General features: G+C 39.4%; 2 protein-coding genes across 2 annotated transcripts; both read left to right on the top strand.

The window, feature by feature from the left end:
• Nucleotides 1-16,083: 16,083 nt before the first annotated feature.
• LOC130469909 (pectinesterase inhibitor 10-like) lies at nucleotides 16,084-17,370 on the top strand. Its single transcript, XM_056839433.1, has 2 exons — nucleotides 16,084-16,675; nucleotides 17,330-17,370. The coding sequence occupies exons 1-2, from the start codon at nucleotides 16,084-16,086 to the stop codon at nucleotides 17,368-17,370; spliced, it is 633 nt and encodes a 210-aa protein (XP_056695411.1).
• A 5,588-nt stretch (nucleotides 17,371-22,958) lies between these two features.
• On the top strand, nucleotides 22,959-27,389 carry LOC110783454 (uncharacterized). Its single transcript, XM_056840596.1, has 6 exons — nucleotides 22,959-23,057; nucleotides 24,497-24,715; nucleotides 24,814-24,906; nucleotides 24,996-25,100; nucleotides 25,224-25,662; nucleotides 27,106-27,389. The coding sequence occupies exons 1-5, from the start codon at nucleotides 22,974-22,976 to the stop codon at nucleotides 25,539-25,541; spliced, it is 819 nt and encodes a 272-aa protein (XP_056696574.1). The 5' UTR covers nucleotides 22,959-22,973; the 3' UTR covers nucleotides 25,542-25,662; nucleotides 27,106-27,389.
• Nucleotides 27,390-72,089: the final 44,700 nt, after the last annotated feature.

Here is a 72,089-nt window from a genome sequence, read left to right on the forward strand (position 1 = left end):
ACCTTACCCCTAGCCTACGTTACGCCCTAAAAGCCCTCTTGACCCTTTAAAGTTGAGTCATTGTCGGTGGAGGGAGGATTTGGTCGAGCTTAAGGAACAAGGTTGTCATGCAAAGATGTCGGGTAGCCTAATCTTGATTTTCTGGCGCCTTCGCGGTGTCTCGAGACGCTATTCTCAAGGGTGAATAAGATCTAGAGATGTGACGTGGTATGCTCGGTTGTAGGGGGATTGACTAGTGCTTGCCCTTAGTTCGCTTTGCTTGATGCTCGAATCTTTCACTCGATTTAGGACATTAGTTAGCGTGTACTCATTTATTTGATTAGTAATATTAGTGTTCTTCTATACTTGTTCCATAATAAAGGCCCCCATCTTGGATTTTGTAGTTTAATTTCTTTTCTTCTTCTTTTTGTGAGGGGGTCGAAAAAGCGCGAGGCTAATGCGTGACCTCGTCCCTCGTGGGTGTGACGATTCTTTTTATTCAATCAAGTGTAATTGGATTTCCTGTGAGTATACACCCAATTGACTAGTAATATAGGAGTCGCCATTCAGTTTTTAACGACAATGAGAAAAACTGACAAAACCCGGTTATCGTGACATAAAGGGAGTGCAATTATGTTTGACCACGACGGCCGTAGGTTCCCTTGTGATCCCTGGTGTGGGGATCTCTCAATATACACCCGCAAGGTAGAGATTGAGGGTTCGGGGGACTGTAACTACCGAGAGGAGTACTTCGCTCGTTGATAACTCCAGAGGCAGGATATCCTTACTAGCTCAGCATAAATAATTGAATGGACATGCGTTAACTATTAAACTAATCTGAGTTGATTTTAGCAATATGCAACATATAATACTAATTCGATCATGATTATCTGATTTAAATAGCATTAAGGGACCTAGCATGATAATCCGATTTCCCAAAAATATTATATTTGTTAGGCGTGATAGAACAATCAGATTAGGTTAGTTTAACAGTTCATAAAAAGGGCGAGGAAAGCAGTTAAATCATCGAAAAGGGACACATTACGACGCACCCTTGAGAGGTGCGTCACGGTTCTCAGAAAACTAACCACTTTGACTTTGCTATTTCTCCTTTTTATTTAACAAATCTCAATTATGGGACAGGATACGTTCTGTTCGATTTATGGATTGATTGCGACAGAACGCGTGAACAGTTTCGCAGCGAGAGGCTTAGGCTAAGGGTTGGAGTCAATACTCAGAATATAATTGTGTGTTGTTGTTGTCCTTTCACGTCGAATTTAGGGGGCTATTTATAGGGAAGAGTTCGTGGAAAGATAGAATTGCAGAGTTCTAATCCACAAAGAATTAGAAAAAAACAGGTACCTAGGTACTTTCAGCGCCCAGAGCCAGGCGTTGAAAATAGGGTCTGGGCTGTTTTCTTTAGTCAGATTCGGATTCCTGAAATCCGTAGAGTTTGAGATTAATTCGAGTCTTTTAGCGCGTATCAATTTTGTGACGGAATGCATCCGGGCCCGTTACGAACTCTAGGCTCGTTAGGATTTCAATTAATACGTAACTCTTATTTCCGAATCATATTAGGAATAGGATTCTAGCAGTTTTCTATCTCATTTAGGATTTATGTCGGAATGCAACACCTAATTCTGACAGGTTTCTATCTTTTATGATTTGCCACTTTTAGAAGCTACCTTTTACGGTAGTTACTATTTTTAGCAGGTTTCCATAAATAGCAGGTTTCGGGTGAAATGAAATGGGGAATCGAGATTCGTTTATTTTATAGGAGATGCGTTGTCAAGTGGAGATTTACGTTTTCATCATCGAACCTTTCCCTTGCGGGAACGGGGACAAAAGTAGGTGTCTACAGTTAGCCCCCACTTTGACTGAGTCTTGGAGTAAGATGATGGTCAAAGTATTAGACGGAGTGCGTCACACAAGCCATGGTGTATGTGACATGTTTTGCGAGGGTCTCACGAGCCCCCGAGTGATAACATTTGACTTAAGGGTCATCACTTGAAGTGTCGACATATCCCTCACGTGTCATTGGGATTTATCAACTGATAGTATAGAAACTTCCTCACTTTGTCATTGGAAGAATCTAAAGGTGCGTAGAAACTCCCTCACTTTGTCATTTGGAGTAGCTACAGAGTTTTTCGAAATCAAAGCTATAAAGTGTAATTGGGCCTGGCCAAGCCCAATCACGAGGTAAAAAACGTTTTTTTTATAAAAGATTCTCATTTTCAGGGCTAGCTAAACGAGAAAACCCCCTTGTTTTTATAGGACGTAAAACGAAGGAAAATCCAGCACACTTGTTTTTATAGGACGTAAAACGAAGGAAAATCCAGCAAAAGTTATCGCTGCAACGACTAAGGACCTGCGCGGTTAGTGACGCAGACCCCGCCCGCTGAAGGTGGGCGAGCCTGTCGGTTGAGGGTGGACGCCCCGTCCGATAGAAGTGGACGAATCTGTTTTGATGTTTTGAAAATAAGGACCTACGCGGTTTGTGACGTAGACCCCGCCGGCTGAAGATGGCGAACCTGTCCGCTGAGGGTGGACGCCCCGTCCGATAGAAGTGGACGAATCTATTTTGAAATTTATTTTGCTTTTTTGAAAATAAGGACCTACGTGGTTTGCGCCGTAGACCCCGCCGGCTGAAGATGGCGAGCCTATTTTAAATTTGAAGACTTTATTTTTGTCGAAAACTGAGGACCTGCGCGGCTAGTGACGCAGACCCCGCCCGCTGAGGGTGGGCGAGCCCTGTCCGCTGAGGGTGGACGTCCCTGAATTCGTTTTCTTTTCGATTTGGGAACTCGCGCGGTTTGTGACGCGATCTTGCCGACTGATGATGGGCAAGTTCCTATTTCTTTGGTTCTTTGTGATTTCTTCTGAGAATTTCTTTTATTCATTCTTGCAAGAGCGAATTCTTTCTAGGGGTGCTCGAATTTAGTTGTAACCTGAACGTGGGCTGACAACGTGTTCAGACGGATCTTTGTCTTGCGACCGTCCGCTTTCGTGATTTTGAGCTAGTCTTTACGGCTCGACTTGGTCTTTGATCAGAGGACCGTGCACAAGCGTCAGCGACGTCCTTTCGATGAGGTCGAACCTATTGTTGTTCTCTTTTTTTTTGAGATATCCAAACATGATATGGTGTTCGGCGCAGTCCGAGAATGTGATTTCGATCGCGCGCTCCTTGTTGGAGTCTTTTTTTTGCGAGCCCCCAAGCACTGGGGCTCGTCGGTTGTTTTTCGCATCTTGTAATCATGTTTGGGGTCATGCTCGTATGTGCGAACGACCTTCTATAGTAGTGTGCTACTTTAGCGAAGCCGTGGAGCGCGACTTTAGTTTTCAGGCGACATCCGGTTTTAGCTTGGCCCGGATTAACCCTTTGACAGACAAACATTTTTTTTATTTGGAAAACCAATGACTTGACGACACATATTTTTGGTGTTTCGAAGAATGACCATGATATTTAACTTGCTTTTTTTTGAAAGTGTACATAAGCATTTTCTGAGACGAGTCTAAGTTTCGACCAAGTTTTAATGTCATTATTTTTTCTTGCTTATTTGGGAGCTAAAGGTGCTTTGGGCTTGATCCTACTTGCAATAGGGCCTCGTGTTTTAGCAACACGGTCTTAAGTCCTTTCCTGTTCCGTGTTTTGTGAAATCTGGGCCTTGGGCTGCATTTTCAGCGCCCAAGTTTAGGCGTTAAACATTTCGGCGCCCAGGGGTGGGCGCTGAAAGTCCTTTCCTGGTAATATTTGATTTTCGGATTTCTAAACACGTTTCCGAATGGGATCAGGATGTCATTGGGTGCGTTCAGCTATATATAGGGGCTAGATACGTCCTTATTTTCCACCACTCTCAAATTCTTTCTCTTCTTTTGCTATGCTCCAATTATTCACTGCTTTTGCCATGTCGATCCCTACTTTCTCACTCCAATGGACAATTAGGCGTTGGCTGCGGGCGCTTACTCCCACAGAAAAAGCTTTGTTAAAAGAATACCACTTAGAGGCACTTTTAGGTTTACAACAAATTAATATTGATTATAACTTTCTGCATGCTGCCCTAAGCTTTTGGGACTCCGATCATCATGTTTTTGCCTTTCGGGGCAATGAAATATGTCCTTTGCCTGATGAATTTGCTGCGATCCTTGGTTATCCTACTAATGCTACTCCTGTTACCCCTGGCACTATTGAAGAGGGTAAAACAACTATAAGGGCTTTCCTAGGGCTAGATGATAACATGTTTGCTGAAATTGTTGTAGATGATAAGGTTAACTTGGCAAAACTTGTAAAACATCACTTTAGGCCTAGTAAAAATATGACCTAACAGAAATTGAATATTCGAGCCCTTGTATTTTGCTTGTTGAATCATTATTTGCTGTCGAATAACAAAGGAGAATTCGGTGACATAAGGTTGATCCCCTTGATTAGCCAGATGGAAAGTTGCTATTCTATTATGCCGTTGGTTGTTGCCGAGACTTTGCTGAGTGCGGATGAGCTGAAGAAGGCTGCCAAATCCGAACATTTTAAGGGAAGCCCCCTATTACTGCAGGTAATCGATTTTTTTCTTTGCGCGCATACACGTCCCTTTTGCATAATTTCTTTTTGCCTGGGGCTGAGTTTCAGCGCCCAGGGCTGGGCGCTGGAATTTTCGGCGCCTGGTCCTGGGCGTTGAAACTGCGCCCCAGGAACCGTTTTTTTTTTCTTTCTCTTCATTCTTTTGATTCGATCGTACCTGTTTTTGCAGATTTGGCTTGCGGAACGGCTTAGACTTTTGGAAGCTCCTGCCGATCCTAAACATTATCGCCCTATAGCTTTGGGTAACCGAAAATACTTGCACCAAGGCCAGGACGAGGCCGAATGGACCTCCTTTTTTACTTATGGCATTTGTTCTATTAAGTGGGTGGTACCATGGTGGGGTTTGACTATTATGACAGGGGGGGTCTGATGTATCGGTTTATGTTTCTTTGTTGGGGCTATCTCGTCCCATTTATATTTTCCCTTACCGAGTCATGCGTCAATATGGTTTAAGGCAGACTATCCCCTTTTCTGATACGGTACCACCTAAGGTAGCGGCCTTTGCACAAACACGGGTCCTAGCGTGGGCCAAGTATTATGATGGTCTCCCGCGTTGGGTCGTAGCTACAAATGGCTTTGTGGGTCTTTCTGAAAACTACAAGTTGTGGATGAGCTCCGATGACAAAGATGTGAGGACCGAGGCTCGAAATGGGGAGCCGGCTGAGCTTTTGATACCTCGTATTCGTGTTAAGTATGAGGGTCCTGATTCTGCCAGACCTCGTACCTATAGTTTTAAGATTGTGAAAGCTCGTCCTGATCGAAGGCGAAAGGAAGTTCCTCCCCGTTCCAGTTTCAGGCCTAAAAAGATGCCTAACATGAAGGGGCCTGCTGTTGTTAAAAGAAATGCAAGCTCTCGCGGAGATCGTCGCCGGAACAATGTATGGGTTAGGAAGGCTCAACCGCCTGTAGAAACAGTGGCTAGTCTAGTTGATGATAATAATCCTTCTCCCACCATTGTTTGTGCCCTTGAGGCTGAGTGGGCTATAACTGAGAATGTTTCTGAAGCCTTGGCATCTTTGGAAGTTAGTGTCCAGGAGCCGGTTCTTATGGAGATTGACATTGGGGCAGCGCAGAGGACTGTGGGAGTGGATCCTGCGAATATTGCCCTCTACAAGACTTTATTTGACGATCCAGAAGAACTAGAGTAGTGTAGTTCTTGTTAGGGTGTAGGTGCCCTCTATTTATTTCAGTCGTGTTTGTTTTTATTTTTAGCACTCTGTTTTCCTTCTTATTATATTTTAATAAAGGCGTATTTTTAGTTTTCATTTTCACTCTTTTATTTTGTTTCTCCTCTTTTTTATGTATTTTATACGTCTAACACTTTTTGCACAAAGAATATATATTTTTTTATTTGGACCGAATCCTTGGTAAGGATTGGCTACGTATCTTGTCAGAATCAGGTCGCGCGTAGTTCTAGCTTTAGAATAAGTTCTAGTATGCCGGATTTCGGTAGATATGTCCTGAAGTGGAAACATATTACTTAATTGGTCAAATGAGTGAAGTATTTATCATTATTTTCATCTGCCGTTTTTTTTTTTTGCCATAGGCTGCGTAAAATTCGACTAATTTGTATAGCTATATTCTCGGTTGGTAAGCCTATTCGGATACATATTGTACCCCCCAAGTGTTCGTTATTTTTCCGTTGTGTGCGGATAAGATGACGAACACTTCTGAAAAGAAAACTTTTGGCAGGCAGAGAGTTTCAACGCCCAGACTGATTTTTGTCCAGATTAATTTTTGTCCAGGCAGAGAGTTAGCGTGAGACGCATTTTTGTCCAGATTAATTTTTTCTATTGGTGACTCAAAACAGTTTTGAAAATGGAGTTAGGGTGCGGAATTTATGAAGATCTTTGTGTAGGCTTTGGAGGTGGGTTGTTAGTGAAGGGTATGATGGAATCTATGTTTTATGAATCTTTTTTTTTTTGGTAACATTTGCATTGTTTTAATTTTTTGATTTCCTTTGATTTTGGGTTGCATGGATTGACTCTTATGATGACACTGGTTGGCTTTTTAGGTTTTGGGGATATGAATGGAATAGTGTGGTTTATTTTGTGGGTTTCGGGAATTGGTTCCCATGGCACTATTTCAAAAACCGAGTGGGCTTTGTTTGTTGGGCCTAGAGTGGGCCGCCTCTTTATTTTTGTATTTTGCAAGTACATTTGGTGTTTATTTAGTGTTAGAATAAAATTTTTAGGAGAAATATTACGCCTTTATTGATTCGGAAAGTAAGGAAAACACACTGAAATAAAACTGAGCCATATTCTAAAGGGCCTTAGGACCATCTAAAGTCTCTATTATTTTTTCTATCAATCTAAAGAACTACTAGGCGCTTTTTACTAATGGTGCTCTATGTGGCTCAAGCCTGGGGTTTAGTCTCATAAAACTTTGGTCCTTCACCGGTACTCATCTTGAATTCCATTCCTTTTGCGTTGACCCACTGATATGTCTTCACCCATCCGTTCTCGACCTCTTCCAGTGTTGATGCAGGAGAGATTAACCGGGTTGGATCGAAACCTTCATCTTGTAAAGCTAGGGTAGTCATCACAGTCTCGTCCTCCATAGGCCTCGATTCGTTAAATAATGTCCATAGAGCCTGGTTGTCCAATATTTCAGCTGTTTTAGCCTTGGCGAGGTGGGGTGCCTCATCCAAGGTGTGGCAGTCATGGAAAATTTCAAATCCGGGTTTTAGCAAGCCATCCTGAACGAAGGGTTCAGGGAAATCACAGCATGGGTGTTCTTCTCCTTCCCTAACGAACATCCCGTTAAGGGTCCTTTGATATGGGGGAAGGAGGGTGGTTTGTTTGGCTTTGTTAAGGCGTAGCCTAGATAGGCGGTCAGCAATATCTTCCTCCGTTGGTTCATAACCTAAGCCAAAGGGAGTAGATTTGTCGGGAAAAGGATAGAACGTGTATTCCTTCTTCCTTATGCCCAATGGGGTTCCTGGGAAATAACCTTGAGCTAACAGCATTCTAGGGATGACTCGGGATGCATGCGGGTCTAGGAATGCTGGATCATAATCTTCGATGAACTGGATTGTTTCTTCCATTTGAAACCCATAAAGGTCGTCTGCAGTTTCGGCCGTTCCAACCATAGTACAACTGACGTCGAGAGGAGGGGCGCGGATTTCTAGTATTACCCCGTTATGGTTAAGTTTAACCATTTGGTGCAAGGTAGAAGTCACACCTCCTAAGTCATGGAGCCAAGGTCGCCCCAAGAGGAGGTTGAAAATGGGCTTGATGTCGATTACTTGAAACTCCATGGTGCGTGCCACAGGCCCGGTTTGTATGGTAAGGTTGATTTTTCCCAATACAGGCCTTCGGGAGTTATCATAAGCTCGTACCCCTTGCGTGGAGGTTTGGAAGTCATCGCTTCCTAGCCCCAAGCAATGGGCGGTTCGCAATGGGCAGACATTAACCGCCGAACCATTATCTACGAGCGCTAGGGGGATGTTTTGTCCTTTGCATCCAACCACTAGGTAAAGGGCTTTATTGTGAGCACCCCCCTCTTTGGGTAAGTCTTTATCAGTGAAAACTATGGCCTTTTCTCCGGCATCTCTCGTGACATGGCTAACCAATGAGTCAGGTGTGATATCTGTAGGTACTGAGATGAGGTCAAGTGAGCGAATAAGCTTTTCGCGATGTTCCTTTGAAGTACACATAAGATCCCAGATGGTAATCTCGGCCTTGGTTCTTTTTAGTTGTTTCAGGAGAGGATTTTCAATGACTTCTGCGACGGTAGCGTGCCGTCCATTCTCAGGAGTTTGCCTAACCGGGACACCGTCCATAGGAGGTGGGTGTATATCCGGTTGGTATATTCTTCCGGATCGGGTGAGGTTGTCGACCTCGGGCTCCTGAGGGGTGGTGTCAATGAGAGCATACCCAGGCCAAGTTTCTGTGAAGAAGTCCTGGCCCGAGACTTGAGATAGGTAAATATCTTCAGCATCATCGTTCCACACACCGCACACTTCCCTCTCGATTCGATCCATAGGGACCACAGCGAGTGGTGCACCTTAAGGTGTAATATACACCGTGGGGTCGAAATTCTCTGGTTGGTCGAGAGAGATGTGACAAGAGCCGAGTGGGCTCTTGTTGTTGTTGGGTTTGCCAACGTTAGGGAGAGGTATACTTTCATCCTCTATCATGTCCTGGATCGTATGTTTTAGACTACAGCAGTTTTCAGTGTCATGCCCATTTCCTTGATGGAATTTGCAGTAAGTACCTTCGACCCAATATTTGTTTTTGACAGGAGGGTCACGGGTGGGCCTATAGGTCTCAAATTTCCTTGATTGGTTAGTCTTTCAAAGGCTTGTACCAAAGTTGACCCGAGTGGGGCAAACTTTCGGTCTCGGATCCATCTTACAGGGTTTCTTCGGGCGGGAGCCTCTTCTACAGCATGGACTTCTTGGGCTTGGGGTGTGTTTCCCCGATTATAGGTGTTGGTCTTATATGTGGGTTTGCTCTGTATGGTTTTGGCGAGGTCGTCCTCCATCTTTATTCCCACATCATAAACTCTTTTGAAAGTGTCGAGTCCCAGGTACCTAAGGTGTTGTCTGTAAGCCGTGTCCAGGTTGTCAATGAATTTTTGGACCAATTTTGTTTCGGGAGGCCTATTGATTAGCTGGGCCGCCTGGTCCCTCCATCTAGCAAGTAGTAGGTTGTGAAACCCTCATTTTTCTTTTGGAAGAGAACTTCCAGCTCGCGCATGGTGACTTGGAAATCCATGTTCGACGAGTATTGCTTGATGAAGACATTGACAAAATCTTCCCAAGTGGGGAAGGGCTTAGGGTCCTGGTGATAGTACCATTTGAGCGGCACAGGTTCCAAGGACAAAGGAAAGGCAGGTAAGTACATGGACTTGTCCACGCCTTTCAAGTTCATGGTATTCACAAAGCTCAGTAGATGATCACGGGGGTTGTCCGTGGCCTTGAACTTTGGCAAGTCAGATGAACTGAACTTTTCTGGTAATTTGCCAGGAAAAGGTTCAGGATCGAGGGAGAAGTATTTGCTCCCCATGGTTTGCTGTAGGACCATTTTTTCAATCCTCTTCTCGTTTTCGAGGTCATTTTTGGCTTGCGCAGCCGCTAAAGCTTCATTTTCCATTTTCAGTTGGCCCATAAGTTGGGTCATTTGGACCATCTGGTCTCGCAAATCTTCAATGGACATGTTTGAAGGTGCGAATCGAGGTTGGGGAAGCGGAGATCCTTGAAATGAGGGACGACGGACGGAGCTTGGAGTTACTAAACTTGGTGTTGGCGATGTATCTTCGAGACGCACTAACCGTTGATTCCCTGATCGGCACCAAGTGGGAGGACCAGTCCTAGGCATAAGATAAGCTAAAGTTTTAGGTTCCCAAAGTTTCAAGCATTACTTAGTCTAGACTTCGACTCTCTAAATTGGTTTTTCACTTTTTCTTTTGTCGGTACACTTTTTGGGTTTTTTTTTTTGGTCATTCTTTGGATTTTCTAAACACTTGACCGTGTGACATTCATAGTTATTAGCATGTTTGGTTTTGGTGCCGAGCATTGCCGTCGTAGGAGGCCCAACAACGACACAAAGAGTTATTAATTTTTTTACGAGCCGCTTTTTGAAATCGAGTGCTTTTCTTACGCCCTCGTAGCAATTCTCTTGATGAACATTTTTTGCGCTACGTATTTTCCTTTCGCTCGGGCACCGAGGCTGCTGCGCCTGACCAGAAGGCCAAGCAGCAACTTCAGCGCCCAGCTAGGGGCGTGAGAAATTCTGGCGCCCAGCCAGGGGCGTTGAAAATGCGTCCCTGGCTGGTTCTCGTTTTCTGTCTTCTGTTTATGCGACTTCGACTTGCGTGCTTGCCTAATAACGTCCTTTACGCGTAGCAGCGTTTGTGGGATTCGTTACAGGCCATCCCGAGCGTCGCTTATTTTGTGGCGATCATCCGGGTTTGCGGAACACGTGTTTCGGTATAACTCTTTGGCAAATTAGTCTATGAATGTTTGGGCAGTTTTTAAGGTCGTTGGTTTTCTAGGATAGTTTGTCACACACAATCACATATTTCGCTACACAAAACTACATTACAAACATGGATTTGAAAATTAAATATGCCACGTAGTTTATGATAGGATTCTATGGGTAGTTTATTTGCGCCTGGCTTGGTATCGCTTCTATCGTAGATCCAACACATGCCCCGGTCGAGGTAGTGTCTTCAACGGACGAATTTCGCTCAAGAGGCCAACCCGCAAGTGCAAGCCAAGGGGGCATGTAGGCGAGAGGGACCTAATGGGCGAGCGATTGGGTTCGGGATAGTTGTACTACCTGCACAAGTACCGAGTGGGAAACATGCGCGGCGTATGCACCCCCCTATTGGCGAAAAAAGGTATCCTTAGTCCCAACTCCCGAGGGAGCCGAGATTCGTTATGATGTTCTGCCCGTTCACATTAATATGCTGATTTTTCAGGTCGTCCCAACTTGATGGGGAAATAAACGCGAGGTAGGATCGTTTCACCCTTCGGCTATTTTGATTACCTACAAGCACGAGTATTTCCTTCACTATCGTCAGTGGAGTCGCCACTGTGAGGGGGTCGAAAAAGCGCGAGGCTAATGCGTGACCTCGTCCCTCGTGGGTGTGACGATTCTTTTTATTCAATCAAGTGTAATTGGATTTCCTGTGAGTATACACCCAATTGACTAGTAATATAGGAGTCGCCATTCAGTTTTTAACGACAATGAGAAAAACTGACAAAACCCGGTTATCGTGACATAAAGGGAGTGCAATTATGTTTGACCACGACGGCCGTAGGTTCCCTTGTGATCCCTGGTGTGGGGATCTCTCAATATACACCCGCAAGGTAGAGATTGAGGGTTCGGGGGACTGTAACTACCGAGAGGAGTACTTCGCTCGTCGATAACTCCAGAGGCAGGATATCCTTACTAGCTTAGCATAAATAATTGAAGGGACATGCGTTAACTATTAAACTAATCTGAGTTGATTTTAGCAATATGCAACATATAATACTAATTCGATCATGATTATCTGATTTAAGTAGCATTAAGGGACCTAGCATGATAATCCGATTTCCCAAAAATATTATATTTGTTAGGCGTGATAGAACAATCAGATTAGGTTAGTTTAACAGTTCATAAAAAGGGCGAGGAAAGCAGTTAAATCATCGAAAAGGGACACATTACGACGCACCCTTGAGAGGTGCGTCACGGTTCTCAGAAAACTAACCACTTTGACTTTGCTATTTCTCCTTTTTATTTAACAAATCTCAATTATGGGACAGGATACGTTCTGTTCGATTTATGGATCGATTGCGACAGAACGCGTGAACAGTTTCGCAGCGAGAGGCTTAGGCTAAGGGTTGGAGTCAATACTCAGAATATAATTGTGTGTTGTTGTTGTCCTTTCACGTCGAATTTAGGGGGCTATTTATAGGGAAGAGTTCGTGGAAAGATAGAATTGCAGAGTTCTAATCCACAAAGAATTAGAAAAAAACACGTACCCAGGTACTTTCAGCGCCCAGGCCTGGGCGCCGAAGATTTCGGCGCCCAGAGCCTGGCGTTGAAAATAGGGTCTGGGCTGTTTTCTTTAGTCAGATTCGGATTCCTGAAATCTGTAGAGTTTGAGATTAATTCGAGTCTTTTAGCGCGTATCAATTTTGTGACGGAATGCATCCGGGCCCGTTACGAACTCTAGGCTCGTTAGGATTTCAATTAATACGTAACTCTTATTTCCGAATCATATTAGGAATAGGATTCTAGCAGTTTTCTATCTCATTTAGGATTTATGTCGGAATGCAACACCTAATTCTGACAGGTTTCTATCTTTTATGATTTGCCACTTTTAGAAGCTACCTTTTACGGTAGTTACTATTTTTAGCAGGTTTCCATAAATAGCAGGTTTCGGGTGAAATGAAATGGGGAATCGAGATTCGTTTATTTTATAGGAGATGCGTTGTCAAGTGGAGATTTACGTTTTCATCATCGAACCTTTCCCTTGCGGGAACGGGGACAAAAGTAGGCGTCTACACTTTTCTTTCTTTCTTTTCTTGGTTTGTGTTTTTCATTTTAGTCTTGCCTTGATTAGATTTGCTAGATTTTGTTTTTGGTAAGTTTTTAGAATTAGATTAGTTGCTCATTCTTCCCTAGTTGAGTTTAGTTTGCTAGAGACTAGGAAACGCTTAGCTTGGGGGAGTTTGATGAGCGGCATTTATGTCTCTCTAGGCCTAAGATTTTATAGAATTTTATTATGCTTGGGTTGTCTTGCCAGTGCCAGGCTTCATGTCTTTCCTCTCCTGTCACTATTATTGAAATCTTGGGTTGTCTTGCCAGTGGTCATTTTGAGCTGGGAGATTTTTCCATACATGATATGTCCTTTATTGTTTGGCATGAATCTTGTGTATTGCGTGGGTGTTTCTTGAAGGACGGCGAGTGATGAGCGGCATTTATGTCGCTCTAGGCCTAGGATTTTATAGAATTTTATTATGCTTTTTGATAGTTTTGTATAGTTTTGTTGCATTTTTATCCCCTTATTCCATCTATGAACTTTTCAGTTAAAAATGTTGAAAATGATGGAAATGCTTGAGAATTGCTCGAATAAAGCCCGTGCGATCGCACAGAATTTCTGTGTGTTCGCACGGGTCAGCAGAGTTGCCTCCAAAGTCAAGCAGGCTCGTGTGCTCGTGCCCCAGGAGTGTGTGTTCGCACGAATTCAGAAAATCGATGCAGGAACTATGTGGGAATTCGTGCGATCGCACAGAAGAAGAGCCAGCTCGCACGGATTTTTGGTGGGCTCGCACTGAATTTCCGTGCGAGCACATGAAGATTTCTGGGAATTTGGCTAAGTCAGTCCTGTGCGATCGCACGGCTTGCGGGCACGATCGCACGGATCGAAGAAAAGAATTCGTAGCTGAGCTCGCTCGCACTGAACCACAGCCCGCTCGCACTGATGCGATCACATCTGGGTATGCCCGTTCGCACGGCTGCGCGGGATTCCCTTTTCGAGTTTAAACTTCTCATTTTTAGGGGTTAATATAAATAGATTTTTCATCATTTTTATTAAAAAGTTAATTTCAGAAATAGATTTTAGAAAGTTTTAGAGGTTTTGTTCTTCAAGCTAGTGTTCTAGAGAGAGAAACTCATTGATTTCAAGCTTCAATTCTGTAATTCCTTCAACTCTTCTCTTTTTCTTGCAATTTAATTCTTTGTTTCTTAATTCTTGCTCTTGCTTTGTTGTTGATTGTTCTTCAATTCCTTAATTTCTTGAATTCTTGATTTCATTGATTGAAGTTACTTTGATTCTCAATTCTCTAGTTGTTGATTTCAGTTTGCAATTGAATTCTTAATTCTCTTCTCCTACTCCTTCAATTTCATGCTTGCTAGCTTAGAATTAATGGAATGCTTAACTTCTAGAATAATTAGTGAGTAGAATTAGGTTAGGGAAAGGGGAGAATGTAGGGGCTTAATTAGGGGAAATTGTTGATTGATTGTTGGTTGATTCATGTGATTTAATATGATTTGATGATAGGACATCCATGCTAGTTGAGTGGCAGTTGCAAATGCTATTCGGTTAGATTCACGTGGAACCATAGGATAGGTTTGGCGAGAGATTGTGGGCCTATCTTGTGTGATCAAATAGTGGTGCCTATTATATGCTAGTTAGTTTAATCTAGGATTAGGCAAAAGCTCTTCCGTGGGTTAGACGCTTAGCGTTCCCTATCCGAGAGGTGGCGGATTCGTCATTAGATGCTATTTGCCTATTCATCATTTCGTTGCATGATCATCATTGCTAGATAGTTGAATTCATTTCCCCCGATTTCCCTAGCCTATCTCCGACTCCCTAACGTTTCCCTTTCTTGATTCAATTCCGCATAATTGTTAGTTTTAGTTTCTTAAAGTGATAATTCAAAACCAAATTCTTGTTCGAACTAGATTGACATATAAACTTGATAACCACCGTTTCTTTGGGACGATCCCTTTACTTACCGCTAGCCGGTTAGTTGAGTGGTTTTATAAATTTTGTTTGATTTGGTTGTTTTCTATCAACGACGGAAAATACACCTATCAACGAGCCTAAGCTACATTGATGGTATCTTGTTGTGTTATAAATTTCTCTAGTCAAGTAATCATGTTGACATAATAAGAGCTGATGCAGTCATGCATAAAACTAGTTGTAGTATCTATGTCTTGATTATCAGAAATTGGATGAAAGGAGTTTCAAAGAAACATTAGGATAGTAGGATGCATTTTTTTTCTTTCTCATTATTTTCTTTTGAACTTAAATGGATATAAAGAGAACAAGTGAAGCCTTCTTGGTCTTAAAGGAGGGATATGTAATCTTATTGAGAAATTTTCTTGCTTGGTGAAAATACTTATTATGATGCTAGCATGGCGTATTCATGAAGCTGGATCTAATGGAAATTCCAGCTGATATTCCTACTTCCTCTGACACAGGCATGTCATTATCCAACTGATATTCCAGCTGTACTTGAAGTACAGCTGATTTTTCCTACTTCCTCTAACACAGGCATGTCATTATCCACTAAGGCCTCAGTTCGTTGATAAGAGTAGACTGTCCTAGATCCTTATAGAAAGGTTGCCAAATGAATTGGCCATTGGCTTGTCGTAGGGTTGTCTTACACTACCAGAGGCTATATTGTTTCTGAAATTCTGCTTATCAAAAGAATATGATGATAGTAAATCAAAATGGATCCCTCACGTTGCATGAATCTCTCATGTTCTTGTTTGTCGTGGCACAATAGAAAATCAAGGAACGGAGAACTTTTCACTATACTATCTAATCAGCCAATCAATTTAGATAAGTTTATATTCTCTTTTAAATTTTAACTTTTTTGCTGCATGAATCCCTCATGGTCTTGAATCTCAGTGTTTAGCTGATTTTTTGGGTCTTGAATTTCAGGCTCGTGTTATTTAGATCTTCTTGACAATGTTGTAGCTTATTATTTCAATAACAGGAAGAGTCTAGTGATGATTTCTTACCCTGCTCTCCTTAGACCTTATTTTAATGCATTTAGCACTTAGCACTTAGCACATAGCCTCATTTTCCGTGCTTTCCCAAGTAGGGGTGTGGTAAGAATCAACCTGATTTTCTGTGCTTTCTGATATTGTATTCGACTGAAAAGAAAGCCAAACAAAATAGGGTAGCAGAAATTTGTATTAGCTTGAATTAGGAAATCAGACTAATACAATGGATATGGAGTTATGGACTATTGAATATATAACTGGATACAGCAAGGTATGAATGTATTTGTTTAGTTCAGTTGTCCAGTTCAGTTTTCATTAGTTCAGTTGTTCTGATTTGTCAATTTGTTCAGTTCAGTTGTTTTCAATAGTTAAGTGACGTTCAGTTGTTCATTTGTTCAGTTCAGTTTGTTTTGATTTGTTCATTTGTTCAGTTCAGTTGTTCATTTATTCAGTTCAGTTGTTTTCATTGGTTTAGTCCGTTCAGTTGTTCTGATTAGTTCAGTTGTTCTGTTGCCTTGCTTGCTGATATTTTGTTTTTTTGTGACTTGTCTTGCAGTTGCTATATGGTAAGGGATGACTTATCGCAAGAGAGTTCGAGCTACTGTTGAAACAGATGCTACTGGATCAGCATCAAAGTCGCTACCTTCATGTACCTCATCTTTGAGTGAAGCTGCATCACAACCAACCAAAAAGCATGCTACTCAATCACAACCATCTCAGGTTTCTAAGTCTGTTATATTTGGACCATTCTCTCCACCGGGTACAACTACATCGATGGTTGCACCTCCATGTTCGAGTACTGCAAAAAGTGCGCAGCAAGCTATATGGAAAACACCACCTACTGGATCAGCATCAAATTCACTCGAGGCATCAACTAAAAATAAAATTCCACCTAAGATTACTTCCAAGATTTCAATTCAACCTAATATCCCACCTTCAAAACCACTGAAATACCCTTCTACTTCCTCCAGTCAGATCCCACCTAATATGCCACCTCATGTGCCGCCTTCTAGTCATACTAAAACATCAGCAAGAGATTCTCAATCACAACAAAAAAGTCTTCAAGAACCAAAGGAGAACTCAACAAAATCGAAGTCCTTACGGGAATATCCGGATTGGCGCGAAAATGTAGATTTTGATGACAAGGAAGAGGTTATGACCATTGGTAAGTTCACTTAGTACTGCTCCTAGTATTCTTATTCTGATTTTAGCTAAGAATTTCCCTTTGATAACGAGACTGTTCAGAACAAGTTGGGTAGGGCCTTGAAAGAAAGCCATGGGTGACTTTGCAGTTTTGCCTCAATTAGTGCCTCATATATACAGCTGAATCTTAATTAATAGTTATCTAGACCATTACCACCTAGAAATTCCTGATTACTATCTCTGTCATAAAAAATAGGCCATGGTACATCCCAAAACAATAAATAACTCCTACCTAAGTCTATAGCTAATCTGATCATGGACCAGGCAATACACCAATACATTGTATTTCTGAATGTAAAACCAAAAGAATCTGAAATGTCTAAACATTCGCAACAGAGTATTTTCGGCAACAGATAAACAGATATGATGTTAACGATAAGATAGAAAAGGAAACTAAAGTTGGAACCTGATCTCCTCATAAACACTTTCGACACATTGTTAACAGCATACCTCTGAAAACTCCTCACAATATTAAAGTAGTCTGCTACGTAACATTGATTAAATGTAGATTTTCCAGAGGAATAGATAAAAGCAAGCTGGTCATATTTTGTTTTCAGCTTTGGTGTACTCCCTTATTGTATGTTCATTGCTATTATACTAAACTCTTTTTATGCAGATGCTAAGGGTAATATTGGAGTGGCGAGTGGTCCTATTTAGGCAATCGTTGTCTGGAGTAACAACGGCGTCAAATACTTTGTTGAATTCAATGACTTATGTCAACCGCTTAGGAAAGGTGGACAGTGTTAGCTAAATAAGTAATTGGAACGACTTAACTGGATATTGCGTAATACGAACTGAAACAATTGTCGTGCCGTGGCCGGACCACTGCTCTAAAAGACAATTCCGCGCTACCTCCGATGCAGTAGAACGCTTGCGGTTGCCCTCCAGGGTTTACACGACACCGAGAATTATGTGCACTCACAATCCCCGATTGGAGACCAGAATATTTGCCCAGAAAGAGAGGAATTTGAGAGAGAGATGTGATTGTAAGTTTCTGTATCTTTTTGTGGAAATGAACGATGAATTTATAGTGAGGCTTTTGGGAAGCTGTAACAGCAAAAAACGGCTAGTGGAGAAGTTACGGGAGTAATGGGGAACTGCAACAGTCATAAAACGGCTAGTGGGGAGTAATGACGTGATTAATGGAGCAGTTTCCAAAGTTAGTGGGTTGATTAAGTCTTCTGACTTAATCAAACCGCCCTTGACCAAAAAGAATAACCCGGCCCACAAAACCCACCCCACGCCCGCGAACCGCATTCGCCAAGTACCAAGTACCAAGTACCAAGGCCCACGGCCCTCGCCCGAGCCCGGCCCGGCGCGCGCGCGCGTGTGTGTGTTGTGACCACCCATGCCACTCACATGCTTTCTTAAACAAATGTTTCCCTCAAACCCCCAAATATAAACATTGAATATGGTTTGTGTTTTTCCCATGTGGGACTTTTCATATTCCCACATTTTCCCACTCATTTTCTTTTGTTTTCTCACTAGGATTTCCAACAATCCCCCACAGGTCCGAAGATGAGAAGAAAAAGAAAGAAGTAAAAGAATTGAATTTCTGGGCAAAACAAACAATTGAATAGGTGTCAATGTCTTGCGACTTGAATTGACACTTAGTGACATTCAAGCTAGAATCTCTTTCCTACCAAGTGACTTTCGTATTGAACTTAATAGGGGGTTAGAAACTCATTACTCAAAGCACACAATTGAACATGTATGATATTCTGAATCTCCGCCAATAAAAGTGACGCATTATACTGGCCATACGTCCATAACCTGGATGCTCATAGGTGCTCTAGAGAATAGCCCATGCAATTCTCATAGGAAGCGGCCTCACTTCCACACCTAAGTAGGTGAATCCCATCAAGTGTGAGCTACATCACACCACCAAAAATATGGATATGGGTTCATTAAGAGCCGTATGCTCAACCTCGTTCAATAATAGCAAGCACATCATAAACATCTAAGGGATGGACAGAAAATAAAATTTGTGCTTCTGAATTATTACATAATGTTCCCCTTTGAACTCATGGTGAGTAGGAGTTCATTACCTTACAATTCATCCAATGGGCCTCAAGCCCATCCCCTCCGACGTTTCCAAAACTAGTTTCTTACATAGGCCTTTCGTTAACGGATCCGCGATGTTCTTTTCGGACTTGACATAGTCCAGTGATATCACTCCACTTGACAGCAATTCTTTGACAGCCTTGTGCCTCAAACGAATGTGTCTTTTCTTTCCATTGTAGGCTTGGTTGTTTGCCACGGCAATAGCAGATTGCGAATCACAATGAAGTGCAACTGAAGGAGCTGGCTTCCCCCACAGTGGAATGTCTGCAAGCACGTTCCTCAACCATTCTGCTTCATGACCTGCCAATTCAAGAGCAATAAACTCAGATTCCATAGTAGACATAGCAGTACAAGATTGCTTACAGGATTTCCAAGAGACAGCTCCACCCCCTAGGGTGAAGACATAACCACTAGTGGAGTTGACTTCATCATTTCCAGATACCCAGTTGGCATCACAATAACCCTCCAATGCTCCTGGAAATTTGGAGTAGTGCAATCCCCAATCCATGGTACCCCTTAGGTACCTAAGCAATCGCCTTAACGCACCCCAATGCTCATTGCTTGGGTTATGGGTGTACCTGCTCAATCTACTTACAGAATAGGCAATGTCAGGTCTAGTATAGTTCATGAGAAACATAACACTACCAATAATTTTAGCATACTCAGATTGACAAACAGGATCACCTTTGTTTTTCTTTAAATGAATGCTTATATCATAAGGGGTCTTGATTGGATCGACATAAAATGAATCAAACTTTTTAAGAAGCTTTTCAACATAGTGAGCTTGGCTGAGACAAATTCCATTTGGAGTTCTAATAATTTTCACTCCCAAAATCACATCTGCCTCACCCATATCTTTCATTTCAAATTTTGAACTCAAGAATTCTTTTGTTTCATTCACTCGATCCAAATCAGTACCAAAAATTAGCATGTCATCCACATAAAGACAAATAATCACACAACCAGAAGAATCGTGTTTATAATAAACGCAAGAATCACCTTCATTTACATGATAGCCATTACTAGTCATCGTCTTGTCAAACTTGTCATGCCATTGCTTAGGCGCTTGCTTAAGCCCATACAATGACTTGACCAGTTTACAAACTTTGTTTTCTTGACCTGGAACAACAAAACCTTCAGGTTGAACCATATAAATCTCTTCATCTAAATCACCATTTAAAAATGCAGTTTTCACATCCATTTGATGCACAACAAGATCATGAATGCATGCAAGAGCAATTAAGGTTCTAATGGTTGCAATCTTAGTTACAGGAGAGTATGTATCAAAATAATCAATGCCATGTTTTTGAGTAAAACCCCTTACCACAATCCTGGCCTTATATTTATCAATGGACCCACATGATTTCAACTTTTTTCTAAAAATCCACTTACAGGTGATGGGTTTACAACCTCTAGGCAGATCAACCAATTCCCAAGTATTATTACTTAGGATTGACTGAAGTTCGCTATCAATGGCCTCTTTCCAGAAAACTGCATCAACCGACCTCATTGCCTCTTCATAGGTTCTAGGGTCGTCTTCTAGGATAAATACATACACAAAATCATCAGTAATCAAGAAAGGTTCAGTTAGGAAAGCAGTAACAAAATCATCACCATAACTTGTTTCCTTTCTTGCCCTTTTGCTTCTCCTTGGTTCTAAATCAGACTCATTATTAGTAGTGGAACAAGGAGCAATGGGTAAAGCATTAGAGGTGCTAGAGGATGGTACATCATTACTAATGCAAGAGATCTTTAAAGGAAAAGTGTTTTCAAAAAACTCAGCATCTCTTGCTTCAATAATGTTACCACTTGCATAAGAGTTGTTAGCACCTTTAACTAAAAAACGATAAGCAGAACTTTGATAAGCATAACCAATAAAGATAGAATCAACCGTTTTGGGACCAATCTTGTCTCTTTTGAAACTAGGTAAGGCAACCTTTGCTAAGCACCCCCACACTTTCAAGTATTTCAGGCTTGGTGCTCGACCCTTCCATAGCTCATATGGGGTCTTGTCCAGCTTCTTGTGAGGCACCCTGTTCAAAACATGACAAGCAGAAAGAATAGCTTCCCCCCACATATTATCAGGAAGCCCAGAACTAATAAGCATTGAATTCATCATATTTTTTAAAGTTCTATTTTTCCTTTCAGCAATCCCGTTTTGTTCGGGTGTGTAAGGAGCTGTTGTTTCGTGAACTATACCATTCTGTTCACAAAACGCCTTAAGAGTGTTAGGGTCATACTCACCCCCCTATCACTCCTAAGTCTCTTGATTTTCCTGTCTAGCTGGTTTTCAACTTCAGCCTTGTACTTGAGGAACATCTCCTCAGCCTCATCCTTAGACCTTTGCCTTGAACAGTTGCAGAAGCAGAGTTACCCATGAATACATTTTCACCATCAGTCTTCTCGTAGGAAGTGAACATTTCTTTGTTGGTGCAAATGTGCCTGGTTGCTCCTGTATCAACTATCCACTCAGCAACATCACCTGCCAGATTAGCTTCTGAAACAACAGCAATGAAATTGTTAGGATCAGCAACTGCTTCAACAAGGTGAGCTTGATTCTGATCTGGCTTCTTCTTGACCCTGCAATCCCTGGACTTGTGACCAGCCTTCCCACATTCAAAACAGTTACCCTTAAACTTATACTTCTGAATTTTCCCTTGAGGCTTGAACTGACTGCCCTTCCCCTTAAACTTATCAGAATAGAAATTGCCCCTAGGTTCAACCAGATTAGCTTTAGCAGACCCAGAAAATACAAATTGACCCTTATCCTTAATACGGTTCTCCTCCTCAATTTTTAGGTGACCTACGAGTTCCTCTAGGGTAAGGTCTTTCTTCTTATGCATTAACTGGTTTCTAAAGTCTTTCCATGAGGGTGGCAGTTTCTCAATTAAAACAATAGCAAGAGTTATATCACATATACTCAAACCCTCGGCAGCCATAGCAATACAGATATTCTCATATGCATGAATCTGATCAATAATAGGTTTATCATCTTCAACTTGAAAACCTAACCATTTACTAACACAATAACGTTTCGTACCGGCATCATCAGTTCCATACTTTTTCTCTAAACCATCCCAAATATCCCTAGCATGATTATAGCCCATGTAAATGTCAAGCAAAACATTCGACATATGATGCAATAGCATTCCCTTACAGGTTCTATCATCCTTAGCAAACTTAACCTCAAAATCATGCAATTCATCATCATTAACAGGTTTCACAACATCAGAAATAACATACGCAACATCAATTTGCTCCAAATAAAATCTCATCCTAACAGCCCAACGTTTATAGTTTTTCCCATCAAGAGGTTCCAATTTCGACATATCAGGAATAAGAAATTTCGACATATTCATAGCCATAACAGAATAATTGTCTTTTAGATTGTTAGCTAAATAAGTAATTGGAACGACTTAACTGGATATTGCGTAATACGAACTGAAACAATTGTCGTGCCGTGGCCGGACCACTGCTCTAAAAGACAATTCCGCGCTACCTCCGATGCAGTAGAACGCTTGCGGTTGCCCTCCAGGGTTTACACGACACCGAGAATTATGTGCACTCACAATCCCCGATTGGAGACCAGAATATTTGCCCAGAAAGAGAGGAATTTGAGAGAGAGATGTGATTGTAAGTTTCTGTATCTTTTTGTGGAAATGAACGATGAATTTATAGTGAGGCTTTTGGGAAGCTGTAACAGCAAAAAACGGCTAGTGGAGAAGTTACGGGAGTAATGGGGAACTGCAACAGTCATAAAACGGCTAGTGGGGAGTAATGACGTGATTAATGGAGCAGTTTCCAAAGTTAGTGGGTTGATTAAGTCTTCTGACTTAATCAAACCGCCCTTGACCAAAAAGAATAACCCGGCCCACAAAACCCACCCCACGCCCGCGAACCGCAAGTACCAAGTACCAAGTACCAAGTACCAAGTACCAAGTACCAAGGCCCACGGCCCTCGCCCGAGCCCGGCCCGGCGCGCGCGCGTGTGTGTGTTGTGACCACCCATGCCACTCACATGCTTTCTTAAACAAATGTTTCCCTCAAACCCCCAAATATAAACATTGAATATGGTTTGTGTTTTTCCCATGTGGGACTTTTCATATTCCCACATTTTCCCACTCATTTTCTTTTGTTTTCTCACTAGGATTTCCAACAGACAGATCCTGGTCAAATTCATTGGTAGCCTTGCAAAGATGGAGCCTTACTGTCCAGTTAGAGAAATGGATTGGAAAGATGTCGATGGGGCTTTAAAAGCTAAATTGATACAAGATATACAAGTAAGTATAATCTTAGTAAATCATCTATTTCAATCTGAAATATGACAGTTAAATCTGAAATCTAATATGGATTACACATGGAACATATTCCTGAGATGGATTATTATGAAATTCAATTTTTTTTTGTCTAACTTAGAATTATATAAAAACACAAGCTAGGTACCTTATAGAATTTCCTCTTTTTTTTCTTTCACCTTTTTACTTGTACTGTTTTCCCCTTTTCATGAATATGTTCTCAATGCAGTCTTTCAAAATAGGTTAAAGTTCCCCAATTCAATGAGGATGAAAAATTCTTAGATTCAAATAGCGTAAAGAGAAATTTGCAGATGACTTTGCTTCTGCTATATGGTGTCTCCTTACAATTCTTGATTGTCTATGTTTCATCTGGAAATCTGCGACTTCCTCACCCGTCACCCGGCTTTCAGGGGAGTGCATGCTTAATTTTTGATGCTACTGATTTACAAAAAGAAAAATAAAAATAAAAATCGTCCTTTGTCAGTGTCCGCATTTCTGGTTTTGAGCGAATAGAAATCCTGGCAATATCATTAAATTTTGGCTATCTGGTATGTGTCTGATTTTTTCTCACAGTAAACTAGTTGTTGTTGATAAATTGTTTCTAGGCATTAAGGACATATTGGATACAATATTTAAACTAAGTAAGTGTTCACCAATGATTAGGTTTGCTCTTCCTACTGTAGTACTGTGGTAGTTATGTGAAAATGTAGTTAAGTTATTTTTCTTTCGGTGTTATAATTATTCAAATCAAAAGAGATACACACCGTTTTGTTGTTCCATTTTAACTTATGATCTCAAAATTTATCTGCTTGTAAATGGGATCTCACATCCATGTGATAGCTTGATCACTTGATTTACCTCAACTCAGTTTGTATGGCTGATATATGTGTCGGCAATTTGGTGACATCCCAAGTCTAAATTCAATTAGTCTGCAGTTATACTTCGATTTTTCTTATTGTTTTGCTGATTATATTGTTGTTGTTCTTCAATTTTTCTATTCATGTATTTGATTTATGTTCAGCTAGTTTTCGATTAATGTTTTGTTCTCTTATTTGTGTTTCCTATATTACTCGATCGGTTGATATTATCTTTCTGCATTTTTAGGTGTTGTGCCAGATCCATGTTGTATATTAAGGGGTGTCCATCCCTTTTGAGGACATATATGTTTGTAATATCTTGCAAATATACTGGAAACTATTTGTGGTCTTTGACTTGCGTTTTATGCAACTCTTCAAACTGTTTGTCCTGCTATCCTGGTTTTCTAAACTCTGCCTTATACCTCCTAAGCTTTGTCTATTGCTGCTTTCTTTATTGAATTGCCTAAATCGACCCATGTTGTGGCAAAGAGGATTTCTTTAGGCCAACTGGTTATCATTTATGTTATTGGTTACATCAATGCTGAACAATATAATTCTTTTTTAAAGGATCGCTTTGTTATTCCTGATTGTTCGGTATACGTCACGCAAATTCTCAAGCGTGCCAATAAAAGCTGGAAGCAATATAAATACTCTCTCAAGAAAGATTACTACAAACCAGAGGAGAAAACAGAAGAACAGATGGCCAGAGAAGCAGAGCCGCGACATGGAATTAGCGGTAAAGAGTGGGTAAAGTTGGTTAGATATTGGTATTCAGATAAAGGGAAAGTAAGTACCACGTTTTTAATTGAAGTTTGATTGATCTTTGTTTATTATTTGAAAAAGATAATTATTTTCTTAATAAATCTCTTTGGACGTGAGTGCAGAAATTGTCAGAATGTGGAAAAGAAGCACGAGCCTCCCAAACTCAATTTCATAGATCTGGTTCTAATAGCTATGCGAACCAACAAGCTGATTATGTACAAATCATGAATTCTTTTATTTATTTAGGATGGTGTCATATTTCTAGATTTTCTTCAATACTTCTTACATTGCTACTCATATATAGGAAGACGAGCATGGAGTAAAAATGAGCTTATTAGCCCTTTGGATAAAGACTCATTCGGGCAAGGACAGGACCTTTCTTGCAAACACACTCACTGAAGATTTTGTTGTATGAGTCCATATTATTAAGCTATTTGATTGAAATACTTACAGTGCATACTGCACCAAATGTAATTCCCGAACAGTTTCTGAAATTCATCTTGCATTGTTATCCTATTCTTTTTTTGTGCAGGATGATGCAAAGGCCATGGTTGAATCGCTGAAGACTGTAAACCCTTCTAAGTCTCAACAAGAACTCGAAAATGAAGCCTTTGAGGACACTATGCATGGTGGAAAGGTACCAGAACGTCCTGTAGGTTGCGGACTTGGAGTTCGTAAGAGCGACGTTTATGGAGTGCATGGTGTGCTAAGGAAGAATGGGTATGGAAAAGTTCGTCATAGGACCGTGGTGATGGAAAATGTGAAAGAAGAAGTGTCAACTATCAACAAGAAAAATGAAAACACTGGAGAAGGAAAATGGAAAGCTGCAAGAGCAAGTGAAAGAGAATAATTGGCTGCTTAAAACACTTATTGGACAATTTGCTCAACTTGTAGGTCAAGTTCGTACAGGAAATGCTTCAACAAAAGCTCTTGATTGTGCACAGCAAGTCTTGGGAATGGCACATCAAAGGGTAATTATTCTAATTTCTTCTCATTAAACTCTTTTTGCATTTGACGCTTCTATAATTTCAGTGTTCTTGTTCGACTTCTTGCTGCATTTTCATATTGCTTAAAAACGTTTGTTGTGGAAAGTTTTATGTTCAATTGAATTTTGCTTATTGATTCAATTAATAGTATCTACGATTTAATTAGCCATAGTTTTCGAAATATGATGAGAGTTGACCTTTAAAACAAAAGGATTTTGATGGGTAATGTAGGATTCTTGAGCTCAATTTTGGTTTATAGAAACCCTGGAGTGAAGGGCAGCTTAGATCATAATTCACTTTGGTTCTGTTTCATATGGTTAGTGGCCCGATGACTCGGTGTGGATTAAGTTAATAAAGGGTGCGATAGTGGTCTGGAACTGAAATTTAGATTAAGATTGGGATAATATATGGCTGACTGACTTTTCTACCAGCGTTGAAATTGACCGTTTTATGATAAATTTGCATCCTTTTGTTCAAGTGAAGTGCATTGTGCAAATTTGACACGGATACTTGAGGTGATATGAAGAGGATTAACATTGATGGTGGTCTGTTCATATATTTGTGGGTTTTATACTTTTGGAATTGGAATACATGTCAGATATGGCCATGGAAAAAATTGTGATTTTAGTATAAAGAGTTAATTCTTGAGCTTTTAATATAGGGTATACGAAGTGTGTTGATGTCAAATTCTGTCCACTTAGGGTGGTATTCCGCCAAAAGAAACTTGTCAAAAGGAGCTTAGCTGAATAAATGTGCCAAGTCCATGATAATGCAGCTGTATCAAGTAGGTATATGTTAATTATGTAGCTGCTCAGGACTCCTACCACATATTAATAGCCAATCATGTTAATTACAAATGCTAGTCTTTATCTCCAGGTTTCTTAAGGTAGATAAGCTGAGTATAAGCTGTTACCTCTGCTTGCCATTAGGGTTCACTAATTCTGCAGGTTCTTCTATCTGCACCACCTAGCCCAAGAACGCTGTTGCTGCTCCTTTTCTTGCTTAATAGCAAACCAACATCATCAACTGAGGTGACAGTCTGCATTACTTCGAACAGCAATGAAGGACAACTCTCTTCCATGTACCCGAATCCTTCAGAATGCATCACCGCGTTCAAGTTTGCTGTAGGAAATTAATTTCAAACCGACTCTCTTGATAGTGAATGCAGGGAACTTGGTGTATCTTATCTGCAAATGCTAGTCTCCCCTTAAATACTTGACACAAAATATTTGCACTACACTTACACACACAACTCTTTATAAGTAACCAATACAAGAAAAGGTAATTAATAGGTGATGTTCTAAGAGATTTTGATGTATAGACAACAAAAATTTGTAGGAAATTCTCCTCATGTTGTATTTAATTTCCTTCGTAGTTTGGGTTTCCGACTTATTATGTACTTATAAAATTTTGTATTTTTCTTTGAAGGTCGTCCAACGTGATAAGGTGCAAAAGCAAAATGAAGGCCAAGACACTTGAGCTTCATATGAGCTACTGTCATCGATCTAAGTTTTAGTTTTTCTAAGTTTTAGTTTTTCTTGGGTTTGATTTATGATGTTGTTTTAGACAATTTGGTTAAGATTTCGGTTAGTGATATAGATGCGTGTATGTTTGGATTTTGGTTTGAAACATACGTGTACGTATTATGAATTTTAACTACTTAAATTTTTGTAAGTTAATTTTATTGTTAATTGAAGACCAAGTATTCACAATTCAGGTTTTATTGAATGATCTTGTGTTGTACTTTAATTTTAAATTTATAATTGTGACATTGAATAGTTTTTTATTATATATTTATTAAATATGCGATATGATACAGGAATAGGTGGAATAAAAAGAGCCTATATGCGATACAGGAATAGGTGAAAAAATATCTTAATTATACAAATAAATCTAGACGTTTTTTGGGGTCGTATTATCGTGCTCATTTTAAATTAAATTCCCGCCAATTCAAATTTCTGGACGCTTCTAGGTGTCGAGACATCAAACAGGAAAATAATGGGCAAAGCAGGAAAAAATCTTGGGGACGCCATAAATCACACTTGTGGACGCATAAAAGCGCCGGGGATGAAGAAAACATGGACGCCTGTGGGCGTCGAGGACTCTAAATAGGAAAATGTTGGGCAAAGCGGGAAAACAACTTGTGGACGTTTGAATCAGACATGTGGACGGTATAAAGCGTCGAGGTTGTCGACGCTGAAGATAAAAGGTGGTCGAAAAAAAGCGTCCAGGTAGTCGACGCCACCAGGCGTCGAGAATATTCTCGACTTTCATTTTCTCGACGCTTTTGGAAAGCGTTGAGGCTAAATTTCTCGACGCCTTGTGGTGTCGAAAAACCTTCAAAAAAGCGTCCATAAAAGGCGCGTTTTGTAGTAGTGAATAAGTCCTTAAGGGATGGGTGGTCACCCTAGTCTTGTACGTACCTGGAATACCTAAGTACGGGGGCCATTGTGCGAATCACGACTCACTAGAAATCAACTCCTATAAACACAAAAGGAGAAACTAAATTATTATCCATGTTTACTAAATTTCCAGCAACTATTTAAGATTCTAAAACTCTTAGTTTAATTAGAAATCATTCATTAATCATTAATTTAATAGTCTCAAATAGTCAACTCAAGCCCTAACATAAAAACATTGACTTTTTAGCTTTAAAACCATTAAAAACCAACTTTTTAAAGCTTATAACCAATCTAAAAATTTAAGTTGATTCCCATAATTTAAATTGTCATTAAATTATGTGAATCAATCGCTTAATTAATTAAAATCAAAACCCTAATAATAGTTTATCATAAAAACATGTTTTGACTTCAAAAAACAACACTTTATGAACTTATTAAATATGAAAATAATAATTTAAATCATCAAAACCAACCTCTTAAATTAAAATACAACCCAATACGGTGTTCATAACCGTTCTAATCAATTTAAATAACCCAAATATTTAAAATAATCACAACAATTAAAACAATTTAAAATTGAAAATTAATGTTTTTGAAAATATAATTTGATTATCCCAATTCAACAACACACACACACACACAACAATTAATTTTGTTGTGTGTGTGTGCGTCGAACAAACAACGCAATAACAACGACAACACACGCACGCACCGCAGCAGCAGGCAGCACGCACGAGCACGCAACAAAAGGGTGAGTGGCGAGGGCGTTGCGCAAGCGACACAGCAGCAAGCGAGCACGAGGCTCTGCGCTGCGGGGCGGGACGAAGGGGTACGCGACACAGCACAACAGCAAAGGCGCTGCGCTGCGGGACTGCGGGACGAGGCAACGACACGTGAGGCTAGGCGAGCACACACGGCACGGCAGCGTGCCTTGCGGTGCAAGCAAAGGGATCAGACGAGAGGAGAGGAGAGGGTGCCGCAAGGAGAGAGATAGAAAGGAGAGAGAAGGAGTGCTGAAATTTTTGTGAGGGTTTAATGAGAGGGTCTATTTATAGTTTTTCTCTCCCATGTAGGCTAGGTTATGGTAGTTTGAGTTGGGCTTATTTCCGGCTCAATTTATTAAACTCCTTGCAAGCTTTGTTGGGTTTGATCATGGAAAATCAACTAGGCTTTAATTAAATTAAATTCGTTTTCGAAATAGGACCCAACAAATCCTGATTAAATAAATTTATTAAATTTATTTAATAAAAATACGGTTTTCGAAATAATTAATATTTAAATTAATTAGAAATAAAAATGCATTTAATTCTCATTAAATGGAATTAATTTATAAAAATACTTTATAAATACAACGAAATGCTTTATAAATATAATAAAATATATTTATAATTATAGAAAAATACGAGGTATTACAGTCTACCCTCCTTAAAAGAAGTTTCGTCCCGAAACTTAGGCACAGAAATCACAACTTTAAAACTAGACTCGAGACTATTATGAGACTTTAATGCGTTTTCTTTGTAAAAAGTTTTAGTTGTTGTACTCTTTAAGTTATTCAACATGGCAATAAACAGTGAAACTTCACTGGAAACAACGATTCAGGCATAACTTAAAGGATAAATTAGGTAAATAAGGTAAAAAGCGAGAAATTCTACCGCACTCTACCCCCCTTAAAGAAAACGAGTTACAGCCCCGTAACTCAACTAACCTTGGGAAAAAGCTCGGGATATTTCTTTCTCATTTCTTCCTCGGCTTCCCTGGTAGCTTCCTCAGATTCCTGGTTAGACCACAACACTTTAACAATCTAAACATCCTTAGTCCATGTACTACGCACTTTACTATCAAGGATTTTGACAGATCTTTTCTCAAATGTCAAACTTTGGTCTAATTCTATAGTCTCCGGTTGCAGTACATTAGACTTATCCGGGACATACTTTCTCAACTGAGATACATGAAACACATCGTGCACTCTATGCAAGTCCATGGGCAAGGCTAATCTATACGCTACCTTCCCTATCCGTTCTAGGATCTCATATGGGCCTATATACATTGGGCTAAGCTTTCCTTTCTTCCCAAATCTCATCACACCTTTCATTGGTGAAACCTTAAGCAATACTTTGTCACCTATTTGGAACTCTTCATTCCTACACTTTAAGTCTGCGTAGCTCTTTTGGCGATCTTGCGCTGCTTGAATTTTGGATTGAATAGTCCTAACCTGGTTCATAGTGTCCTCTATCATTTGGGGACCTAGTACGACGGTTTCACTAATGTCACTCCAACATAGTGGACTTCTGCATTATCGTCCATATAGTGCTTCGAATGGTGCCATTCCAATACTGGCATGATAGCTATTGTTGTATGAAAACTCAATTAGATATAGGCTATCTTCCCATCCACCTTGAAAATCAATCACACTAGCTCTTAGAATATCCTCTAAGGTTTGAATAGTTCTTTCGGTTTGTCCATCTGTCGCTGGGTGGAACACTGTACTCATTTTCAATGTGGTACCAAAGTTCTTCTGCACACTCTTCCAGAAATTCGAAAGGAACCTAGAATCTCTATCTGATACGATATCCTTAGGAACTCCATGTAATCTCACTACATGTTTGATGTAAGATTTGGCAAGTTGTTCCATTTTCTAGGTTTCTTTCATTGGTATGAACACTGCTGACTTAGTCAACCTATCCACCACTACCCAAATGGTTTCCACTTTTCGACTTGGGTAAACAAGTGACAAAGTCCATTGAGATACAGTCCCACTTCCAACTCGGAATCTCTAAAGGTTGGACCTTTCCCTGAGGTCTCCTATGCTCAATCTTAACCTTCTGACAGGTCAAACATCTTGCCACGAATTCAGCCACTTCATTTTTCATCCTTGGCCCCCGATAGACCTTCTTCAGATCCTTATAAAGCTTGTCACCTCCCGGGTGAACAGAATATGGTGTATTGTGACCTTCTCTCATTAACTTTTCCTTTAGTTCACTACACTTTTGGGGTACACACCACCGTCCTTTATACCTCAAACTTCCATCTTCGTGGATCTTAAAATCAATCTCCTTTCCTTGCAGAATCTTTTCCTTGATCCGCTCTAACTTAACATCACCGGTCTGATTCTCCCTGATTTTATCAAACACCGACGACCGGATGGTTAAGGCATTCATCATACCCTCAAGGAATTCTCCACTCACTATCTCTAAATTCAATCGCTGCATGTCCTTACGCAGCTCGTTAGCAACTACTAACACATTCACACCATGACTTGATTTCCTACTCAAGGCATCTGCGACTACATTGGCTTTTCCCTCATTGTATTGAATATCCAGATCATAATCCTTGATTAACTCCAACCACCTCCGTTGGCGCATATGTAAGTCCTTCTGTGTGAAAATGTACTTCAAACTCTTATGATCCGTGAATATCCTACATTTCACACCATACATATAGTGTCTCCATATCTTTAATGCAAACAGTATGGCGGCTAACTCTATATCATGGGTAGGGTAATTGGATTCATATGGCTTCAACTGCCTCGATGCATACGCAATCACTTTCCCATTCTACATCAACACACCCTAAACCATTCTTAGAGGCATCACTATATACATCATAAGTACCGCTCTCATCTGGAAAAGTTAACACCGGCGCGGTTGTCAATCGCGTCTTTAAAGCTTGGAACGCCTCCTCGCACTGGTCATTCCACTCAAACTTCGCTTCTTTCTTCATCAAGGTTTTCATTGGTTTGGCGATTCTAGAAAAGTCTTGCACAAAGCGTCTATAATAACCAGCTAAACCAAGAAAAATCCGAATATCAGTTACACTCTTAGGTGTAGGCCACTCACTAACAGCTTTTATCTTTGCAGGATCCACTACAACTCCTTCCTTGGATACAAAATGTCCTAAGAACGCAACTCTCTCCAGCCAGAATCCACACTTCGAGAATTTGGCATACAACTGGTTGTCTCTCAGGGTACTCAACACTGACCTTAAGTGTTCCGCATGATCCTCCTCATTCTTAGAGTAGACCAGAATATCATCTATGAAAACCACTACAAACTTGTCCAAGAATGCATGGAATACTCGGTTCATTAAGTCCATAAAGATTGTAGGTGCATTGGTTAACCCAAAAGGCATAACTGTGAACTCATAATGACCGTATCTAGTCCTAAATGCAGTCTTTGGTATATCGTGCTCTGCGATTCTCAACTGATGATAACCTGACCTCAAGTCAATCTTTGAAAACATTCCCGCTCCTTTCAACTGGTCAAATAGATCATTTATCCTAGGCAAAGGATACTTATTCTTGATTGTGACCTTATTAAGCTCCCTGTAGTCTATACAGAGTCTCATACTACCGTCCTTCTTCTTCACAAACAAGACTGGCGCTCCCCAAGGTGATGCACTTGGTCTGATATAACCTTTCCCTAGTAATTCCTCAAGTTTACCTTTTAACACACTCATTTCTGTTGGAGCCATCCAGTATGGGGCTTTCGAGATAAGTGCAGTTCCGGGTGTTAGGTCTATGGTAAAATCAATTGGTCGATTGGGCGGCATTCCCGGGATCTCTTCCGGAAACACGTCTAGGAATTCACTCACCACTGCAATATCCCCTGGTTTCTCTTTCTTCACATGGTCTAGGTCTCTTACGTTGCATAAGAGAACAGGGTTCCCTTTGTGTATTAACTTCACGAGCTCCATTGCTGTGACGATTCCTACACTCCTAGGTTTGCCAAAACGGCGATACGATATAACCTTTCCTAGACTAGACTTCAAGTGAATCTTCTGCTTCTCACAGTCAATCTTATCTTTGAACATTGCCAACCAGTCCATTCCCAAAATCACATCTAAATCTCCTAACTCAAACTCAATTAGGCTAGACAAGAATATGGTCTTGGCTATGGTTAAAGGTACATCCTTATGGATCTTAGTGCATTTCACAATCTCACCCGTTGGTATCACTATGGGTAATTCAATCTCTTTAGGTTCTCTCAATCCTAACTTCTCTAAGATACCCTTTGATATAAATGAATAAGTCGCACCAGAATCAAATAGTACTTTAACTAAAATGGAGTTAATAGAAAAAGTACCAGCTATGACGTCAGACGAGTTTTCGGCTTCCTGCCTAGTGATCACATTCAGCTTTCCTTGGGAAACTCCCTTGTTATAGCCACCTCCATTTGCATTTCCATTGGCATTACGGTTCCCATTCTGCTGATAGTTCCCTCCGGGCTTTCCATTACCCTGACCATTATTGCCATTGTTACCATTCTGGTAACCTTTTTGGTTTCCACCATTGTTCCCTCCATTCCGGTTTTGGTTATTCCGATTGTTGTTCTGGAGGTTGCCTTGGTTGACTTGGTTGGGTTTCCCATTCTTGGCCCAACACTCAAATTCTCTATGGCCTAGCTTCTCACAAAACCTACAGACAACTTGGTTTCCATTACAGTCTCGACCTTGGTGATTAGTATGGCAACGTCTACACTCATAGACTCTCGTTCCATTCCCTGTAAACTGATTCTTATCTCCATTGTTATTTTGGAAGTTACTTCTGTTCCCACCCTGGTTCCCCCTGAACTAGAAATGGTTGTTTCCCTTGTTTTTCTTAAAGTTCCCCTGATTCTGCTGGCCACCACCTTGGTTTTGGTTACCAACATCCTTCCTCTTTTCACCAATTCCATTCTTCCTTTGCTGCATCCCATACAAATGGGCAGCATTTCCATACAGTGTGTCAAGAGATGTAAAAGTCTCTCCATCAAGCATCAATTGCAAATCCATAGTCAATCCACTATCAAATCTCTAAGCTCTAAGCTCCTCCGTTGCCACCACTTCCGGTGCAAATCTAGACAGCTCTATAAACTTGGAATAGTACTCTGTTACAGATACCCCTTCCATTTTCAACTCGATGAACTCTTGGGCTTTCTGCTTCTTCAGGTATGGTGGGTAAAATTTGTTCCTTAAGGCTACCTTGAATGATTCCCATCCAAATCAAGGTGTAGCTCTCAAAGCATCCTCACACCTTTGCCACCACAAATCAGCTTCTCCCCTAAGGTAATACACAACACTATTAAGCCTAAGGCTTTCTGGGCAATTGACAACTACGATAAGCTTATCGAACTCCCTTAGCCAGTTCTCAAGTACAGTTGGGTCTATCTCCCCTTGATACAAAGGAGGCTTACTTTGGGCCACCTTCTTAAACATCTCACCAGCTGGATCAACTCCCTGGTTATTCCTATTCTGTGCTAAGTTCTACACTACTTCAGCTAGTTGCCTAACCACATCGGCAATCCCTTGGGTAGTCATTTCCTGGCCTTCTCCTGAATAAAACAAAAGACTAACTTTAACAACTGAGTTTGGACACTGCCTTGCTAAAACATTGCACTAACTAGCCATACAATTAGTACACATACATGAAATTTTCGGACCCGAAGCAAGATAGGCGCCTATTATGGACGCTTTCTTCCTTAGTCCGCATCACAAACTTCAAGTGGTGAAAATTGAACCACCTTGCAAGTATAATTTCATTGAAGAAATACATGAAATTCGTTTGCGGTAATCGCTCAAAGAGAACGTAAACTTAAGATTAGAGATAAAAGAAAGAACTCTAAACTTTATTACTTCAATGGGATAATAATACATCCTTTGGATCGTACTTTATTCGAAAAACCACAAAATTGAACTACTAAAACCATAAATAGTAGTTTACTACTTTATTACTTCATTAAAATTTAAGCACTAGCTATTATATTAGTAAAGTCTCTAAATTGCTACTCTACTATCCAACCTCCTTCACAAATTGGTTAAGAGTGCTCATGGCCTTCAAAGTCATCAAAATCTTCCTTTGGATCAGACTCATACTCCATATCCTCATTATTCTGTTGTAGCTCACTGTTCACTTCATCATTGTTAGTCTCAGGCTCAATTTTTGTTTCACTAGAGATCTCAATAGTAGGCTCAGGAATGATAAGATTAGAGTTCTCAATCTCAACAACATCATCATCACTATCCTCATCCATCTGAGTTCCTGTCTCGTTATCTAATCCTGTAAGGTTGATGTTTTCCACAGTTTTACCATCATTCCTCCGCATGTTCTATAATCGTGGTCATAATCTCCAAATCATATCTCCACCTACCATCTGGAGTACCATACTTGTAGTAATTAGGGATACCATTTTCCATATGCATATCACGAAATCGGTTCTTAAGCTCTATGTATGGGTTCTTGGAAGGTAAGCAATGAATAACCATCTCTGCCATAACATCTTTCTTCCTTAGTTCGGGTAGGTTATTCACTGTAGCAAAGTAATTGCAAGCAAATTCGATCTTCTTCACATAAATGTGTGGGGTTTCACAGTCTAGCTTCTCTAGGTTTCCTAGATTTGCGTACTTTGAAAGCAACATCTTGTAGACACCTACTTTTGTCCCCATTCCCGAAAGGGAAGGTTCGATGATGAGAACTTAAATCTTCACTTGGCAACGCATCTCCTATAAAATAACGAATCTCAATCACCCTTTTCATTTCAACCAAAACTGCTATTTATAGAAACCTGCTAAAAATAGTAACTGTCGTAACGGGTAGTTGCTAAAAGTGGCAAGACATAAAAGATAGAAACCTGTCAGAATTAGGTGTTTCACTCCAACATAAATCCTAAAAGAGATAGAATTTGCAAGAGGAATCCTATTCCTAGTATAATTCGTAAGTAAGAGTTACGTATTGATTAAAATCCTAATGAACCTAGAGTTTGTAACGGGCCCAGACGCATTCCGTCATAAAGTTAATACGCACTAAAATACTCGAATAAGTCTCAAACACTCCGGATTATAAGAGTCCAAATCTGACAAAGAACTCGGCCCAAACATCATTTTCAACGCCCAGCCCTGGGCGCTGAAATTGCCTGGATCCCATTTTCAACGCCCAGAGCTGGGCGTCGTAATCTTTAACGCCCAGCCCTGGGCGCTGAAAATACCTGGGTACGTGTTCTCTCCTAATTCTTCTTGGATTAGTGCTCTAAAATTCTATCTTTCCACGATCTCTTTTCTATAAATACAGCCCCAAATTCGACGTGAACCGAACACACAACACACAATTCATATTCTGAGTATTGACTCCAACCCCTAAGCCTAAGCCTCACGATGCGAAATTGATCCCGCGTTCTGTCGCAATCGATCCAAAAATCGAACAGAACGTATCCTGTCCTTTGTAGCTGAAGAATTAAGCCCGGAAACTTGAGATTCGTTAAATAAAAGAGAAATAGCAAAGCCAAAGTGGTTAGTTTTCTGAGAACCGTGACGCACCTCTCAAGGGTGCGTCGTAATGTGTCCCTTTGCATGATTTAATCGCTTTCCTCGCCCTTTTATAAAACTGTTAAACTATTAAATCTGATTGTTCTATCACGCTTAATAAAGATAATATCTTGGGAAATTGAACTATCATGCTAGGTCCCTTAAATCAATCTAAACAAGATAATCACGATCGATCTAGTATTATATGTTGCATATTGTTAAAATCAATTCAGATTAGTTTAATAGTTAACGCATGTCCCTTCAATTATTTATGTTGAGGTAGTAAGGATATCCTGCCTCTGGAATTATCGAAGAGCGAGTACTCCTCTCGGTAGTTACAGTCCCCCGAACCCTCAATCTCTACCTTGCGGGTGTACGTTGAGAGATCCCCACACCAGGGATCATAAGGGAACCTATGGCCGTCGTGGTCAAACATAATTGCACTCCCTTTATGTCACGATAACCGGGTTTTGTCAGTTTTTCTCATTGTCGTTAAAAACTGAATGGCGACTCCTATATTACTAGTCAATTGGGTGTAAACTCACAGGAAATCCAATTACACTTGATTTGACAAAAAGAAACGTCACGCCCACTAGGGACGAGGTCACGCATTAGCCTCGTGCTTTTTCGACCCCCTCACAGTGGCGACTCCACTGGGGATAGTGAAGGAAATACTCGTGCTCGTAGGTAATCAAAATAGCCGAAGGGTGAAACGATCCTACCCCGCGTTTATTTCCCCATCAAGTTGGGACGACCTGAAAATCAGCATATTAATGTGAACGGACAGAACCGCATAACGAATCTTGGCTCCCTTGGGATGTTTCATCTCGGGAGTTGGGACTAAGGATACCCATCGCCAACCGGGGGGTGCATACGCTTCGAATGTTGTCCACTCGACACTTTCGCTAGTAGTACACCCGCCCCAAACCCAATCGCTCGCCCACTAGGTGCCTCTCATTGGTGCATGCCCCCTTGGCTTACATTGTGATTGGCCTCTTGGGCGAAATTCGTCTGTTGAAGGCACTACCTCGACCGGGGCATGTGTTGGATCTGCGATAGAAGCGGTACCAAGCCGGCGCAAATACTACCCATAGAAGCCTATCATAAACTACATGACATATTATTATCTTGCCTCATGATGTAATGTTAGTTATGTGTAGCGAATTATGTGATTGTGTGTGACAAATAATGCTAGAAAACCAACGACCTTAAAAATTGCCCAAACATTCATAAACCAATTGGCCAAAGAGTTATACCAAAATACGTGTTCCGCAAACCCGAACGATCGCCACAAAAATAAGCGACGCTCGGGATGGCCCGTAACGAATCCCACAAACGCTGCACAACGCGTAAAGGACGTTATTAGGCAAGCACGCAAAATCAAGTCGCATAAACAAAGATATACGAACAGAAAACGAGCACCAGTCTGGGACGCATTTTCAGCGCCCCTGGCTGGGCGCCAATAATTTTCACGCCCTTCGCTGGGCGCTGAAGTTGCTGCCTGGCCTTTTGGTCAGGCACAGCAGCCTCGGTGCCCGCGCGTAAAGAAAATACGTAGCAAAAAAAAACTTTTCGTAATTTTTTTTTTGCTGCGAGGGCGTATGAAAAGGCACTCGATTCTAAAAGCGACTAAAAAATAAAAAATAACTCTTTGTGTCGTTGTTAGGCCTCCTACGACGACAATATTCGGCACCAAAACCGAGCATGCTAATAGCTATGAATGTCACACGGGCAAGTGTTTCGAAAATCCAAAGAATGGCCAAGGAAAAAACCAAAGAGTGTACCAACAAAAGAGAGAATAAAGGAAAAAAACCAATAGAGAGGAGTCAAAAGTCTAGACTAAGTAATGCTTAAAACTTTGGGGCCTAAACTTTAGCTTATCTTATGCATAGGGCTGGTCCTGCCACTTGGTGCCGATCTGAAAATCAAAGGTTAGTGCGTCTCGAAGATACATCACCAACGCAAGGTTTAGTAACTCCAAGCTCCGTCCGTCATTCCCCCTTTCAAGGATCTCCGCTTCCCCAACCTCGATTCGCACCCCCAAACATGTCCATCGAAGAATTGCGAGACCGGATGGTCCAAATGACCCAACTCATGAGCCAAGTGAAAATAGAAAACGAAGCCTTAGCAGCTGCGCAAGCCAAAAACGACCTCGATATCGAGAAGAGGATCGAAAAAATGGTTCTACAGCAAACCATGGGGAGCAAGTACTTCTCCCTCGATCCTGAACCTTTTCCTGGCAAACTACCAGAAAAGTTTAGTTCATCTGACTTACCGAAATTCAAAGCCACGGACAATCCCCGTGATCATCTCTTGAGCTTCGTGAATTCCATGTATTTACCTGCCTTTCCGTTGTCCTTGGAACCTGTGCCACTCAAATGGTACTACCACCAGGACCCTAAGCTCTTCCCCACTTCGGAGGACTTTGTCAATGTCTTCATCAAGCAATACTCGTCGAACATGGATTTTCAAGTCACCATGCGCGAGCTGGAAGTCCTCTTCCAAAAGAAAAATGAAGGTTTCACAACCTACTTTCCTAGATGGAGGGACCAAGCGGCCCAACTAATCAATAGGCCTCCAGAAACAGAATTGGTCCAAAAATTCATTGACAACCTGGACCCGGCTTACAGACAACACCTTAGGTACCTGGGCCTTGACACTTTCAAAAGAGTTTATAATGTGGGAATAAAGATCGAGGATGATCTCGCGAAAACAATACAAAGCAAGCCCGCATACAAAAGTAACACCTACAACAGGGGCCACACATCCCAAGCCCAAGAAGTCCATGCCATAGAGGAGACCCCAGCCCGGAGAAGCCCTGGAAGATGAGTCCGAGATCGAAAGTTTGACCCACTCGGGTCGACTTTGGTACAAGCCTTCGAAAGACTAACCAATCAAGGAAAGTTGAGGCCTATAGGCCCCACCCGTGACCCTCCTGTCAAAAGTAAATATTGGGTCGAAGGTACTTACTGCAAATTCCATCAAGGAAATGGGCATGACACTGAAAACTGCTGGAATCTAAAAAACACAATCCAGGACATGATAGAGGATGAAGTAATACCTCTCCCTAACGTTGGCAAACCCAACAACAACAAGAGCCCACTCGGCTCTTGTCACATCTCTCTCGACCAACCAGAAAATAAGAACTTCGACCCTACGGTGTACTTTACACCTCAAGGTGCACCACTCGTTGTGGTCCCTATGGATCGAATCGAGAGAGAAGTGTGCGGTGTGTGGGATGATGATGCTGAAGATGTCTACCTATCTCAAGTATCGGGCCAGGACCTCTTTACCGAAACTTGGCCCGGGTATGCTCTCATTGACACCACCCCTCAGGAGCCCGAAGTCGACAATCTCACCCGATCCGGAAGGATATACCAATCGGATATTCACCCACCTCCCATGGACGATATCCCGGTCAGACAGACTCCTGAAAACGTGCGGCACACCACCGTCGCAGAAGTCATCGAAAATCCTCTCTTGAAGCAACTAAAAAGAACCAAAGCCGAGATCACCATCTGGGATCTCATGTGCACTTCAAAGGAACATCGTGAAAAACTTATTCGCTCACTTGACCTCATCTCAGTCCCTACGGACATCACACCTGACTCGTTGGTTAGCCACGTCACGCGAGATGTTGAGGAAAAAGCAATAATTTTTACTGACAAAGACTTACCTAAAGAACGAGGCGCCCACAATAAGGCTCTCTATCTAGTGGTTGGATGCAAAGGACAAAACATCCCCCTAACGCTCGTAGATAACGGTTCGGAAGTTAACGTTTGCCCATTGCGAACCGCCCATTGCTTGGGGCTAGGAAACGATGACTTCCAAACCTGCACGCAAAGAGTACGAGCTTATGATAACTCCCGAAGGCCTGTGTTGGGAAAAATCAACCTTACAATACAAACCGGGCCTGTGGCACGCACCACGGAGTTTCAGATAATCGACATCAAGCCCACTTTCAACCTCCTCTTGGGGCGACCTTGGCTCCATGACTTAGGAGGTGTGGCTTCTACCTTGCACCAAATGGTTAAACTTAACCATAACGGGGTAATTTTGGAAATCCGCGCCCCCCTCTCGACATCAGTTGTACTATGGTTGGAACGGCCGAAACTGCAGACGACCTTTACGGTTTTCAAATGGATGAAGCCATCCAGTTCATCGAGGACTATGATTCGGCATTCCTAGACCCTCGCGCATCCCGAGTCATCCCTAAAATGCTGTTAGCTCAAGGTTATTTCCCAGGAACCCCATTGGGCATAAGGAAGAAGGAATGCACGTTCCATCCTCTACCCAACAAATCTACTCCCTTTGGCCTAGGCTATGAACCAACGGAGGAAGATATCGCTGACCGCTTGTCTAGGCTACGCCTTAACCCAGCTAAGGCTAAACAAACCACCCTTCTTCCCCCGTATCAAAGAACTCTTAACGGAATGTTCATTCGGGAAGGAGAAGAACACCCATGCTGTGATTTCCCTGAACCCTTCGTTCAGGATGGCTTGCTAAAACCCGGATTTGAAATTTTCCATGACTGCCACACCTTGGATGAGGCACCCCACCTCACCAAGACCAAAACAGCTGAAATATTGGACAATCAGGCTCTATGGACATTGTTTAACGAATCGAGGCCTATGGAGAACGAGACTGTGATGACTACCCTAGCTTTACAAGATGAAAGTTTCGATCCAGCCCGGTTAATCTCTCCTGCATCAACACTAGAAGAGGCCGAGAACGGATGGGTGAAGACATGTCAGTGGGTCAACACAAAGGGAATAGAATTCAAGATGAGTACCGGCGAAGGACCAAAGTTTTACGAGACTAAACCCAAGGCTTGAGCCATAGAGAGAACCTTAGTAAAAAAAAGCGCCTAGTAGTTTTTTAGATTGATAGAAAAAAAATAAAGGCTTTAGATGGTCCTAAGACCCCTTAGAATATAGGCAAAATTTTATTTCAGTGTGTTTTCCTTACTTTCCAAATTAATAAAGGCGAAGATTTCTCCTAAAAACTTTTATAATCACTAAACGTACTTGCAAATACAAAAACAAAGAAGTAGCCCACTCTAGGCCCAACAAACGAGGCCCACTCGGTCTTGAATCGTGACATCGAAATCAATACCCGAAAACCCACAAAGTGAACCACACCATCCCCAAAACATAAGGGTCCAACCCATGCAACCCGAGGAAACCAAAAGAAATCAGATCCAAAAAATGCAAATGTTACCAAAAAAACAGATTCATAAAACATAATTTCATCATCTCCACCAATAACAACGCGCACCTCAACCCACTCAAAATCCTACACAAAGATCTTCATATCTGCCGCACACTAACCCCATTCTCAAAACCGTTTCGAGTCATGAATAGAAAAAATTAAGCCGGACAAAAATGCGTCTCACGCTAACAGTAAAAAAAGCCTCCGAAATAGCGTCAAAATTGATTTCAATACGAGTAAAAAAGTAAAACAAAAAAGAGAAAAAAAATATATAAATGCAAGAACATGTGAAGCAAAGCGTCAAAAAAAGACCGCCCATAAATCATTTTCAGCGCCCAGCACTGGGCGCCGAAAACTTTGACGCCCCAGCCTGGGCGTTGAAACTCTCTGCCTGCCTAATTTTTCCAGAAGTGCTCGTCATTTTATCCGCACATAGCGGAAAAATAACGAACACTTGGGGGGTACAACACATATTCAGATATGCGTACCGAAAAATAGTCGTACAAAAAATAGTCGAAAAAAAAAACACATGGAATTCCGTGTGCAGATACACGGCTTACGGCAAAAATAGCAGATTAAAATAATGATAATACTTCACTCATTTCACCGATTAAATAATATGTTTCCACTTCAGAGCATATCTATTAAAACTCGGCATCCTATAATTTATTCTAGCTAGAACTACGCGCGACTTGATTCTAAGTTAAAATTATTTAACAAAGATACGTAGGCAATCCTATTTGTGGATTCGGTCCAATCAAGTAAAAAATATATACGTTGTGCAAAAGTGTTAGACATGAGCAAATATATAAAAAATGAAAAAAGAGGAGAAACAAAAAATGAAAATAAGAATAAAACACGCCTTTATTAAAAAAATAATAAGAAGGAAAACAAAAGTGCTAAGGAATGAAAAACAAACACAACTGAAATAAATAAAGGGCACCTACACCCTAGCAGGAACTACACTACTCTAGTTCTTCCGGATCATCAAATAAAGTCTTGTAGAGGGCAATGTTCGCAGGGTCCACCCCCACAGGCTTCTGCGCTGCCCCTATATCAATCTCCATAAGAACCGACTCCTGGACACTAACTTCCAAAGATGCCAAGGCCTCAGAAACATCCTCAGTTTGAACAGTTACAGCCCGCTCAGCCTCAAGGGCACAAACAATGGTGGGGGAAGGATTATCAACATCAACTGGATTAGTCACTGGTTCTACTAGCGGCTGAGCTTTCCTAACCCATACATTGTTCCGGCGACGATCTCCGCGAGAGCTTGCATTTTTTTTAGCAACGCCAGGCCCCTTCATGTTAGGCATCTTCTTAGGCCTAGAACTGGAACGGGGAGGAACTTCCTTTCGCTTTCGATCAGGAGGAGCTTTCACAGTCTTAATACCATGGGTGCGAGGATTGGCAGAATCACGGCCCTCATACTTCACCCGAATACGAGGTATCAAAAGCTCAGTTGGCTCCCCATTTCGAGCCTCGATCCTCACAGCTTTATCATCGGAACTCATCCACAACTTGTAGTTTTCAAAAAGACCCACAAAGCCATTTGTAGCCACGGCCCAACGCGGGAGACCATCATAATACTTAGCCCATGCTTGAACTCGTGCTTGTGAAAAGGCCGCTACTTTAGGTGGTCTTGTATCAGAAAATAGGATAGTCTGCCTTAAGCCGTATTGACGCAGGACTCGGTAAGGAAAGATATAAATGGGCCGAGATAGCCCCAGCAAAGATACATAAACCGACACATCAGAACCCCCTGTCATAGTAGTCAAACTCCACCACGGTACCACCCACTTAATAGAACAAATACCATGAGTAAAAAAGGAAGCCCACTCGGCCTCGTCCTGGCCTCGGTGTAAATACTTTCGATTACCCAAGGCAATAGGACGATAATGTTTAGGATCGGCAGAAGTTTCTAAAAGCCTAAGTCGTTCCATGAGCCAAATCTGCAGAAAGAACGGGTACGATCAGATCAAAAATAATAAATAAACAAACGAAACCTGGGGCGAAGTTTCAACGCCCAGGAGCAGGCGCCAAAAATTCTAACGCCCAGCCCTGGGCGCTGAAAATCAGCTCCAGGCAGGACGAACGAAAAAATATGAAAAAATATATGTGTGCGCAAAAGAAAGATCGATTACCTGCAGCAATAGGGGGATCCCCTTAAAATATTCAGATTTGGCATCCTTCTTCAACTCATCCGCACTCAGCAAAGTCTCGGTGACAACCAACGGCATAATAGAATAGCAACTTTCCATCTGGCTAATCAAGGGGATCAACCTTATGTCACCGAACTCGCCATTGTTATTCGACAACAAATAATGATTCAACAAACAAAATACAAGGGCTCAAATGTTCAATTTCTGTTCGGTCATATTTTTACTAGGTCTAAAGTGATGTTTTACAAGCTTTGCCAAATTAACCTCATCACCCACAACAATCTCAGCGAGCATGTTAGCATCTAATCCTAGGAAAGCCCCTATGGTTGTTTTACCCTCTTCAATGGTGCCAAGGGTGGCAGGAGTATCATTAGTAGGATAACCAAGGATCACAGCAAATTCATCTAGCAAAGGACATATTTCATTGCCCCGAAAGACAAAAACATGGTGATCAGAATCCCAAAAGCTCAGGGCTGCACACAGAAAGTTATAATCAATATTAATTTGTTGTAAGCCTAAAAGTGCCTCTAAGTGGTATTCTTTCAACAAAGCCTTTTCTGTAGGAGTAAGGGCTCTTAGCCAACGCCTGACAGCTCGTTGGAGGGAGAAGGGAGGAATCGACATGACAAAAGCAAGGAAGAATTAAAGCTAAGTAATTACGAGAGAAAGGAAAATTGAGAGTGATGGAAAAGAAGGACGTATCTAACCCCTATATATACCTGAAGACATCAAGTGACATCCTGATCCCATTCGGAAACGCGTTAAGAAATCCGAAAACTAAAAATTGCCAGGATAAGGCTTTCAGCGCCCATGGCTGGGCGCCGAAATGATTAACGCCCAGCCTTGGGCGCCGAAAATGCAGCCCAAGGCCCGGATCTCACAAAACGCGGAACAGGAAAGGACTTAAAACCGTGTTGGTGGACACGAGGCCCTATTGAAATCAAGATCAAGCCCAAAAGCACCATTAGCACCCAAATAGTGAAAATGAATAAAACTTGTCGAAACTTAGACTCATCTCAAGGAATATATATGTGTGCATTTTAGGCTACAAATATAAGCAAAATAAATATCAAGGTCATTCTTCGAAACACCAAAAAATATTATTAAGTCGTTGTTTTCTCAAATAAAAAAATATTTGTTTGTCAAAGGATTAATCTGGGCCAAGCTAAAACTGATATTATTGAAAAATAAACTCTGCCGCCCGGAAAACGAAGTCGCACTCCACGACTTCGTCAAAATAGCATACCACTATAAAGGTCGCTCGCACATACGAGCACGATCCCAAACATGATTAAAAGACGTTATAAAATACGTACCTTTCTTGACAAGAAATGACCGTCAAGCACGAGTGCTTGGGGGCTCGAAAGAAAATATATATTATGCAAAGGTTAAAACAATATTCCCAGACTACGCTGTACGAAGTCCCATGTTTGGATAATCTTAAAAAAATAAAACCGGATTACGACCTCAGAATAAAGGTCGCCGTTGATACTTGTACATGGTCCTCTGATAAAAAACCAAGTGGTGGCAAAATGGAGCCGTAAAAACTAACTCAAAACCATGAAGGAAGATGACCACAAAACAATGGTCCGTCTAAGCACGTTGTCAACCCACATTCAGGTTACAACTAAATCCGAGCATCCCTCGAAAGAATTCGCTCTAACGAGAATGAATAAAAGAAATTCTCAAAAGAAATCACGATAGGGACTTGCCCACCTCAATCGGGCAAGATCGCGCCACGAACCACGCGAGTTCCAAATAAAAAAAACCCGAATTCAGGGACGTCCACCCTCAGCGGACAGGGCTCGCCCACCTTCAGCGGGCGGGGTCTGCGTCACTAGCCGCGCAGGTCCTCAGTTTTCGAAAAATAAAATCTTCAAATTCAAAATAGGCTCGCCATCTTTAGCCGGCGGGGTCTACGTCACAAACCGCGTAGGTCCTTATTTTCAAAACAACACAAAACAAATTTCAAAATAGATTCGTCCACTTCTATCGGACGGGGTGTCCACCCTTAGCGGACAAGCTCGCCATCTTTAGCAGGCGGGGTCTACGTCACAAACCGCGTAGGTCCTTATTTTCAAAAAAAGCAAACAAACTTCAAAACAGATTCGTCCACTTCTTTCGGACGGGGCGTCCACCCTTAGCGGGCAGGCTCGCCATCTTTAGCCAGCGGGGTCTGCACCACTAACCGCGCAGGTCCTTAGTCGCTGCAGCGATAACTTTTTCTGGTTTTCCCTTTTCCAAAAATTAAAGTATTGGTTTTCCGTTTTTTTCCAAAAAAGAGCGATGTGCTGGATTTTTCTTCGTTTTACGTCCTATAAAAACAAGGGGGTTTTCTCGTTTAGTTAACCCTGAAAATGAGAATCTTTAAAAACATTTTTACCTCGTGATTGGGCTTGGCCATGCCCAATTACACCTTATAGCTTCGATTTCGAAAACATCTGTAGCTACTTCCAGTGACAAAGTGAGGGAGTTTCTACACATCTTTAGATACTTCCAATGACAAAGTGAGGGAGTTTCTATACTATCCGTTGACAAATCCCAATGACACGTGAGGGATATGTCGACACTTCAAGTGATGACCCTTAAGTCAAATGTTATCACTCGGGGGCTCGTGAGACCCTCGCAAAACAGGTCACATACACTATGGCTTGTGTGACGCACTCCGTCCAGTACTTTGACCATCGTCTCATCCCGAGACTCAGTCAAAGTGGGGGCTAACTGTAGACACCTACTTTTGTCCCCATTCCCGAAAGGGAAGGTTCAATGATGAGAACTTAAATCTCCACTTGGCAACGCATCTCCTATAAAATGACGAATCTCAATCACCCTTTTCATTTCAACCAAAACTGCTATTTATAGAAACCTGCTAAAAATAGTAACTGCCGTAACGGGTAGTTGCTAAAAGTGGCAAGACATAAAAGATAGAAACCTGTCAGAATTAGGTGTTGCACTCCAACATAAATCCTAAAAGAGATAGAATTTGCAAGAGGAATCCTATTCCTAGTATAATTCGAAAGTAAGAGTTACGTATTGATTAAAATCCTAACGCGCCTAGAGTTTGTAACGGGCCCAGACGCATTCCGTCATAAAGTTAATACTCACTAAAAGACTCGGATAAGTCTCAAACACTCCGGATTCTAAGAGTCCAAATCTGACAAAGAACTCGGCCCAAACATCATTTTCAACGCCCAGCCCTGGGCGTTGAAATTGCCTGGATCCCATTTTCAACGCCCAGAGCTGGGCGCCGTAATCTTTAACGCCCAGCCCTGGGCGCTAAAAATACCTGGGTACGTGTTCTCTCCTAATTCTTCTTGGATTAGTGTTCTAAAATTCTATCTTTCCAAGATCTCTTTTCTATAAATACAGCCCCAAATTCGACGTGAACCGAACACACAACACACAATTCATATTCTGAGTATTGACTCCAACCCCTAAGCCTAAGCCTCACGCTGCGAAATTGATCCCGCGTTCTGTCGCAATCGATCCAAAAATCGAACAGAACGTATCCTGTCCCTTGTAGCTGAAGAATTAAGCCCGGAAACTTGAGATTCGTTAAATAAAAGGAGAAATAGCAAAGCCAAAGTGGTTAGTTTTCTAAGAACCGTGACGCACCTCTCAAGGGTGCGTCGTAATGTGTCTCTTTGCATGATTTAATCGCTTTCCACGCCCTTTTATAAAACTGTTAAACTATTAAATCTGATTGTTCTATCACGCTTAATAAAGATAATATCTTGGGAAATTGAACTATCATGCTAGGTCCCTTAAATCAATCTAAACAAGATAATCACAATCGATCTAGTATTATGTGTTGCATATTGTTAAAATCAATTCAGATTAGTTTAATAGTTAACGCATGTCCCTTCAATTATTTATGCTGAGCTAGTAAGGATATCCTGCCTCTGGAGTTATCGAAGAGCGAGTACTCCTCTCGGTAGTTACAGTCCCCCGAACCCTCAATCTCTACCTTGCGGGTGTACGTTGAGAGAACCCCACACCAGGGATCATAAGGGAACCTATGGCCGTCGTGGTGAAACATAATTGCACACCCTTTATGTCACGATAACCGGGTTTTGTCAGTTTTTCTCATTGTCGTTAAAAACTGAATGGCGACTCCTATATTACTAGTCAATTGGGTGTAAACACACAGGAAATCCAATTACACTTGATTTGACAAAAAGAAACGTCACGCCCACGAGGGACGAGGTCACGCATTAGCCTCGTGCTTTTTCGACCCCCTCACACATCTTAAATCCTGAAAATTAGCAACTACAAAGTCTTACTAAAGTGTTCCAAAAACATAGTAAGTTCGTTGAGCCATACAATTTCAATGCACAAGTACATGCTTAATCATGAATCGTGATGCAATTAATCACATAAAGCAAAACAAGACATGATCAAACTTTAAATAAAAGATCACACAGTCAAGGCATAATCACATAAACACTTGATTAGCAATGCATACTTAGCTTAAATGCATACTTAGTCTAACTATGCCCTTGTTAATCTACCCTTTCCTCACTTAGAGTAAATAAAAATTTTCGAAATTAATTTAAATAAATAACTTCAATTATACACGAAATTATTAAAATTAAATCGAAAATTTAAAATAAGTAATCGAATAATTTAATTAATTAATTCGATTATTTTCAAAATAATTAAAAGAAATAAATAAATAAATAAATAAATTAGTAAATAAATAATTAATTATTACGAATTTTTTTTTTTTAATTTTTTTTTTAAAAAAAAAATTCTGAAAAATCCGAAATTAAAATTAATTTAAAATACCTTTTTTTTTTGAAAAATACGAAAATATTTCGGAAATAAGAAAAAAAATAATTCGAATTTTAATAAACTCGGATGATTAAAATGACTTTCAAATACTTGAAATAATTGGTATTTGGCTTTTCAAAATTTTGAGTACTCAAAAACAACATTTTGACTTTAGGAAAATAATTTTCGAAAAATCCTAAAGTTCAGCAATCGTAGTTTAAGGATTTACCACTTTGCACTATTAATTAATGCCAAGCAGCTCTCAAACTAGAGCTCTGCAAATACCACTTTGTAACACCCTAATAATTCCTTGCTTTTTATAAAACATTTTCCGACTTAAAACACATGAATTACCAAGATATTACCGCCACCGTGATAACGGCTAAGGCTATTTACCAGAATTACGCAGCGGAATTAACTAACTTTCAAAACACATTAAATAAATAGTTAATGGTTATTAAAAAAAGTTGGAACCGTTGAGGCCCAAAACCAAAGGAAAAGTATTTCAAAATCCATTAACTATAAGCAGTAGTCATGACTATGAATAGAGTTTATAAAATACGGAAGAATAAAACTCTCAACTCGAATCCCATGTTAACTTCTCCCGCAAGTTATCTCTACAAACCTGCTTTATTAAAAATCTACTCCCCAACAACGCAATTGCAATTGATGAATCGCCATGATCAGAAGACATGAAGCACGAGGTCAGCAAAAGCTGAGTACGAACAAGCTAGAATAACATTCTATCCTAACATACTTCACTCGACAAATTATATAATCCACATGCAAAAGCCATATAATAAACAAACAATCATGGAGACAAGACACGACACTTGACACGACTCTTGACTCACAGATTTATAAAAAGTAGCTTCGAACGGGTAAAGTAAAGTATCCTCAAAAGGAAAGAAAGGGTGATGGGAGCCAACCATACACCAAAATAAGTCGGGCTACTACCGACAGTCGGGCCATACCGACAGGAATCCCAATGCACAACGGTATAATAGAGAATGAAACAACGTCTTGTATCATTCTAGGAGTACAAGTTTTCCGGCAAGACTCCCCCCATTGTTTATACTCAAGGTATATACGTTCCAAGAGTTTTGAAGCTCTTTGGGTTACACTTTACGTTAATTAGTATATTATGTTCAAGGCTACTCAAGACTCTACTCAAGACACAACATACAAACAATTGAACAATTAAACAATTCAACAATGACTCTTCAATATTTTACTTCTTTAGGACTTGTGATCAAACACAGACTCAAGTGAAATTACTCCCATTGTTCCTTCACAAAACACTGTTTGAGATAACCCGACATTGCCTATTAACAAGCGGGGTGTGCCCTTAGCACGAATTGTCCTTAATTCAATTCACATAGACTCTCTAACATATTCTACCCCTTGGTAGAATATATATTTCTCACTGGCAATATTCTACTGGCTCAATAATCATGCTAGACATCATGTACTATAGCATAATAATAATAACAACTTGCATGCGCAATACTCATACATGCAAACCAACTTGAACAACATGCTTGACATAATTCAACGATTATAAAAGTCCATAACATGATAGTTCAATATAATCTATAAAGCATAAATCAATTCATAACATGCTCGTTCACATAGTTTCAACAATAATAATAATAACATTCTCGTTCTCAATATAAAACATGAATTCATAATAACATATTCATTCCCAATCATCAAACATGAATTCATAACAACATATAAGTTCACATGATTCGCATTCAATACACTTCACAAAGTCCTCAAGGGATGGGTGGTCACCCTAGTCTTGTACGTACTTGGAATACCTAAGTACGGGGGCCACTGTGCGAATCACGACTCACTAGAAATCAACTCCTATAAACACAAAAGGAGAAACTAAATTATTATCCATGTTTACTAAATTTCCAGCAACTATTTAAGATTCTAAAACTCTTAGTTTAATTAGAAATCATTCATTAATCATTAATTTAATAGTCTCAAATAGTCAACTCAAGCCCTAACATAAAAACATTGACCTTTTAGCTTCAAAACCATTAAAAACCAACTTTTTAAAGCTTATAACCAATCTGGAAATTTAAGTTGATTCCCATAATTTAAATTGTCATTAAATTATGTGAATCAATCGCTTAATTAATTAAAATCAAAACCCTAATAATAGTTTATCATAAAAACATGTTTTGACTTCAAAAATCAACACTTTATGAACTTATTAAATCTGAAAATAATAATTTCAATCATCAAGACCAATCTCTTTAATTAAAATAAAACACTAACCCAATACGGTGTTCATAACCGTTCTAATCAATTTAAATAACCCAAATATTTAAAATAATCACAACAATTTAAACAATTTAAAACTGAAAATTAATGTTTTTGAAAATATAATTTGACTATCCCAATTCAACAACACACACACACACAACAATTAATTGTGTTGTGTGTGTGTGCGTCGAACAAACAACGCAACAACAACGACAACACATGCACGCACCGCAGCAGGCAGCGCGCACGAGCACGCAACAAAAGGGCGAGAGGCGAGGGCGCTGCACGCGCGACATTGCAGCAAGCGAGCACGAGGCTCTGCGCTGCGGGGCGGGACGAAGGGGCACGCGACACAGCACAACAGCAAGGGCGCTGCGCTGCGGGACTGCGGGACGAGGCAACGACGCGTGAGGCTGGGCGAGCACACACGGCACGACAGCGTGCCTTGCGCTGCAAGCAAAGGGATTAGACGAGAGGAGAGGAGAGGGTGCCGCAAGGAGAGACAAAGAAAGGAGAGAGAAGGAGTGCTGAAATTTTTGTGAGGGTTTAATGAGAGGGTCTATTTAAAGTTTTTCTCTCCCATGTGGGCTAGATTATGGTAGTTTGAGTTGGGCTTATTTCCGGCTCAATTCATTAAACTCTTTGCAAGCTTTGTTGGGTTTGATCATGGAAAATCAAATGGGTTTTAATTAAATTAAATTCTTTTTTGAAATACGACACAACACATCCCGATTAAATAAATTCATTAAATTTATTTAATAAAAATACGGTTTTTGAAATAATTAATATTTAAATTAATTAAAAATAAAAATTCATTTAATTCTCATTAAATGGAATTAATTTATAAAAATAATTTATAAATACAACGAAATGCTTTATAAAAAAAATTAAAAAATATTTATAATTATAGAAAAATACGAGGTATTACATTTTACCTCTCTTGGTTAGTTGTGGCAGGCTGTTTTATTAGTGGTGGTGGTGGTAGTTTACATCTATTTTCTTTTTCCCTTTGGTATTTTGTGTACTTTCTCGCTCATTAAGTTTGAGAAGTAATCTTCTGTTTGTTTATGTAGGTTGATCCTGCATATCGGCCAAGCTTGGAAAGTATTAACGATTTGAGATCTGGTGCCCCTCCAGTTGCTGGGTCTAACTTGGTTTTAACTTTTAAGCCTTGCTCAGTGGAGTAGTCATGTCGTTGGTATTGGTCTTTTCCTTGAAAATGTTTTTCTCTTTATCTGTTCAAATTAATTCCTTCAACTTTGTTCTTTTCTCTTTTAAATTTAGATTTCTCTTCAATCACTAAAATAGATGTATGTGGAGAAACTTAGGCATTTGGTTTAAGCATCTTTCTTTATGTCTACATATGTACTTGAATTTTCACCTTGAGCTACTCTTTTTTGGCTTTATTGCAAATTTGAAGAAAGGTAGGAATGTGTATTCAGATTTTTCGTGTTTTATTTGCTATGATATGAATCTCTGTCTCTTACATTTGTCATCTCGACTTTGTGAGCTCTATTTTGATATCTTATTCCAGCCAATCCAGGATTGTATGCGGAGATTTTCTGAATGTTTCTTTAAGCTTAATTACTATGATAACCTAATGTAGAGTATGCTCTATATCTTTTCAAACCAGTATTATAATTGTAAGTTTGTAACCAAGAAATATCATGTCATCATCTTCAAATTGTCAACTTTGGTATACGATAGATAATTAGATAATAGTAGCAATCAATCAATAATCATTGTCAACTATAAAACGTATAATCACAGTGAATACACGTATCAAATGTGCTTAAGCTTAAGTGGAATGCATTACCTGTTTAAGAAAACCAGCACCAAAATCCCTAGTGAGCTTCAAGGAACCTTTAACACGGTTATTAACAATAGCAACGTCTATGGATAATTTAATCCACCAGAGCCTCACGGTCAATAGCTTTAAGTTTCCAAGGGCTAACAAGCACTCCCAAGTACTTAAAGGGTAAGCAACCTACCTGAATAGCAGACATATCCACAATGTCTTGGATAGTATCCTCACTCATCCCACAACAAAAGAGAGAAAATTTAGCAGAGTTAACCTGTAACCCAGTGAAATTAGAGAAAAGATGAAACCCATGCAGCATAAGTTGGATCACCTCAAGATCTCCTTTTCAGAACATGAGGAGGTCATCAACAAAGCATAAATTATTCAGTTTCAAACTTCTGCATCTTGAATGAAATTTAAAGAGAGGGTGCTCCCCTAAAATTGACAGTGCTCTAGAGAAGCACTCCATGCAGAGGGTGAAAAGGAGAGTAGATAAGGGGTCTCCTTGTCTCAACCCTCTCTGAGGTTGAATGATCACAATGGAACTCCATTGATCAGGATGGAATACTGAGTTGTAGTGAGACAAGTCATGATGAGTTTAATGAAGTGTGTGGGAAAGCCTAGCTCCAACATGATCTCACCAATAAAATCCCACTCCACAGTGTCATAAGCCTTTTTAAGGTCTAACTTCATGAAACAATTGGTCTGTTTATGCCCTTTCCTATACATTTTGATTAGATCTTGACACACCAGAACATTATGAAGAATAGACCTTCCAGCTACAAAGGCTCCCTGATTGGGAGAAATAATATCAGGCAAGATAGAGTTGAGCTTGTCACACAACAGTTTTGAAATGCACTTGTATATCATTGAACAACATGCAATTGGTATAAAGTCATCAATCACCTTTGGGACTAAGGTAATAGAGGTAACATTGATCTCCTTGAGAAACTTACCAGTTCTGAAAAAATCACAAATAGAATTGTGAAGATCATTTTTGATGATATTCCATGAGGTTAAAGAAAAGGCTATTGAACCCATCAAGGCCAGAGATTTGTTGTTTGGCATAGAATCTAGCACTGGCTTGATGTCCTCCATAGAAAAGTTGCAGTCAAGTTTAGGTATGTGAGCAGCAGAGAGCCTAGTACCTCTATCAATGATAGCAGGATTCACAGGAACTCTTTGAGTCATGGTTGTCATGATGAGAAAGCCATAGAAATCAAAAAAAGCTTGATGGACCCCCTCAGTGGTATTAGTTCACTCCCCCTCACTTGTTTGAAAAGAGTAGATTTGATTTTTCTTCTTTCTTTGTTTGATACTTTGATGAAAAGCCTTAGAGTTCTCATCCCCATGCATTAACCAGTGCAATTTTGCTCTTTTGTTGCATGAATGAAGCATAGTTACCCTTAGCAATTCTATATTGTTCAGCACATACTTTTTCAGCAATGGCTAGATCCCTGCTGGTGGGATCAGTATGAAGTTGCTCCTGAGCAGAGAGAATGAGCTCTTTTTATTTAAAATAATCAGCTTCCAGTATACTGAATCCAGTTTCATTCAACAGCTTTAGATCAGATTTGATCCACTTGAGCTTTTGGATAACCCTAAACATAGGGCAACCATAAACAAACTTATTCCAGTGATCCTGAACAATATCTAAAAATCTTGGGGAAGAGACCCACATGTTGTAGAATCTAAAGGGTCTTCTTTGTGTTGTAGATTTGTATGTACTTAAAAGCATAAGACAATGATCAAAATCTTCCTCAGGCAAAAAGCAAGCTTTAACGTTTTTAAAACAATCACCCCATCTAGAGTGAGTAGACCATAGAGACTCCCTTTCCCTAACAGTATTCAACACATACAAAAAGGTACATAAGAACTTATCCTGGGTGGAAGAAGGAGCAACAGAGCAATGGATGACTTGACTATTAATACGGATAATGTCAATAGTGAAAGCAGCAGCATCCTAGGCAATCCTGCCATTTTTATGACAACTATTGTTTGAGGTAAAACACCAAGAAAGGCAAAGATTCAGGTAGAGATCTCCCATTTTTGATGTCTTAACCCTTGTTTCAAGGATACTAAACAATTTGACTTTGTTAGAAGAGATCATCTCTCTCACCTTGAGCTGTTTTTGTTTTCTGTTAAATCCCCTTACATTCCAACACAATATTTTATCCATTAGGCATAGGGGTTGTCACCCCCTGCCTGCAGGACTACCTTGATTTACCAAACCCTCGTTTGGATCTACAACAGAATCCATCTCAGAGTCATCCTCCCTTTCAGAACCACTAAGCACCTGGAACTTATTTGCAGTGTTGACTGGCCTTAGTTGTTGACCCCTTTGTTTACTAAAACTGGCAGCCTGAACAAACCCCCTAGGAGTATGGGTTTTAGATTAAGTCTATATAGCATTGTGAGAAGCAGCTACTAGAGGAACTGTAGCCTGTGGGATAATAACTTTAGGTCTCCAAACTTTCCTGGTCAACAAAGTTGTTTTTTTGTGCATGAAGCATTACTATGGCCCATACCCTTGCACAAAGTGCGGGACAAAAGCAACTAGTCACAGCTGACCTTTTTCTCAACTCGATCCCCATTATCATTCAGAAACTGTATTATGTCACGGAATTTTTGTTTAATGTCCACCTCAACCAGCACTTTGGCAAACATCAAATTATTCCTGTTGTGGGTAGCTTGATCAACTTTGATCATGGTGCTAATTTGGCTTACAATCATAGATAGGCTCTTTTCCCCCTAATTTTTGACCTCAAGTCTAGGCAACTGGATCCGAATTGGTAATTTCTTAATGGGTTCCTTAGTAATGTTCATACCAGCAGACCAAGGCTTCAAGATAACAGGCTTCCCATCAAAAAATTGAAATCCCCCATTGATGACCTTCGACCAATTCTCCATTGTGGTGAATCAGACCAGATACATTCCTCTCCCCACCAGTGAGAATTTATCAACCCCAAACTTCCCCCATATATGCCTCACAAATACCTCCATAACATTCTGAGGTGAGTTAGTCCAAGAACATAACACAAAATTGCAGGCTCCCAAAACGAAATTTTGTCCTGAATGTCCTCAAGTTCAATTTGTATGATTTTAGATGGAAATTCAGTATATTATTGTCCATTACTATATGATTATTCACAGTATTATCAACATTCTCAACATTTTGTGAAATTTGATCAAAATTTCGATTGCCGCCATTTTTCGAATGTGATTAGAAATGGGAACGAACATCTTTACCTGACTGTAAACCATTAATCCACGCATTGAAGTCATTCCTGACTTGCGAACGCTGTTGTAGATGCTCGCAAATTTGGGGGTGAGAATTTGGTCGTCTAACAGTACTTGGGTTTTTTCGTGTAGGGGAATACAGTTAAACATATAACATGTGCGGAACATCCCCAAAGCTAGGAAACATTATAAAGCACAGATTAAGCATACTTACATTTGAAGCTTGTTTTCCCGAGTTTAGTATCAATGAACACGAAAAAAGAACTCCAATTGTTGTTCCTCTATTTGGTTCATCGACACTTTCAGATCCGTCTCGATAATTGTAGCTTAGACAATATTCAAGAGTGTTTGCTTTTTCGGGAAGAACAGTTTTGAGTAGAGAGCAAAACTGAATGTACGTAATTTCAGAATTAGGGTTAGGGTTATCGAAAAACTAACTGGGTGTGTGGAAATATAACCTAATATTATATTTAGTGTAACCGGCCAAGACACAAGGCCTTGACCGGCCACACACACAAACACCGCACCGCAAGCCTTGCGCTCGCAGCCCACTGCAGGCCGAAGCCCACAGCGCAGCCAAGCAGCAATGCGCCATGGGCCACGCTTTGCTTGCTTGCTGCTGCTGCTCTCCTTATGCATGCACTCGCAGCCACACGAGCTGGCTTGCTCGCTGCACGAGCTCGCTGGCTCGTTGGCTTTGCGCGTATGCGCGCTTGGCTCGACAGGCCGGTAGCTCCGTTGCGACTCGTATTCGCGACGAACGCCTTACGACTTTTATTCATCGTATCGTACACGACAAATCACCATCGTACGATACGATTGTTCATTTCGCCCAGCTTACGAATATTCGCGATACGATATACGATTCCGATGTAAGGTCGTATCGTATAATATGTTTTCCCGAACTAATTCCCAAAAAGCTATTAAATGAATTTCTGATTCATTTAATCCTGTGATCTGTTACATGCCATTGGTGTGACCTTATAGGTTCAGTCAAGAGTAAGCTGTGAGCCTAATATAGATTAGAACTCACTGATCGGAAGCATTGCTCCAGCTAGCTGTTCCGGTCACTTGATCTCACTGAATTAATTGTTCGTAATTAATCTGAACCTTAGTATTAGACTTAATGCACCTTGGGTGAAGGACACATTTCCTTCATTTCGAACCTCAGAGTGCTCTGAAATCGCCTCTTCATCCTCCAAATTTGTGATTTCAGCTTGTTTATTGTGACTATCTTTCTTATTGTTAATCGCCGGTGTTGTTGGCTTCGGATTTTCGCCATTGTTGTTGCGTTTTACTTGCTTTCGAGTGGCAGCCATGGCGTCAAGGATCGAGGATCGCCTCTTCGAACCCTCTCAACTATACACATCTACCAATGACAATATCTTTAACTTTTTTTCGACATAAGAATTAAGAACCAAATAAAGGAAAATTAGTAAAAGACGAAATTAGTAATTTTTTAATATAGTTATGGGGAAATATGTCAAATAAAGGGGTGGGGCTGGGGGAGGGGTTGAAATTTTTAATGTTTTTTTTGGAAGTAGAAATATATGTGAGTCCATGGTTAAGTAAGATAAATGATACTCCCTTCGTTTTTAAATATTAGTCCCCTTTCTTAATTGAGTTGTTCTTTTTTATTAGTCCCTTTTGGAATATTTCCTTATTTGTTTAACATTTATCCCCTTTATACTCTTATTAATTACCCAAAGACCCCACTTGTTTACTCTCTGTAGACACCTAATTTGTGTCTCCCCTTTGGGATGATGACGATACCATTATCCTTATTAGGTGATTGAAATAACTCCAGGCGGAAATCCCAATTGCTAAGAATGCTTCCAAAATTCAAGATCCAAAATCCAACCCCCGAGACCGTTCCCCTTTCGACTCTCGGTACAAAATACAACTATCCAAATCCAATTTCAAAATCCAAGTACAATCTCATCTAGTAGACCATCCCATTGGTTTTACTAGGTCTTTTCCACTCAAAATCATATAGGGCAAGTCAAATTCGGGCGCCGACCCACAAAACCGAGCATGCCGGGCCCCGTCCCATAAAACCGGAATTCAAAACCCGAGCAAGGCTTGTTTTTAGACGCTAAATGATGCCTTAACCTCAAAGAAAATACAAAACGACAAACCTAGTACTATTCGTACAACAGATACAACACTACAAGACGAAACAAGGAGGGATTCCCCGTCCTTGCTTTGGCGGCATTCAAGCCACGTCACCAGCGCCCAGCGCTGGTCCAGCGCCCTGCGCTGACGTGTGCTGGTGCCTTGCATCCATTTCCCCTATAAATACCCCTCATTTTCAGCATAATGGGGAGGAGAACAACAATACAACGTCGTAATTTCGACATTACGCCTCAAAATACAACTCAAAAACTCCTCAAAAACACATACAAAATTCCTAAATTCAAAAGCAATTGGGAGCTCTTGCCTAAACCTAACTAGGTAAATCCGAATCCCATTCTAATCAACTATGTTGCTTTGACTTCTAAATGATTGGCAAGTTGGTGTTTTTAATCATTAAAAAACACCACTTGCAACAATCATACATGTGTTTCCAAAAATACAAACTTTTTCAAAATACAAAATACAAATTTTCAAGATTCAAGGATGTCCAAGTTGTTTACAATCACCTCTTGGACTAGAATCACCTTCAAACATGGGGTAATCAAAGATGACACCTTTTAACATTTAAAGGTTTAGTCTTTTGAGAGTCAAAACTCCATTTTCAATATACAAGTTCAAGTTTTCAATTTTTAAGATCCTACCATGTTTAGGGTTGTTCATACTTATTTCCCTAAACTAGGATCATTTCAAGTTCAAATTTCAATTATTTCAAGTTCAAAACTTCAATATTCAAGCTTTCAAGTTCAAGTTTAACATGCAAAATCTAGGATATTTGGGTTGAGCAACCTCTCCGAAGTTGAGATTTTTGGCTTTGAATTCGTGTCGGGCGCACTTATTTTTAAGGAGCCGCTTGGCGTTCGAATCTCATGTGCCCAAGTACAAATTTCAATTATGCACCTTTCAATATTGCAATTTCAATATCGCACCTTTCATTACCGCAATTTCAATATCGCACTTTCAATACCGCAATTTCAATACCGCAATTTCAATACCGCAATTTCAATTCCGTAGTTTCAATTCCGCATCTTTACTTGCCTAGTCCATTTCTAGGCAATGTGGACCTACTCCCTAGTCCTTTTCTAGGGGGTCTTGTATTTACTAATTCCGCACTTTATTTAGTATTGTGATGTTGCTTTATTTGCTTTATTGCTTTCATCACCAAGATGCTAAATACAACAAAATACAAAGGTTACATCACGCTTAACAAAGATATTTTTGGACAAACTGGCCTTAGGTTCCTTACATCAATCTTTAAAGCAAAGTGACCACCATACAATTAGAGATTCAATTTGCTCAAAATTCAAACCAATGTAGTCTAATCTAGTGTATATTTTCGAAAAAATGTTGTGACAACGTACTTGAATATTTCTAAAGCTCGCGGAATAAGCATTTTTGTTCCCGTGCCCGGATCTCACCCATCCGTTTCAAGGATTGAAGGCTGTATCCAAAACAGAGTCACTTGCGGTCTTTCCAAACGAGACTTTAAACAATGTTTGGTGGCGACTCCTTCGAGGTACAAAAATTCTACGGTTTTCTAAAGAACCACCCCTCTTGTAGAACGGGAAACAAGTTTTGCACAAAAAAAACCCCCTACAATTCTGGCGACTCCGCTGGGGACCTACTAATTTCAATTCGAAAATGCGGGCAGATTTCGAGCAACAAGCCACTGATCTGCTTAAGTACTGGATGCCAGCACTGGCGCCAGGCGCAACCCCTGCACCCAACGCCACTGCCAGCATCCAGGACCGTGGCTCACAGTGGCTCGTCGCCCACTTTTTCTCAACTTCTCGTGTTGGGAGTTAGTCTATTTTTGAATCTGGAAGGACGCTCCCCAAACCTCGTGAATAAGTGCCGAAAAACGAGCTTTACAAATACAAATTCAAGTACGATTTCAATTTCAATTTCTAAGCATTTCATGCGTTTTTCGAAAACCGTATTGTGCAAAATGAATTTCTACCTTTGCCCAAACGGATGTGTTCTACATTCGGGCTAGCCCCGGGGGCAACGAAATGGTGACTCTCCATACGATTCCCGACCAAAGTGTGTGACCATTTCCGCGCCTACTAAAACTTGGCATTTACTTGACATTCCCGATTTCAAGTATGGAGGCCGTCTGCCGACACACTTCCCTTAGGCAGATGTGAAAGCTTGTCGCCGAATCCGTCTCTTAGCCGAGTACCTTTTGACACCCAAAGCCGACCACTTGCATCATACAAAACTTAGACCGACCTTAGGTTGAGAACTTTGCATGTCGCATTCATATTCATGACTAGTGTGACAACGTGCTACTTGTGCATTGTGTGGGCGTCTTTGCACGCGTGAATGGCTAACCTCGAGTTCTAGCTTGCCAAAACCAATTAGCCTCCAACTAGGAAGCCAAACCCCTAGGAGCATCATTCAAACCTCATGCATCTAAATCGCCAATTTTAGGGTCTTTAGGAGTGTCACTCCATGTTGAGTAATATAGTGTTTTGATGATTATGAACAAATGATGATTATCTAACTAATGTGTGTATTGTTTAGATGTGCATGAACAAGTAATGACGGTTAATACAGATCATTTAGTTGGAAGATTATGAAGATATATACAAGAAGAAGTGAAGTTCCTGAAAGGAACTCAAGAAGTGAAGGGAACTTCAGAAGAGAAGTCTAATTATATAAGTATACCATTAGACTTAGAGTTTGTGTCCTTAACTACTGCATACTTGTTTATTAGTTTAGTTTTCTTCATCTTGCTTGTATTGGTTGTCATCACTGACTTTATGGTTTTGATGACAACTAGCAAACGACTAACCTATGTTTGAGTTCCAATATGTATACGAAACAAATATAGGTTTGATGAAGAAACAAACATGAAGAGTTCAAGTCAATAAATCAAGTATCCAAGCTGCAACAAAGTTCTTCAAAGGAACACAAACAGATCAGTTCCTCAGCAGATCCTACGAGGAACAACGAGTATAAAGTTCCTGAGTAGGAACAAGCATGGAGAAGTTCCAGAGGCGGAACTATCAACATGAGGCTCTTGAGTTGGAGCATCATGAAGCATGAAGAAGAAAATAAGAGTTTATTTTCTATGATTCATGTAAGTATGTAGAAACTTGAATAATTGAGGAACACGGTGCCAAAAGGAACTTGTCGGAACTTATGAGAAATAACGTCAGTTTATCTTCCTAGAATACTCCTAGTTTTAAGGTAATTTTAAGTGTCAATAACGTGGCTTTTAACACTCCTAGTTGTTAGGGATTTACCTTTGACTTTGAGTATTTATCTCCTAGTAAAACTCTATTTATTTATGTTTTTAAAATAAAAGATAATTTTTATAAAATCTTATTTTAATTAGGATTCTGATTTTTATATCATATATTTATTTATTTATTATTTAAAATTCGTTTTTAATAATGTCCTATTCATTCTAGGATTTGTTTTGAATATCTTTTGTAGTTTAATGTGTTTAAAATTTTATTTTTAATAAATAAAAAATAATTAATCTTTTTGTAAAATAAAATCTGATTGTTAGTTATTTTATTTTAATAAAAATTTTTTTTTTTTTTTTTTAAAATCAGATTTAAAAGGTTTGGTTTTAGAAAATTAAAATCATTGTTTTATGTTGTTTTGGAAAAACTACATTAGTGGAGAAATAATAGGAGATCATGGAAAACCTGATTATGCTTAGCCCTAACTCCATGATTTTCTCTACTGACTAAAGTCATGGGATCATGCCTAAATTGAAGGGCTTAGTGGTTGTTAGTGGAGAAGATTATGGAGAAAGTGGTTGAGGTTTCTTCCTCTATAAAGGAGAGCTTTCTCATTCATTCAAGAGTGTCTGACTTCTCGGTCATTCCACAGAGTCTGGTTTACGTGGAAGGTAATTAAAGAAGATATATTTGTTCCACGTTTTTTAGTCAGTTCCTGCAGTTCCGAGTTCCTGTCAGTTCCGAGTTCCTTTACAGTTATTCACTCTCTACATATTAGAGTTTAATCAATTATCAAATGTCTATATTTTAAGAGTTGTTCAAGGGTTGAGTGAGCTCTTGTAATGGGTAATTTGTCAAGGGTTTGAGTGAATTCTTGTATAAGTTTTGGGCAGGAACTTGAGTGAGTTCCTGATGTGTATGGGGTAGGAACTTGAGTGAGTTCCTGTTGTATTTGGGGAGGCTTTGAGTGAAGTCTATGAGAGAGAAGCTGATAGGCTTTGAGTGAAGCAAAAGAGTCAAGAGAGACTTCTAGGGAAGTCAGTGAGAGCGTAGTTGTTTGAGGAACAACTATTGGGAACTTGAGTTCGTAGAGGAACTCAAGTAATGCCCGAGTTCCTTATAGGTTTGTAACTGAGTTGTTGCCCTATAGTGAAAAGAGTTTAAGTTGAAATCCCTAGTGGGTCGAGGTTTTCTTTCTAGTTGGGCGTAGAAAGTTTCCTCGTAAAATCTCTCTTGCATTGTTTCTCTACTTGCTTAAAGTTTCTTTATAATTCCGCAAAATTGGCTAGAAAGTTCCATACTACAATTCACCCCCCCTCTTGTAGTGTTCCATCCGAATAACAATTGGTATCAGAGCCGGAACTCGCTGATAAGCAGGCAACCCTGCTGAGTTAAGTTCCTGGAAGGAGGAACAATTACAAGAAACTTGATGAAAGGAACTCGATCCTACCCATTCAAAGGAACAAGGCAGATCTGACTTTTATTGTTGAATAAAAGTCAGCCAAAGTGTAACAGGCTATCTTCTAAGGTAAATATCTATTCCTTTAGACCTTCTTTGTGTGCATACATTAATTTATTGCGTGTTCCTTGCATTGTTTCTAATGGAACTTCTGTTTTGTTTTGATTTAAAATTAAATTTGAAAAATCTAAAATCTATATTTAATAAATGATTCTTCAATTTATTTTTTTTCAAACTTCAGTACATTAAAATTATGTCAAGGAAACGTATTTTGAAAAATGCATATCTGTGGAACTCGGAGTTTTTATTTTTTAGGCAACAAAATATCCTACTTATTTTTTCTCTGCCTAAGAACTATTATTTTATATGCTTCATGAATATATTGAATATCATTTATATGAAGGCATATTGTATCTTGGTAGTAGTTGTTGTGTTGATTATTTTCTTAACAGTTACTACTAACAAGAAGGGACCCAAATCTGTTGGGTTCCCTCGACAAAGAAATTGGTACAGGAACAAACAAAGGTGCACATTAATATGTCAGAGTTCCTGTGAATTTAAGTTCTACATTGAGGAACTCGCTGGATCATTGTTGACCCACGAGTTATACTTAGGAACTCACGAAGGTGCGACATTATAAAAATACATTACATCAGCTCCCCACATCGGAACAAGGATCAAAATCCGAAGAGGAACTTTCGAATAAAGGAACTCCTTTAAGCACCATTCCAAGGAACAGATAAAGGCTGCAACGAAAAGATCCTTAATGATACAGTTAAGGTAAACATTAAATTTTTGAGATCTTTATATGCATACGCTATTTATTTAAATCAAGTTCCTAACAACGTTTTATGAAAATTGTTCAAATATATTTTAAAATTTGTTTAATCGATTTTGGATTGTCTCAAACATGTTTTTGTGAGACAAATTTCAGATTCTAAAACTGATTTTGCATTCATGCATTATTTGAATGGTTCAAGGAACAAGACAAAGGAACAATGCATATAGCCACTCTTGGAACTTGGTTTCCCTGCAAAGAGAACTTTATTCTTTGGGTTGCATAATTTAATGTTATATCATTTATTGTCCAAAGAACGATTTTTCCATGTATTATGAGTATATTGAATATTTATTATATGTATGCATGTTAAATCTTAGATCTAGCAGTTTAAAATAATCATTTTCTAAGATGCTACTACTAAAAAGAAAGGAACTGAAATTAAGTCAGGTTCCCAAGACCATGAATTGTTTACAGGTCTGTTAGTATACAATTTTTGTATACTTTAATCTTCTAAATTATGCTACCTAAATATATTTATTACTAATGCATGATTTTGGAAAGTAGTAGAAGAGAAATGATTTTTACAGGTTTATAACTCATGATTGAGTGTGTGTATGAAGTAAAGGAACAACATCAGAATTACACCAAGGAAAAATGAGTTGGAAATCCATTAGATTCGTTGGAATAGTGAAGAGGAACTCAGGCTCGGAACTTGGAACTTCAGATGTAAACTAGTTCCAGTTCCACCAGCATGTAAGTTCCTTCCAAATATGATGGGTCATATCAACGAATCAACTCACATGCACTATATAATTGGAAGTCACTTTGAACATCTCAAAGGAACTCAATCATGTGAAATGCTAGTAAGGTTGTTCCCTCATTTTACTTGTGTTAATTAATGTTGAATTTTTTATATAAACCTGTTTCTCTTAAATTATTGTGCAAACTAACCTTATTTGTGTTATAGGTTTTGTTTTGGAATTTAATATGTATAAAATGCATAATAATAAGTTTCATTGATCAAAGGAACTCTTCCTAAGTTCTGGTGAAACAATCAGCGAACTCAAGGTTACAGTAACTTGATAAATGGTGCATAAACTATTTGATAGCAAATTTTTGGTGTCAAAGTTTTTCATGTACAAGTTCTTGGTTCTTGTTAACCTAAGTTCCATGGAACAAAATATATGTTTCATGTTTCTTTCGTGAAGTAACTTTTTCAGGAACATCATATTTTGTTATTATGTCTGATTATATATATATTTACTTTAGACTAACCCGCTAATCATAACTTTGCACAAAAGTACTACACTTGAGTGTTATTTTTTCCCAGATTACTCATATTAAAATAACTCAAGATGGAGAATGGTCATGAAGACCATAGGAACATGTTCTAGCTTACTTGTAACATGAAAAATGAGGTGGCTACAACTAAGGGGGAACAACTCGTTATATCTCGACAATGATTGTTCTATGAAAGAAAATTCACTATTATCGTTTGGTTGCTACCTACATTGGAAACTTATAACTTTTGACAGTTAAGGTAAGATTGGTTCCAAATGACAAGTTGGTAAGTCAAGTTCCTGTTCCATTGTGAATTTTTATTGTCGAGTAATTAATGCACATGTGTTTAGAGTTTCCAAAATTATGTTTTCTCTGGTAATTTTAAAAATAAATTACATCATCAGTAATAAATGTCATAGTTGAAGGGAATCAAAGAGAGAACACATACTTTGTGGATCACAATTTGGTTCCTAACAATAATTTGATATTTCTAGGGGTTATTGAAGATGATCCAGAGTTTACAACAAATATAAAAATGTGCGTTGAAATAAGTGAATATATTACTTGTGATTGAAACTAACATGACTATTCCCAGCAACAGGTTAAAGTTTATTTCAATATTGAACTCGCAAGTTCATGTAGAACTAATCGAGTTTCTAATGATAAAATATGTCACTATTAAAAGCAACAGTAGCCAGCTACATAAGTTCATGTCGAGGAACTTCAAACTAAGGTTCAAGTTCCAGTTCATGAAGCTGAAGATCAACTCGATCAATCAATATCATGCAACAAGTTCCACGACTGCTCTAGTAGTAGAGAAATTGCCAGATTCATTTATCGAGTTCCTGTGTGCACTACAACATTCATTCAATCAATTTTTCAATGACATCGACAAAGGAACTCAGAGAAGGTTGGTTCTTGAAAGGAACAACCAGTCAGAAAGGTATTGATTTTTAGGAGACTCTTTCTCCAGTAGCTTGTTTATAAGGTAATTATATATAATCCTATGTTGTTGCACATATGGGACATAGGTTGTTCCAAACAGAAGATGACTTCTTTTTTTTCTTATAAAGAACAATGTCAAGTCCCTTCTTGAAAACTGATTTTAAAATTAACATATTTTGTTTTCAAGAGAAACTGATTTATTAGTGATATATATACATAAATGTTGAACCTAACGAATTGTTTTATAAGGTTTCATTATCATAAGTGTTTATATGAACATGATGAAAGAACACAACAACCACTCTCTTAATTTCTATAAAAATTAAATAGAGAGTGATATTTGAGATGATCAAATGACAAAAGCATGTCAAGGAACTTCTGAAGAATGATTGACAATATTCGATTACACATGAATGTTTCCATAAGATGTGAGGGCATCAAGATGATGGAACTAGCACTCAAGGAACTCGAACATAAATTCATCAAAATTAGTCCAGCACCTCAAAGTAATCATACACATGGTGAAAAATTATATAAGGTACATTTTTTTTGTTATATTGTTTACTTATTAATTTAATTGTACACGTCTTGAAATGCATTATGTGATTATGCTTTCCTTATGATTTCATCTATTCATGGACTGTTTAAAGGATCAATACTTAATGAAGCAATGGCATGAGCATAACATAGTCTTTTCCATGAGTTTTGTTGATTTGGAACTCCTACACATATTTAGATAAGGCAATTATGTATGCTTAAAGTAAATGTGTCACACTTATATTTTGTGCTGTAAAAGGCATACTCACTTGCCCAAAGAGTATTAGATGTCTCATAATAGAACTATATGGATGCTATCAAACAAGAAAATCCTAAGTTGCCAAAGAAACAATGGAAGAAACATTGATGGAACTAGACAAGTAGATTCCCATAAAAATATTTCTTTATCTTGCTTAATATTGTCAGAGGGAACAAACCTATATTTTAACCAACTTCCACTTATCCACACCATATGTATTTGAAGAACAACATCTTTCCACAAGACTGGTTTGTGTGTTCGTGATTGGGTTGAGCATTATACTACATTCGCAAAGAGTGTTCTATTGTGCCGAGCCATTAGCATTATTCTACAACCTTTGGGTTGTGTGTCCGTGCTAAGTACAATCATACTCTACAATCCAGTATTGTATCTCTACGTTGTATTCTTTATTCCTATCATTAACATTTCATAACTTCGAAGATCCTTATTTCCAAAATTATCATTCCACTCATATCCCGACACTTCAAATATACTACTTCCCACGAGCTCTAAGTTAATATTCATCGATTTGTATGGTTTGATGATACATAAAGAGTTATAAATGGATGGATACATTTTGAGGGGGAAGTTTGTGGAAGAAGTGAGAAGCAAGTTTATTATACTTTATCAATTGATATTTCGAGGGAAATCATTAGATGGAGCTACACTTACAAGCTCCAAAATGAAGAGAGGAATGGTAAGGAACTCTGGGGGAATAAGGAAGGAACAAATGTAAATGATTCATATTTGGTGGTGGAACTCAAGTATTTATGAATATATTTTCTCTTTACTGTTGTACTTAAAAACTCTAGGAAAGTGCCACAACGTGTAATGACACCCTTGTTTTTTTTTTTTAAAAAAAAAAAAAAAAATGTATGATGAAAAAAAAAAAAAAAAATGAAAAGAAAAAAAAAAAATTAAATAAATAAATAAACAAGGGTGATCAAATCTTTATTATTTCCTAGATGACATATGATTCTGAAGACGTTTACTCATGGAATCAGTTGAAAGGGGAACATAAGCAAAAATTGAAAGAACTTGATGAAATATGTTCAAGTTCCTTTTATGAGTGTGTTTCTCAAGGAAAGTTGGTGGTTGAAGAGAAGTGAACTTGATTGGTACATATCATGGTTATGTTTAGAAGAATTTCAAGATTGTGAGGTAAAGTGATAAACTCTAATGATTGTTGAGAACCTCACTTTGAAAACCTAACTATAGAGCACACTATCTATTTCAAAGTTCCCTCTATTCAAATTGCTCCATAAATTTCTTTCATACTTCTTTGAGCCCGATATTACAATATCATACTCTCTTAATCCATTTTTTACTTTCAAATTTGATCTATGCTTGACTTTAATTTATTATTTGTCAAGTTCCTTCAGTAATTTTAAAGTTGGATCTTTGGATTGTGAATTGGAAATTCGTGTAGCATATGCATCCTAAGTTTGAAAATTGAGCATCTTGAGACTTTTAGGACTAACAAGTGTTTAACCTTTATGGTGGTAATTGTGGCATATAGCAATATGTATATATGATTTACCTAAAGCAAATATGTGTAAAATTGTCCTTTTCGATAATGACAAAAGGGGGAAGATTATGTATAATGCTTATTGTCTAATATAGTCAAGTCTAAATCCTCTTATGCATGACTTGTTCAATAGTTTCCAGTCTGTATTATTAAGGGGGAATTAATGTACATCTTTAATGTTTAATTTGCGATAAGCATCATTTGTTTGTCATCATCAAAAAGGGGGAATATTGTTGAGTAATATAGTGTTTTGATGATTATGAACAAATGATGATTATCTAACTAATGTGTGTATTGTTTAGATGTGCATGAACAAGTAATGACGGTTAATACAGATCATTTAGTTGGAAGATTATGAAGATATATACAAGAAGAAGTGAAGTTCCTGAAAGGAACTCAAGAAGTGAAGGGAACTTCAGAAGAGAAGTCTAATTATATAAGTATACCATTAGACTTAGAGTTTGTGTCCTTAACTACTGCATACTTGTTTATTAGTTTAGTTTTCTTCATCTTGCTTGTATTGGTTGTCATCACTGACTTTATGGTTTTGATGACAACTAGCAAACGACTAACCTATGTTTGAGTTCCAATATGTATACGAAACAAATATAGGTTTGATGAAGAAACAAACATGAAGAGTTCAAGTCAATAAATCAAGTATCCAAGCTGCAACAAAGTTCTTCAAAGGAACACAAACAGATCAGTTCCTCAGCAGATCCTACGAGGAACAACGAGTATAAAGTTCCTGAGTAGGAACAAGCATGGAGAAGTTCCAGAGGCGGAACTATCAACATGAGGCTCTTGAGTTGGAGCATCATGAAGCATGAAGAAGAAAATAAGAGTTTATTTTCTATGATTCATGTAAGTATGTAGAAACTTGAATAATTGAGGAACACGGTGCCAAAAGGAACTTGTCGGAACTTATGAGAAATAACGTCAGTTTATCTTCCTAGAATACTCCTAGTTTTAAGGTAATTTTAAGTGTCAATAACGTGGCTTTTAACACTCCTAGTTGTTAGGGATTTACCTTTGACTTTGAGTATTTATCTCCTAGTAAAACTCTATTTATTTATGTTTTTAAAATAAAAGATAATTTTTATAAAATCTTATTTTAATTAGGATTCTGATTTTTATATCATATATTTATTTATTTATTATTTAAAATTCGTTTTTAATAATGTCCTATTCATTCTAGGATTTGTTTTGAATATCTTTTGTAGTTTAATGTGTTTAAAATTTTATTTTTAATAAATAAAAAATAATTAATCTTTTTGTAAAATAAAATCTGATTGTTAGTTATTTTATTTTAATAAAATTTTTTTTTTTTTTTTTTTTAAAATCAGATTTAAAAGGTTTGGTTTTAGAAAATTAAAATCATTGTTTTATGTTGTTTTGGAAAAACTACATTAGTGGAGAAATAATAGGAGATCATGGAAAACCTGATTATGCTTAGCCCTAACTCCATGATTTTCTCTACTGACTAAAGTCATGGGATCATGCCTAAATTGAAGGGCTTAGTGGTTGTTAGTGGAGAAGATTATGGAGAAAGTGGTTGAGGTTTCTTCCTCTATAAAGGAGAGCTTTCTCATTCATTCAAGAGTGTCTGACTTCTCGGTCATTCCACAGAGTCTGGTTTACGTGGAAGGTAATTAAAGAAGATATATTTGTTCCACGTTTTTTAGTCAGTTCCTGCAGTTCCGAGTTCCTGTCAGTTCCGAGTTCCTTTACAGTTATTCACTCTCTACATATTAGAGTTTAATCAATTATCAAATGTCTATATTTTAAGAGTTGTTCAAGGGTTGAGTGAGCTCTTGTAATGGGTAATTTGTCAAGGGTTTGAGTGAATTCTTGTATAAGTTTTGGGCAGGAACTTGAGTGAGTTCCTGATGTGTATGGGGTAGGAACTTGAGTGAGTTCCTGTTGTATTTGGGGAGGCTTTGAGTGAAGTCTATGAGAGAGAAGCTGATAGGCTTTGAGTGAAGCAAAAGAGTCAAGAGAGACTTCTAGGGAAGTCAGTGAGAGCGTAGTTGTTTGAGGAACAACTATTGGGAACTTGAGTTCGTAGAGGAACTCAAGTAATGCCCGAGTTCCTTATAGGTTTGTAACTGAGTTGTTGCCCTATAGTGAAAAGAGTTTAAGTTGAAATCCCTAGTGGGTCGAGGTTTTCTTTCTAGTTGGGCGTAGAAAGTTTCCTCGTAAAATCTCTCTTGCATTGTTTCTCTACTTGCTTAAAGTTTCTTTATAATTCCGCAAAATTGGCTAGAAAGTTCCATACTACAATTCACCCCCCCTCTTGTAGTGTTCCATCCGAATAACACTCCATTTGATTCAAAACCCTTAAACACGCCTCACGCACAAATGCCAAATTCAAAATTCAATCCAACGGCGTCATAATGCTGGATTTTTCAAGTCCAAATTCCAAAGTTCCAAGTTCAAAATTCAATCCAACAGCGTCATAATGCCGGATTTTCAAGTCCAAACCTCAAGTTTTCAAGTCAAAGTTCAAATCCAACGGCGTCATAATGCCGGATTTTCTAGTCCAAATTTCGAGTTTCAAATTCAATCCAAATTTTCAAATCAAAAACCTCAATTTTCAAAATTCAAATCCAACGGCGTCATAATGCCGGATTTTCTAGTCCAAATTTCGAGTTTCAAGTTCAAATCCGAATTTTCTAGAACCTCAATTTTTAAATCCAAATCCAACGGCGCCATAATGCCAGACTTTCTAAATTCAAATTTGGAGTTTCAAGTTTCAAGTCAAACCTCAAATCCAACGGCGCCATAATGCCGGATTTTCTAGTTCAAATTTCGAGTTTCAAATTTCAAGTTCAAATCCAACGGCGTCATGTCAGATTTCCTATTTCAAACATTCAAGTCTTCAAACCTCAAACTCAAGTTGCCAATTCCAATCTCAAAGTCTCAAGTTCAAATATCCGAGCCCATACCGGCATAATACCAACTTTCCAACTCGACCTTCCGAATTTCAAGCTTCAAGGATCAAATTCCAAATTCATGTCGTCGTAATGCCGACTTTTCTATTATATATTTCAAACCTCAAGTCCTATACTTCAAGATTCCAAGTCCATGGCGGCATAATGCCGGACTTTCAAGTTCCTAAATTCAATGTTTCAAATCCACGGCGGCATAATGCCGGATTTTCCAAATACAAAGCCTCATACAAAAGTGAGTCCTTTCCATTTCAAAGTTCAAACTTCAAGACAAATTCAAATTCTAAATTCATCTTCAAGCTACAAAGAAATCTTGCTTTCCATTGCTCCCCAATACAAAATTCAAAACATTTCCAGCGGGTTGAAACTCCCCAGAAATAATACAAGTTCGAGATTCCATACAACGGGTTGAAAATCCCCTGAAATAATACAAGTTCAAATTCTATCCACGGGTTGAAACTCCCCAGAAATAATACAAGTTCGAGATTCCATTCAACGGGTTGAAAATCCCCTGAAATAATACAAGTTCAAATTCTATCCACGGGTTGAAACTCCCCTAAAATAATACAAGTCCAATCTTCCAACGGGTTGAAACTCCCCTGAAATAATACAAACTCCAATTCTCGAGCGGGTTGAAATTCCCTTCAAATATTCCAGATCCAATGGGTTGAAATCCCCCTAAAATATTGACGGGTTGAAATTCCCTTGAAACAATACAAAGTCAATTCCTTTTCAATCGGGTTGAAACTCCCTTCAAATACTCCAAGTCCAATGGGTTGAAATCCCCCTAAAATATTGACGGGTTGAAATTCCCTTGAAGTAATACAAAATTCAATTTTCTAGTACAGTCCAATTTCCAAATTCTCGAGCGGGTTGAAATTCCCTTCAAATAAGTCCAATTTCCAATAGGTCGAAATATTCTTTTTCGACATTCCATGTTCTAGTACAAAGAATCAACCTTCACAAAAGAATGAACGCTCCTCTCAAACATTTCCAACGGGTTGCAAATCCCGAATACAAGTACAAAATCCAAAATCCCGAATCTTCGGAGTGGCACTTAGGGTCAAGTCTAGGTCTCATTCATTGCATGCATATCATACCATGTGTCGGGAAGTCCAAGTTCTAAAATCGTCTGGTATGTTCTAACTAGGAGTCCAAAGATCCTGTGAGTTCGCCGAAGAGGAGAGAGGTTGAAAAGAAC

The sequence above is a fragment of the Spinacia oleracea genome, chromosome 3 (genome assembly GCF_020520425.1).
Source record: "Spinacia oleracea cultivar Varoflay chromosome 3, BTI_SOV_V1, whole genome shotgun sequence".
Lineage (NCBI taxonomy): Eukaryota > Viridiplantae > Streptophyta > Magnoliopsida > Caryophyllales > Amaranthaceae > Spinacia > Spinacia oleracea.

Coding starts and splice junctions, on each gene's coding strand:
- LOC130469909 (XM_056839433.1), top strand. CDS start 16,084: ATGACTTATCGCAAGAGAGTTCGAGCTACTGTTGAAACAGATGCTACT. Junction 16,676..17,329: donor GGAAGAGGTTATGACCATTG/GTAAGTTCACTT, acceptor CTTTTTATGCAG/ATGCTAAGGGTAATATTGGA.
- LOC110783454 (XM_056840596.1), top strand. CDS start 22,974: ATGGAGCCTTACTGTCCAGTTAGAGAAATGGATTGGAAAGATGTCGAT. Junction 24,907..24,995: donor CGAACCAACAAGCTGATTAT/GTACAAATCATG, acceptor ACTCATATATAG/GAAGACGAGCATGGAGTAAA. Junction 25,101..25,223: donor CACTCACTGAAGATTTTGTT/GTATGAGTCCAT, acceptor TTTTTTGTGCAG/GATGATGCAAAGGCCATGGT.